The following is a 72,089-nucleotide window of genomic DNA, read 5'->3' as shown; positions in this document are numbered from 1 at the left end:
AGTCCACAGATTACAGATTGTCTCCAGATGTGCATCGGAAACTACTACTGGTCTTCCTGGGAACGATCAAAGAATAGACTGTATCAGACATTACTCCCATGGAGGAAAGTGCGGATTGTGACTGTTGTATTCACTCCCGATGCAATTTCTGTGTTTCATCAACACTTTGAACGTCCACAGATTACAGAATGCCTCCAGATGTGCATCGGAAACTACTACTGGTATTCCAGGGAACGATCAAAGCGTAGACTGTTTCAGATATTACTCCCATTGATAAAAGTGCGGATGGTGACTGTTGTATTCAATCCCGATGCAATTTCTGTGTTTCATCATCACCCTGTTAGTCCACAGATTTCAGAATGCCACCAGATGTGCGTCGGAGACTACTACTGGTCTTCCAGGGAACGATCAAAGCGTAGACTGTTTGTGACATTACTCCCATGGAGGAAAGTGCGCATGGTGACTGTTGTATTCAATCCCGATGCTATTTCAGTGTTTCATTCACACTCTGATAGTCCACAGATTACAGAATGCCACCAGAAGTGCATCGGAAACTACTACTGCTCTTCCAGGGAACAATCAAATCGTATACTGTTTCAGACGTTACTCATATGGAGGAAATTGCGGATGGTGACTGTTGAATGCAATCCCGATGCAAGTTCTGTGTTTCAACAACACTCTGATAGTCCACAGAATACAGATTGTGTCCAGAAGTGCATCGGAAACTACTAATGGTCTTCCTGGGAACGATCAAATCGTAGACTGTACCAGACATTACTCCAATGGAGGAAACTGTGGATTGCGACAGTTGCATTCACTCCCGATGCAATTTCTGTGTTTCATCAACACTTTGAAGGTCCACAGATTACAGAATGCCTCCAGATGTGCATCGGAAACTACCACTGGTCTTCCAGGGAACGATCAAAGTGTAGACTGTTTGAGACATTACTCCCATGGAGGAAAGTGCGCATGGTGACTGTTGTATTCAATCCAAATGCTATTTCTGTGTTTCACCAACACTCTGATAGTCCACAGATTACAGAATGCCTTCCGATGTGCACCGGAAACTACTACTGGTCTTCCAGGGAACGATCAAAGCGTAGACTGTTTCAGACATTACTCGCATGGAGGAAAGTGCGGATGGTGATGGTTTTATTCAATCCCGATTCAATTTCAGTGTTTCATCAACAATCTGATAGTCCACAGATTACAGAATGCCTCCAGATGTGCATCGGAAACTACTACTGGTCTTCCAGGGAACGATCAAAGTATAGACTGTTTGAGACATTACTCCCGTGGAGGAAAGTGCGCATGGTGAATGTTGTATTCAATCCCGATGCAATTTCTGTGTTTCATCAACACTCAGACAGTCCACAGATTACAGAATGCCTTCAGATGTGAAACGGAAACTACCACTGGTCTTCCAGGGAACGATCAAAGCGTAGACTGACTGAGACATTACTCCCATGGAGGAAAGTGCGCATGGTGACTGTTGTATTGAATCCTGATGCTATTTCTGTGTTTAATCAACGCTCTCTTAGTCCACAGATTACAGAATGCCACCAGATGTGCATCGGAAACTACTACTGGTCCTCCAGGGAACGATCAAAGCGTAGACTGTTTGAGAATTACTCCCATGGAGGAAAGTGCGCATGGTGACTGTTGTATTCAATCCCGATGGCATTTCTGTGTTTCATCAATACTCTGATAGTCCACATATTACAGAATACCTCCTGATGTGCATCGGAAACTACTATTCGTATTCCAGGGAACGATCAAAGCGTAGACTGTTTGAGACATTACTGCCATGGAGGAAAGTGCGCATGGTGACTGTTGTATTGAATCCCGATGCAATTTCTGTGTTTCACCAACACTCTGATAGTCCACAGATTACAGAATGCCACCAGATGTGCATCGGAAATTACTACTGCTCTTCCAAGGAACGATCAAAGCGTAGACTGTTTGAAACATTACTCCCATGGAGGAAAGTGCGCATGGTGACTGTTGTATTCAATCCCGAAGCAATTCCTGTGTTTCATCAACACTCTGATAGTCCACAGATTACAGAATGCCTCCAGATATGCATCGGAAACTACTACTGGTCTAACAGGGAACGATCAAAGCGTAGAATGTTTGAGACATTACTCCCATAAGGGAAAGTGCGCATAGTGACTGTTGTTATCAATCCCGATGCAATTTCAGTGTTTCATCAACACCCTGATAGTCCATAGATTACAGAATGCCACCAGATAGGCATCGGAAACTACTACTGGTCTTCCATCTAACGATCAAAGCGTAGACTGTTTGAGACTTTACTCTCATGAAGGAAAGTGCGCATGGTGACTGTTGTATTCAAACCCGACGGAATTTCTGTGTTTCATCTACACTCTGATAGTCCACAGAATACTGATAGCCTCCAGATGTGCATCGGAAACTACTACTGGTCTTCCTGGGAACGATCAAAGCGTAGACTGTATCACACATTACTCCCATGGAGGAAAGTGCGGATTGTGACAGTTGTATTCACTCCCGATGCAATTTCTGCGTTTCATCAACACTTTGAAGGTCCACAGATTACAGAATGCCTCCAGATGTGCATCGGAAACTACTACTGGTATTCCAGGGAACGATCAAAGCGTAGACTGTTTCAGATATTACTCCCATGGAGAAAAGTGCGGATGGTGACTGTTGTTATCAAACCCGATGCAATTTCTGTGTTTCATCAACACTCTGACAGTCCACAGATTACAGAATGCCACCAGATGTGCATCGGAAACTACTACTGGCTTTCCAGGGAACGATCAAAGCGTAGACTGTTTCAGACGTTACTCCCATGGAGGAAAGTGCTTATGGTGACTGTTGTATTCAATCCCGATGCAACTTCTGTGTTTCATCAACACTCTGATAGTCACAGTTTACAGATTTTCTCCAGATGTGCATCGGAAACTAATACTGGTCATCCTGGGAACGATTACAGCGTAGACTGTATCAGACATTACTCCCATGGAGGAAGGTGCGGATTGTGACTGTTGTATTCACTCCCGATGCAATTTCATTGTTTCATCAACACTTTGAAGGTTCACAGATTACAGAATGCCTCCAGATGTGCATCGGAAACTACTACTGGTATTCCAGGTAACGATCAAAGCATAGACTATTTCAGATAACACTCCCATGGAGAAAAGGGCGGATGGTGACTGTTGTATTCAATCCCGATGGAATTTCTGTGTTTCATCAAAACTCTGATAGTCCATAGATTACGGAATGCCTCAGATGTGCATCAGAAACTACTACTGGTCTTCGAGGGAACGATCAAAGCGTAGACTGTTTGACACATTACTCCCATGGAGGAATGTGCGCATGGTGACTGTTGTATTCAATCCCGATGCAATTTCTGTGTTTCATCAGCACTCTGATAGTCCATAGATTACAGAATGCATCCAAATGTGAATCGGAAATTACTACTGGTCTTCCAGGGAACGATCAAAGCGTAGACTGTTTGAGACATTACTCCCATGGAGGAAAGTGCGCATGGTGACTGTTGTATTCAATCCCGATGGAATTTCTGTGTTTCATCAATACTCTGATAGTCCACATATTACAGAATACCTCCAGATGTGCATCGGAAACTACTATTCGTATTCCAGGGAACGATCAAAGCGTAGACTGTTTGAGACATTACTCCCATGGAGGAAAGTGTGCATGATGACTGTTGTATTCAATCCCGATGCAATTTCTGTGTTTCACCAACACTCTGATAGTCCACAGATTACAGAATGCCTCCAGATGTGCATCGGAAATTACTACTGGTCTTCCAGGGAACGATCAAAGCGTAGACTGTTTGAAACATTACTCCCATGGAGGAAAGTGCGCATGGTGACTGTCGTATTCAATCCCGAAGCAATTCCTGTGTTTCATCAACACTCTGATAGTCCACAGATTACAGAATGCCTCCAGATGTGCATCGGAAACTACTACTGGTCTAACAGGGAACGATCAAAGCGTAGAGTGTTTGAGACATTACTCCCATAAGGGAAAGTGCGCATGGTGACTGTTGTTATCAATCCCGATGCAATTTCTGTGTTTCATCAGCACTCTGATAGTCCATAGATTACAGAATGCCACCAGATAGGCATCGGAAACTACTACTGGTCTTCGAGCTAACGATCAAAGCGTAGACTGTTTGAGACTTTACTCTCATGGAGGAAAGTGCGCATGGTGACTGTTGTATTCAAACCCGACGGAATTTCTGTGTTTCATCTACACTCTGATAGTCCACAGATTACAGATAGCCTCCAGACGTGCATCGGAAACCACTACTGGTCTTCCTGGGAACGATCAAAGCGTAGACTGTATCACACATTACTCCCATGGAGGAAAGTGCGGATTGTGACTGTTGTATTCACTCCCGATGCAATTTCTGCGTTTCATCAACACTTTGAAGGTCCACAGATTACAGAGAGCCTCCAGATGTGCGTCGGAAACTACTACTGGTATTCCAGGGAACGATCAAAGCGTAGACTGTTTCAGATATTACTCCCATGGAGAAAAGTGCGGATGGTGACTGTTGTTATCAAACCCGATGCAATTTCTGTGTTTCATCAACACTCTGACAGTCCACAGATTACAGAATGCCACCAGATGTGCATCGGAAACTATTACTGGCTTTCCAGGGAACGATCAAAGCGTAGAGTGTTTCAGACGTTACTCCCATGGAGGAAAGTGCTTATGGTGACTGTTGTATTCAATCCCGATGCAACTTCTGTGTTTCATCAACACTCTGATAGTCCACAGATTACAGAATGCCTCAGATGTGCATCGGAAACTACTACTGGTCTTAGAGGGAACGATCAAAGCGTAGACTGTTTGAGACATTACTCCCATGGAGGAAAGTGCGCATGGTGACTGTTGTATTCAATCCCGATGCATTCCCTGTGTTTCATCAACACTCTGATAGTCCACATTTTACAGAATGCCTCCAGATGTGCATCGGAAATTACTACTGGTCTTCCAGGGATCGATCAAAGCGTAGACTGTTTGAGACATTACTCCCATGGAGGAAAGTGCGCATGGTGACTGTTTTATTCAATCCCTATGCTATTTCTGTGTTTCATCCACACTCTGATTGTCCACAGATTACAGAATGCCACCAGATGTGCATCGGAAACCACTACTGGTATTCCAGGGAACGATCAAAGCGTAGACTGTTTGAGATATCACTCCCGTGGAGGAAAGTGCGCTTTGTGACTGTTGTATTCAATCCCGATGCATTTTCTGTGTTACATCAACACTCTGATAATCCACAGATTACAGAATGCCACCAGTTTTTCATCGGAAACCCCAACAGGTCTTCCAGGGAACGATCAAAGCGTAGACTGTTAGTGACATTACTCCCATGGAGGAAAGCGCGCATGGTGACTGTTGTATTCAATCACGATGCAATTTCTGTGTTTCATCAACACTCTGATAGTCCACAGATTACAGAATGCCATCAGATGTGATTCGAAAACTACTACTGGTCTTCAAGAGAACGATCAAAGCGTAGACTGACTGAGACTTTACTCCCATGGAGAAAGGTGCGCATGGTGACTGTTGTATTGAATCCCGATGCTATTTCTGTGTTTCTTCAACGCCCTGTTAGTCCACAGATTACAGAATTCCACCAGATAGGCATCGGAAACTACTACTGGTCTTCCAGCTAACGATCAAAGAGTAGATTGTTTGAGACTTTACTCCCATGGAGGAAAGTGCGCATGGTGACAGTTGTATTCAAACCCGACGGAATTTCTGTGTTTCATCTACACTCTGATAGTCCACAGATTACAGATAGCCTCCAGATGTGCATCGGAAACTACTACTGGTCTTCCTGGGAACGATCAAAGCGTAGACTGTACCAGACATTACTCCCATGGAGGAAACTGTGGATTGCGACAGTTGCATTCACTCCCGATGCAATTTCTGTGTTTCATCAACACTTTGAAGGTCCACAGATTACAGAATGCCTCCAGATGTGCATCGGAAACTACCACTGGTCTTCCAGGGAACGATCAAAGCGTAGACTGTTTGAGACATTACTCCCATGGAGGAAAGTGCGCATGGTGACTGTTGTATTCAATCCAAATGCTATTTCTGTGTTTCACCAACACTCTTATAGTCCACAGATTACAGAATGCCACCAGACGTGCGTCGGAAACTACTATTGGTCTTCCAGGGAACGATCAAAGCGTAGACACTTAGAGACATTACTCCCATGGAAGAAAGTGCGCATGGTGACTGTTGTATTCAATCCTGATGCAATTTCTGTGTTTCATCAACACTCTGATAGTCCTCAGATTACAGAATGCCTCCAGATGTGCATCGGAAACTACCACTGGTCTTCCAGGGAACGATCAAAGCGTACACTGATTGAGACATTACTCCCATGGAGGAAAGTGCGCATGGTGACTGTTGTATTCAATCCAAATGCTATTTCTGTGTTTCACCAACACTCTGATAGTCCACAGATTACAGAATGCCTCCAGATGTGCACCGGAAACTACTACTGGTCTTCCAGGGAACGATCAATGCGTAGACTGTTCCAGACATTACTCCCATGGAGGAAAGTGCGGATGGTGATGGTTGTATTCAATCCCGATTCAATTTCAGTGTTTCATCAACACTCTGATAGTCCACAGATTACAGAATGCCTCAAGATGTGCATCGGAAACTACTACTGGTCTTCCAGGGAACGATCAAAGCATAGACTGTTTGAGACATTACTCCAGTGGAGGAAAGGGCGCATGGTGAATGTTGTATTCAATCCCGATGCTATTTCTGTGTTTCATCAACACTCAGATAGTCCACAGATTACAGAATGCCTCAAGATGTGAAACGGAAACTACCACTGGTCTTCCAGGGAACGATCAAAGCGTAGACTGACTGAGACATTACTCCCATGGAGGAAAGTGCGCATGGTGACTGTTGTATTGGATCCCGATGCTATTTCTGTGTTTAATCAACGCTCTGTTAGTCCACAGATTACAGAATGCCACCAGATGTGCATCGGAAACTACTATTCGTATTCCAGGGAACGATCAAAGCGTAGACTGTTTGAGATATTACTCCCATGGAGGAAAGTGCGCATGGTGACTGTCGTATAGAATCCCGATGCAATTTCTGTGTTTCACCAACACTCTGATAGTCCACAGATTACAGAATGCCACCAGATGTGCATCGGAAATTACTACTGGTCTTCCAGGGAACGATCAAAGCGTAGACTGTTTGAAACATTACTCCCATGGAGGAAAGTGCGCTTGGTGACTGTTGTATTCAATCACGAAGCAATTCCTGTGTTTCATCAACACTCTGATAGTCCACAGATTACAGAATGCCTCCAGATATGCATCGGAAACTACTACTGGTCTAACAGGGAACGATCAAAGCGTAGAATGTTTGAGACATTACTCCCATAAGGGAAAGTGCGCATAGTGACTGTTGTTATCAATCGCGAAGCAATTTCTGTGTTTCATCAACACTCTGATAGTCAATAGATTACAGAATGCCACCAGATAGGCATCGGAAACTACTACTGGTCTTCCATCTAACGATCAAAGCGTAGACTGTTTGAGACTTTACTCTCATGAAGGAAAGTGCGCATGGTGACTGTTGTATTCAAACCCGACGGAATTTCTGTGTTTCACCTACACTCTGATAGTCCACAGAATACAGATAGCCTCCAGATGTGCATCGGAAACTACTACTGGTCTTCCTGGGAACGATCAAAGCGTAGACTGTATCAAACATTACTCCCATGGAGGAAAGTGCGGATTGTGACAGTTGTATTCACTCCCGATGCAATTTCTGCGTTTCATCAACACTTTGAAGGTCCACAGATTACAGAATGCCTCCAGATGTGCATCGGATACTACTACTGGTATTCCAGGGAACGATCAAAGCGTAGACTGTTTCAGATATTACTCCCATGGAGAAAAGTGCGGATGGTGACTGTTGTTATCAAACCCGATGCAATTTCTGTGTTTCATCAACACTCTGACAGTCCACAGATTACAGAATGCCACCAGATGTGCATCGGAAACTACTACTGGTTTTCCAGGGAACGATCAAAGCGTAGACTGTTTCAGACGTTACTCCCATGGAGGAAAGTGCTTATGGTGACTGTTGTATTCAATCCCGATGCAACTTCTGTGTTTCATCAACACTCTGATAGTCACAGTTTACAGATTTTCTCCAGATGTGAATCGGAAACTTCTACTGGTCTTCCTGGGAACGATTAAAGCGTAGACTGTATCAGACATTACTCCCATGGAGGAAGGTGCGGATTGTGACTGTTGTATTCACTCCCGATGCAATTTCTCTGTTTCATCAACACTTTGAAGGTTCACAGATTACAGAATGCATCCAGATGTGCATCGGAAACTACTACTGGTATTCCAGGTAACGATCAAAGCATAGACTATTTCAGATATTACTCCCATGGAGAAAAGTGTGGATGGTGACTGTTGTATTCAATCACGATGGAATTTCTGTGTTTCATCAAAACTCTGATAGTCCATAGATTACAGAATGCCTCAGATGTGCATCAGAAACTACTACTGGTCTTCGAGGGAACGATCAAAGCGTAGACTGTTTGACACATTACTCCCATGGAGGAAAGTGCGCATGGTGACTGTTGTATTCAATCCCGATGCAATTTCTGTGTTTCATCAACACTCTGATAGTCCATAGGTTACAGAATGCATCCAGATGTGCATCGGAAATTACTACTGGTCTTCCAGGGAACGATCAAAGCGTAGACTGTTTGAGACATTACTCCCATGGAGGAAAGTGCGCATGGTGACTGTTGTATTCAATCCCGATGGAATTTCTGTGTTTCATCAATACTCTGATAGTCCACATATTACAGAATACCTCCAGATGTGCATCGGAAACTACTATTCGTATTCCACTGAACGATCAAAGCGTAGACTGTTTGAGACATTACTCCCATGGAGGAAAGTGCGCATGGTGACTGTTGTATTCAATCCCGATGCAATTTCTGTGTTTCACAAACACTCTGATAGTCCACAGATTACAGAATGCCTCCAGATGTGCATCGGAAATTACTACTGGTCTTCCAGGGAACGATCAAAGCGTAGACTGTTTGAAACATTACTCCAATGGAGGAAAGTGCTCATGGTGACTGTTGTATTCAATCCCGAAGCAATTCCTGTGTTTCATCAACACACTGATAGTCCACAGATTACAGAATGCCTCCAGATGTGCATCGGAAACTACTACTGGTCTAACAGGGAACGATCAAAGCGTAGAATGTTTGAGACATTACTCCCATAAGGGAAAGTGCGCATGGTGACTGTTGTTATCAATCCCGATGCAATTTCTGTGTTTCATCAACACTCTGATAGTCCATAGATTACAGAATGCCACCAGATAGGCATCGGAAACTACTACTGGTCTTCGAGCTAACGATCAAAGCGTAGACTGTTTGAGACTTTACTCTCATGGAGGAAAGTGCGCATGAGGACTGTTGTATTCAAACCCGACGGAATTTCTGTATTTCAGCTACACTCTGATAGTCCACAGATTACAGATAGCCTCCAGATGTGCATCGGAAACCACTACTGGTCTTCCTGGGAACGCTCAAAGCGTAGACTGTATCACACATTACTCCCATGGAGGAAAGTGCGGATTGTGACTGTTGTATTCACTCCCGATGCAATTTCTGCGTTTCATCAACACTTTGAAGGTCCACAGATTACAGAGAGCCTCCAGATGTGCGTCCGAAACTACTACTGGTATTCCAGGGAACGATCAAAGCGTAGACTGTTTCAGATATTACTCCCATGGAGATAAGTGCGGATGGTGACTGTTGTTATCAAAACCGATGCAATTTCTGAGTCTCATCAACACTCTGACAGTCCACAGATTACAGAATGCCACCAGATGTGCATCGGAAACTACTACTGGTTTTCCAGGGAACGATCAAAGCGTAGACTGTTTCAGACGTTACTCCCATTGAGGAAAGTGCTTATGGTGACTGTTGTATTTAATCCCGATGCAACTTCTGTGTTTCATCAACACTCTGAGAGTCACAGTTTACAGACTGTCTCCAGATGTGCATCGGAAACTACTACTGGTCTTCCTGGGAACGATTAAAGCGTAGACTGTATCAGACATTACTCCCATGGAGGAAAGTGCGGATTGTGACTGTTGTATTCCCTCCCGATGTAAATTCTGTGTTTCATCAACACTTTAAGGTTCACAGATTACAGAATGCCTCCAGATGTGCATCGGAAACTACTACTGGTATTCCAGGGAACGATCAAAGCGTAGACTATTTCAGATATTACTCCCATGGAGAAAAGTGCGGATGGTGACTGTTGTATTCAATCCCGATGCATTTTCTGTGTTTCATCAACACTCTGATAGTCCACAGATTACAGAATGCCTCAGATGTGCATCGGAAACTACTACTGGTCTTCGAGGGAACGATCAAAGCGTAGACTGTTTGAGACATTACTCCCATGGAGGAAAGTGCGCATGGTGACTGTTGTATTCAATCCCGATGCATTTTCTGTGTTTCATCAACACTCTGATAGTCCACAGATTACAGAATGCCTCCAGATGTGCATCGGAAATTACTACTGGTCTCACCAGGGAACGATCAAAGCGTAGACTGTTTGAGACATTACTCCCATGGAGGAAAGTGCGCATGGTGACTGTTTTATTCAATCCCTATGCTATTTCTGTGTTTCATCCACACACTGATTGTCCACAGATTACAGAATGCCACCAGATGTGCATCGGAAACCACTACTGGTATTCCAGGGAACGATCAAAGCGTAGACTGTTTGAGATATCACTCCCGTGGTGGAAAGTGCGCTTTGTGACTGTTGTATTCAATCCCGATGCATTTTCTGTGTTACATCAACACTCTGATAATCCACAGATTACAGAATGCCACCAGTTGCTCATCGGAAACCACAACAGGTCTTCCAGGGAACGATCAAAGCGTAGACTATTAGTGACATTACTCCCATGGAGGAAAGTGCGCATGGTGACTGTTGTATTCAATCACGATGCAATTTCTGTGTTTCATCAACACTCTGATAGTACACAGATTACAGAATGCCATCAGATGTGATTCGGAAACTACTACTGGTCTTCCAGAGAACGATCAAAGCGTAGACTGACTGAGACTTTACTCCCATGGAGAAAGGTGCGCATGGTGACTGTTGTATTGAATCCCGATGCTATTTCAGTGTTTCATCAACGCCCTGTTAGTCCACAGATTACAGAATTCCACCAGATAGGCATCGGAAACTACTACTGGTCGTCCAGCTAACGATCAAAGAGTAGAATGTTTGAGACTTTACTCCCATGGAGGAAAGTGCGCATGGTGACTGTTGTATTCAAACCCTACGGAATTTCTGTGTTTCATCTACACTCTGATAGTCCACAGATTACAGATAGCCTCCAGATGTGCATCGGAAACTACTACTGGTCTTCCTGGGAACGATCAAACCGTAGACTGTATCACACATTACTCCCATGGAGGAAAGTGCGGATTGTGACTGTTGTATTCACTCCCGATTCAATTTCTGTGTTCTTCAACACTTTGAAGGTCCACAGATTACAGAATGCCACCAGATGTGCATCGGAAACTACTACTGGTCTTCCAGGGAACGATCAAAGCGTATACTGATTCAGACGTTTCTCCCATGGAGGAAAGTGCTTATGGTGACTGTTGTATTCAATCCCGTTGCAATTCCTGTGTTTCATCAACACTCTGATAGTCCACAGATTATAGAATGCCTCCAGATGTGCATCGGAATCTACCACTGGTCTAACAGGGAACGATCAAAGCGTAGAATGTTTGAGACATTACTCCCATAGGGTAAAGTGCGCATGGTGACTGTTGTTATCAATCCCGATGCAATTTCTGTGTTTCATTAACACTCTGATAGTCCATAGATTACAGAATGCCACCAGATAGGCATCGGAAACTACTACTGATCTTCCAGCTAACGATCAAAGCGTAGACTGTTTGAGTCTTTACTCCCATGGAGGAAAGTGCGCATGGTGACTTTTGTATTCAAACCCGACGGAATTTCTGTGTTTCATCTACACTCTGATAGTCCACAGATTACAGATTGTCTCCAGATGTGCATCGGAAACTACTACTGGTATTCCAGGGAACGATCAAAGCGTAGACTGTTTCAGATATTACTCCCATGGAGAGAAGTGCGGATGGTGACTGTTGCTATCAACCCCGATGCAATTTCTGTGTTTCATCAACACTCTGACGGTCCACAGATTACAGAATGCCACCAGATGTGCATCGGAAACTACTACTGGTCTTCCAGGGAACGATCAAAGCATAGACTGTTTCAGACGTTACTCCCATGGAGGAAAGTGCTTATGGTGACTGTTGTATTCAATCCCGACGCAATTTCTGGGTTTCATCAACACTCTGATAGTCCACAGATTACAGATTGTCTCCAGATGTGCATCGGAAACTACTACTGGTCTTCCTGGGAACGATCAAAGCGTAGACTGTATCATACATTACTCCCATGGAGGAAAGTGTGGATTGTGACTGTTGTATTCACTCCCGATGCAATTTCTGTGTTTCATCAACACTTTGAAGGTCCACAGATTACAGAATGCCTCCAGATGTAGATCGGAAACTACTACTGGTTTCCAGGGAACGATCAAAGCGTAGAATGTTTCAGAATTACTCCTGTGGAGGAAAGTGCGCATGGTGACTCTTGTATTCAATCCCGATGGAATTTCTGTGTTTCATCAATACTCTGATAGTCCACATATTACAGAATACCTCCAGATGTGCATTGGAAACTACTACTGGTATTCCAGGGAACGATCAAAGCGTAGACTGTATCAGATATTACTCACATTGAGAAAAGTGCGGATGGTGACTGTTGTATTCAATCCCGATGCAATTTCTGTGTTTCATCAACACTCTGATAGTCCACAGATTACAGAATGCCTCCAGATGTGCATCGGAAATTACTACTGGTCTTCCAGGGACCGATCAAAGCGTAGATGTTTGAGACTTTACTCCCATGGAGGTAAGTGCGCATGGTGACTGTTGTATTCAAACCCTATGGAATTTCTGTGTTTCATCAACACTCTGATAGTCCACAGATTACAGATAGCCTCCAGATTTCCATCGGAAACTACTACTGGTCTTCTGGGTACGATCAAAGCGTAGACTGTATCACATATTACTCCCATGGAGGAAAGTGAGAATTGTGACTGTTGTATTCACACCCGATGCAATTTCTGTGTTTCATCAACACTTTGAAGGTCCACAGATTACAGAATGCCTCCAGATGTGCATCGGAAACTACTACTGGTATTCCAGGGAACGATCAAAGCGTAGACTGTTTCAGATTTTACTAACATGGAGAAAAGGGCGGATGGTGACTGTTGTATTCAATCCCGATGCAATTTCTGTGTTTCATCAACACTCTGATAGTCCACAGATTATAGAATGCCTCCGGATGTGCATCGGAAATTACTACTGGTCTTCCAGGGAACGATCAAAGCGTAGACTGTTTGAGATATTGCTCCCATGGAGGAAAGTGCGCATGGTGACTGTTGTATTCAATCCCGATGCAATTTCTGTGTTTCATCAACACTCTGATAGACCACAGATTACAGAATGCCTCCAGATGTGCATCGGAAATTACTACTGGTCTTCCAGGGAACGATCAAAGCGTAGACTGTTTGAGACATTACTCCCATGGAGGAAAGTGCACATGGTGACTGTTGTATTCAAACCCGACGGAATTTCTGTGTTTCATCTACACTCTGATAGTCCACAGGTTGCAGATAGCCTCCAGATGTGCATCGGAAACAACTACTGGTCTTCCTGGGAACGATCAAAGCGTAGACTGTATCACACATTACTCCCATGGAGGAAAGTGCGGATTGTGACTGTTGTATTCACTCCCGATTCAATTTCTATGTTTCTTCAACACTTTGAAGGTCCACAGATTACAGAATGCCACCAGATGTGCATCGGAAACTACTACTGGTATTCCAGGGAACGATCAAAGCGTAGACTGTTTCATATATTACTCCCATGGAGAAAAGTGCGGATGAAGACTGTTGTATTCAATCCTGATGCAATTTCTGTGTTTCACCAACACTCTGATAGTCCACAGATTACAGAATGCCTCCAGATGTGCATCGGAAATTACTATTGGCCTTCCAGGGAACGATCAAAGCGTAGACTGTTTGAAACATTACTCCCATGGAGGAAAGTGCGCATGGTGTCTGTTGTATTCAATCCCGAAGCAATTCCTGTGTTTCATCAACACTCCGATAGTCCACAGATTATAGAATGCCTCCAGATGTGCATCGGAAACTACTACTGGTCTAACAGGGAACGATCAAAGCGTAGAATGTTTGAGACATTACTCCCATAGGGTAAAGTGCGCATGGTGACTGTTGTTATCAATCCCGATGCAATTTCTGTGTTTCATTAACACTCTGATAGTCCATAGATTACAGAATGCCACCAGATAGGCATCGGAAACTACTACTGATCTTCCAGCTAACGATCAAAGCGTAGACTGTTTGAGTCTTTACTCCCATGGAGGAAAGTGCGCATGGTGACTGTTGTATTCAAACCCGACGGAATTTCTGTGTTTCATCCACACTCTGATAGTCCACAGATTACAGATTGTCTCCAGATGTGCATCGGAAACTACTACTGGTATTCCAGGGAACGATCAAAGCGTAGACTGTTTCAGATAATACTCCCATGGAGAAAAGTGCGGATGGGGACTGTTGTTATCAAACCCAATGCAATTTCTGTGTTTCATCAACACTCTGACAGTCCACAGATTACAGAATGCCACCAGTTGTGCATCGGAAACTACTACTGGTCTTCCAGGGAACGATCAAAGCGTAGACTGTTTCAGACGTTACTCCCATGGAGGAAAGTGGTTATGGTGACTGTTGTATTCAATCCCGATGCAATTTCTGTGTTTCATCAACACTCTGATAGTCCACAGATTACAGATTGTCTCCAGATGTGCATCGGAAACTACTACTGGTCTTCCTGGGAACGATCAAAGCGTAGACTGTATCATACATTACTCCCATGGAGGAAAGTGCGCATGGTGACTGTTGTATTCCATCCCGATGCAATTTCAGTGTTTCATCAACACTATGATAGTCCACAGATTACAGAATGCCTCCAGATCTGCATCGGAAATTACTACTGGTCTTCCAGGGAAAGATCAAAGCGTAGACTGTTTGAGATATTACTCCCATGGAGGAAAGTGCGCATGGTGACTGTTGTATTCAATCCCGATGCTATTTCTGTGTTTCATCCACACTCTGATTGTCCACAGATTACAGAATGCCATCAGATGTGCATCGGAAACTACTACTGGTCTTCCAGAGAAAGGTCAAAGCGTAGACTGACTGAGACATTACTCTCATGGTGAAAGGTGCGCATGGTGACTGTTGTATTCAATCCCGATGCAATTTCTGTGTTTCATCAATACTCTGATAGTCCACATATTACAGAATACCTCCAGATGTGCATTGGAAACTACTACTGGTATTCCAGGGAACGATCAAAGCGTAGACTGTTTCAGATATTACTCACATGGAGAAAAGTGCGGATGGTGACTGTTGTATTCAATCCCAATGCAATTTCTGTGTTTCATCAACACTCTGATAGTCCTCAGATTACAGAATACCTCCAGGTGTGCATCGGAAATTACTACTGGTCTTCCAGGGAACGATCAAAGCGTAGACCGTTTGAAACATTACTCCCATGGAGGAAAGTGCGCATGGTGACTGTTGTATTCAATCCCGAAGCAATACCTGTGTTTCATCAACACTCTGATAGTCCACAGTTTACAGAATGCCTCCAGATGTGGATGGGAAACTACTACTGGTCTAACAGGGAACGATCAAAGCGTAGAATGTTTGAGACATTACTAACATGGAGGAAAGTGCGCATGGTGACTGTTGTATTCAATCCCGATGCAATTTCTGTGTTTCATCAACACTCTGATAGTCCATTGATTACAGAATGCCACCAGATAAGCATCGGAAACTACTACTGGTCTTCCAGCTAACGATCAAAGCGTAGACTGTTTGAGACTTTACTCCCATGGAGGAAAGTGCTCATGGTGACTGTTGCATTCAAACCCGACGGAATTTCTGTGTTTCATCTACACTCTGATAGTCCGCAGATTACAGATAGCCTCCAGATGTGCATCGGAAACTACTACTGTTCTTCCTGGGAACGATCAAAGCGTAGACTGTATCACACATTACTCCCATGGAGGAAAGTGCTTATGGTAACTGTTGTATTCAATCCCGATGCAATTTCTGTGTTTCATCAACACTCTGATAGTCCACAGATTACAGAATGCCTCAGATGTGCATCGGAAACTACTACTGGTCTTCGAGGGAACGATCAAAGCGTACACTGTTTGAGACATTACTCCCGTCGAGGAAAGTGCGCTTTGTGACTGTTGTATTCAATCCCGATGCATTTTCTGTGTTACATCAACACTCTGATAATCCACAGATTACAGAATGCCACCATTTGTTCATCGGAAACCACAACAGGTCTTCCAGGGAACGATCAAAGCGTAGACTGTTAGTGACATTACTCCCATGGAGGAAAGTGCGCATGGTGACTGTTGTATTCAATCCCGATGCAATTTCTGTGTTTCATCAACACTCTGATATCCCACAGATAAGTGAATGATACCAGATGTGCATGGGGAAACTAGTACTGGTCTTCCAGGTAACGATCAAAGCGTGGACTGTTTCAGACATTACTCCCATGGAGGAAAGTGCGCATGGTGACTGTTGTATTCAATCCCGATGCATTTTCTGTGCATCATCAACACCCTGATAGTCCACAGATTACAGAATGAGACCAGTTGTGCATCGGAAACCACTACTGGTCTTCCAGGGAACGATCAAAGCGTAGACTGTTTGTGACAATACTCATATGGAGGAAAGTGCGGATGGTGACTGTAGTATTCAATCCCAATGCTATTTCTGTCCTTCATCAACACTCTGATAGTCCACAGATTACAGAATGACACCAGATGTGCATCGGAAACTACTACTGGTATTCCAGGGAACCATCAAAGCGTAGACTGTTTGAGACATTACTCCCGTGGAGGAAAGTGCGCATGGTGACTTTTGTATTCACTCCCGATGCATTTTCTGTTTTTCATCTACACTCTAATAGTCCACAGATTACAGAATGCCACCAGTTGTGCATCGGAAACCACTACTGGTCTCCCAGGGAACGATCAAAGCGCCGACTGTTTGAGACATTACTCCCATGGAGGAAAGTGCGGATGGTGACTGTTGTATTCAATCACGATGCAATTTCTGTGTTTCATCAACACTCTGATAGCCCACAGATAAGTGAATGATACCAGATGTGCATGGGGAAACTAGTACTGGTCTTCCAGGTAACGATCAAAGCGTGGACTGTTTCAGACATTACTCCCATGGAGGAAAGTGCGCATGGTGACTGTTGTATTCAATCCCGATGCAACTTCTGTGTTTCATCAACATTCTGATAGTCCACAGATTACAGAATGCCTCCAGATGTACATCGGAAACTACTACTGGTCTTCCGGGGAACGATCAAAGTGTAGACTGTTTGAGACATTACTCCCATGGAGGAAAGTGCGAATATTGACTGTTATATTCAATCCCGATGCAATTACTGTGTTTCATCAACACTCTGATAGCCCACAGATAAGTGAATGCCACCAGATGTGCATTGGGAAACTAGTACTGGTCTTCCAGGTAACGATCAAAGCGTGGACTGTTTCAGACATTACTCCCATGGCGTAAAGTGCGCATGGTGACTGTTGTATTCAATCCCGATGCAATTTCTGTGTTTCATCAACATTCTGATAGTCCACAGATTACAGAATGCCTCCAGATGTACATCGGAAACCACAACAGGTCTTCCAGGGAACGATCAAAGCGTAGACTGTTAGTGACATTACTCCCATTGAGGAAACTGCGGATGGTGAATGTTGTATTCAATCCCAATGCAATTTATGTGTTTCATCAACACTCTGATAGTCCACAGATTACAGAATGCCTCCAGATGTGCATCGGATACTACTTCTGGTCTTCCAGGGACCGATCAAAGCGTAGACTGAAACATTACTCCCATGGAGGAAAGTGCTCATGGTTACTGTTGTATTCAATCCCGATGCAATTTCTGTGTTTCATTAACACTCTGATAGTCCACAGATTACAGAATGCCACCAGTTGTGCATCCGAAACCACTACTGGTCTTCCAGGGAACGATTAAAGCGTAGACTGTTTGAAACATTACTCCCATGGAGGAAAGTGCTCATGGTGACGGTTGTATTCAATCCCGATTAAATTTCTGTGTTTCAACAACACTCTGATTGTCCACAGATTACAGAATGCCACCAGTTGTGCATCGGAAACCACTACTGGTCTTCCAGGGAACGATCAAATCATAGAATGTTTGAGACTTTACTCCCATGGAGGAAAGTGCGCATGGTGACTGTTGTATTCAATCCCGATGGAAGTTCTGTGTTTCAACAACACTCTGATAGTCCACAGAATACAGAATGCCATCAGATGTGCATCGAAAACTACTACTGGTCTTCCAGAGAACGGTCAAATCGTAGACTGTCTGAGACATTACTCCCATGGAGGAAACTGCGCATGGTGACTGTTGTATTCAATCTCGATGCTATTTCTGAGTTTCATCAACACTCTGATAGTCCGCAGATTAATGAATGCCTCCAGATGTTCATCGGAAATTACTACTGGTCTTCCAGGGAACGATCAAAGCGTAGACTGTTTGAGACATTACCCCCATGGAGGTATGTGCGCATGGCGACTGTTGTATACAATCCCGTTGCAATTTCTGTGTTTCATCAACACTCTGATAGTCCACAGATTACAATATGCCACCAGGTGTGCATCGGAAACTACTACTCGTCTTCCAGGGAACGATCAAATCATAGAATGTTTGAGACATTACTCCCATGGAGGAAAGTGCGCATGGTGACTGTTGTATTCAATCTCGATGCTATTTCTGAGTTTCATCAACACTCTGATAGTCCACAGATTAATGAATGCCTCCAGATGTGCATCGGAAATTACTACTGGTCTTCCAGGGAACGATCAAATCGTAGACTGTTTGAGACATTACTCCCATGGAGGAAAGTGCGAATATTGACTGTTATATTCAATCCCGATGCAATTTCTGTGTTTCATCAACACTCTCACAGTCCACAGATTACAGAATGCCACCAGATGTGCATCGGAAACTACTACCGGTCTTCCAGGGAACGATCAAAGCGTGGACTGTTTCAGACGTTAGTCCCATGGAGGAAAGTGCGGATGGTGACTGTTGTATTCAATCCCGATGCAATTTCTGTGTTTCATCAACACTCTGATAGTCCACAGATTACAGATTGTCTCCAGATGTGCATCGGAAAATACTACTGGTCTTCCTGGGAACGATCAAAGCGTAGACTGTATCAGACATTACTCCCATGGAGGAAAGTGCGGATTGTGACTGTTGTATTCAATCCCGATGCAATTTCTGGGTTTCATCAACACTTTAAAGGTCCACAGATTACAGAATGCCTCCAGATATGCATAGGAAACTACTACTATTCTTCCAGGGAATGATCAAAGCATATACTGTGTCAGATATTACTCCCATGGAGAAAAGTGCGGATGGTGACTGTTGTATTCACTCCCGATGCATATTCTGTTTTTCATCATCACTCTGATAGTCCACAGATTACAGAGTGCCACCAGTTGTGCATCGGAAACCACTACTGGTCTTCCAGGGAACGATCAAAGCGTAGACTGTTAGAGACATTACGCCCGTGAAGGATAGTGCGGATGGTGACTGTTGTATTCAATCCCGATGCAATTTCTGTGTTTCATCAACACTCTGATAGTCTACAAATTACAGGATGCCATTAGATGTACATCGGGAACTACTACTGGTCTTCCAGGGAACGATCAAAGCGTGGATTGTTTCAGACGTTACACCCATGGAATAAAGTGCCGATGGTGACTGTTGTATTCAATCCCGATGCAATTTCTATGCTTCATCAACACTCTGATAGTCCACACATTACAGAATGTCACCAGATGTGCATCGGAAACCACTACTGGTCATCTAGGGAACGACCAAAGCGTAGACTGTTTGAGACATTACTCCCATTTAGAAAAGTGCGGATGGTGAATGTTGTATTCAATATCGATGCAAGTTCTGTGTTTCATCAACACTCTGAAAGTCAACAAATTACAGAATGCCACAAAAATAACATCGGGAACTACTACCGGTCTTCCAGGGAACGATCAAAACCTAGACTGTCTGTGACATTACTTCCGTTGAGGGAAGTGGGCATGGGGACTGTTGTATTCAATTGCGATGCAATTTCTGTGTTTCATCAACACTCTGATACCCCACAGATATGTCAATGCCACCAGATGTGCATGGGGAAACTACTACTGGCCTTCAAGGTAACGATCAAAGCGTGGACTGTTTCAGACATTACTCCATTGGAGGATTGTGCGCATGGTGACTGTTGTATTCAATCCCGATGGAAGTTCTGTGTTTCAACAACACTCTGATAGTCCACAGAATACAGAATGCCATCAGATGTGCATCGAAAACTACTACTGGTCTTCCAGAGAACGATCAAATCGTAGACTGTCAGAGACATAACTCCCATGGAGGAAACTGCGCATTGTGACTGTTGTATTCAATCGCGATGCTATTTCTGAGTTTCATAAACACTCTGATAGTCCACAGATTAATGAATGCCTCCAGATGTGAATCGGAAATTACTACTGGTCTTCCAGGGAACGATCAAAGCGTAGACTGTTTGAGACATTACTCCCATGGAGGAAAGTGCGAATATTGACTGTCATATTCAATCCCGATGCAATTTCTGTGTTTCATCAACACTCTCACAGTCCAAGGATTACAGAATGCCACCAGATGTGCATCGGAAACTACTACCGGTCATCCAGGGAACGATCAAAGCGTAGACTCTTTCAGACGTTACTTCCATAGAGGAAAGTGCGGATGGTGACTGTTGTATTAATTCCCGCTGCAATTTCTGTGTTTCATCAACACTCTGATAGTCCACAGATTACAGATTGTCTCCAGATGTGCATCGGAAACTACTACTGGTCTTCCTGGGAACGATCAAAGCGTAGACTGTATCAGACATTACTCCTGTGGAGGAAAGTGCGCATGGTGACTGTTGTATTCAATCCCGATGCATTTTCTGTGTTTCATCAACACCCTGATAGTCCACAGATTACAGAATGAGACCAGTTGTGTATCGGAAACCACTACTGGTCTTCCAGGGAACGATCAAAGCGTAGACTGTTTGAGACATTACTCATATGGAGGAAAGTGCGGATGGTGACTGTTGTATTCAATCCCGATGCAATTTTTGTCTTTCATCAACACTCTGATAGTCCACAGATTACAGAATGAGACCAGATGAGAATCGGAAACTACTACTGGTATTCCAGGGAACCATAAAAGCGTAGACTGTTTAAAACATTACTCCCGTGGAGGAAAGTGCGCATGGTGACTGTTGTGTTCACTCCCGATGCATTTTCTGTTTTTCATCAACACTCTGATAGTCCACAGATTACGGAATGCCAACAGTTGTGCATCGGAAACCACTACTGGTCTTCCAGGGAACGATCAAAGCGTAGACTGTTAGAGACATTACTCCCATGAAGGAAAGTGCGGATGGTGACTGTTGTATTCAATCCCGATGCAATTTCTGTGTTTCATCAACACTCTGATAGTCCACAAATTACAGAATGCCACCAGTTGTCCATCGGAAACCACTACTGGTCATCTAGGGAACGATCAAAGCGTAGACTGTTTGAGACATTACTCCCATGGAGGAAAGTGCGGATGGTGACTGTAGCATTCAATCCCGATGCAATTTCAGTCTTTCATCAACACTCTGATAGTCTTCAGAATACAATATGCCACCAGATGTGCATCGGAAACTACTACTGGTCTTCCAGGGAACGATCAAATCGTAGACTGTTTGAGACATTACTCCCATGGAGGAAAGTGCGCATGGTGACTGTTGTATTCAATCCCGATGGAAGTTCTGCGTTTCATCAACACACTGATAGTCCACAGAATACAGAATGCCATCAGATGTGCATCGAAAACTACTACTGGTCTTCCAGAGAATGATCAAATCGTAGACTGTCTGAGACATTGCTCCCGTGGAGGAAACTGCGCATGGTGACAGTTGTATTCAATCCCGATTCAATTTCTGCGTTTCATCAACACTCTGATAGTCCACAGATTACAGATTGTCTCCAGATGTGCATCGGAAACTACTACTGTTCTTCCTGGGAACGATCAAAGCGTAGACTGTATCAGACATTACTCCCATGGAGGAAAGTGCGGGTGGTGACTGTTGTATTCAATCCCGATGCAATTTCTATGTTTCATCAACACTCTGATAGTCCACAGAGTACACAATGCCACCAGATGTGCATCGGAACCAACTACTGGTCTTCTAGGGAACGATCAAAGCGTAGACTGTTTGAGACATTACTCTTATGGAGTAAAGTGTGCATGGTGACTGTTGTATTCAATCCCGATGCTATTTCTGTGTTTCATCGACACTCTGATAGTCCACACATTACAGAATGTCACCAGATGTGCATCGGAAACTACTACTCGTATTCCAGGGAACGATCAAAGCGTAGACTGTTTGATACATTACTCCCATGGAGGAAAGTGCGCATGGTGACTGTTGTATTCAATCACGATGCGTTTTCTGTGTTTCATCAATACTCTGGTAGTCCACAGCTTACAGAATGCCACCAGTTGTGCATCGGAAACCACTACTGGTCATCTAGGGAACGATCAAAGCGTAGACTGTTTGAGACATTACTCCCATGGAGGAAAGTGCGGATGGTGACTGTAGTATTCAATCCCGATGCAATTTCAGTCTTTCATTAACACTCTGATAGTCCTCAGATTACAATATGCCACCAGATGTGCATCGGAAACTACTACTGGTCTTCCAGGGAACGATCAAATCGTAGACTGTTTGAGACATTACTCCCATGGAGGAAAGTGCGCATGGTGACTGCTGTATTCAATCCCGATGGAAGTTCTGCATTTCATCAACACTCTGATAGTCCACAGAATACAGAATGCCATCAGATGTGCATCGAAAACTACTACTGGTCTTCCAGAGAACGATCAAATCGTAGACTGTCTGAGACATTGCTCCCGTGGAGGAAACTGCGCATGGTGACTGTTGTATTCAATCCCGATTCAATTTCTGTGTTCCATCAACACTCTGATAGTCCACAGATTACAGATTGTCTCCAGATGTGCATCGGAAACTACTACTGTTCTTCCTGGGAACGATCAAAGCGTAGACTATATCAGACATTACTCCCATGGAGGAAAGTGCGGATTCTGACTGTTGTATTCAATCCCGATGCAATTTCTGGGTTTCATCAACACTTTGAAGGTCCACAGATTACAGAATGTCTCCAGATGTGCATCGGAAACTACTGCTGGTCTTCCAGGAAACGATCAAAGCATAAACTGTTTCAGATGTAACTCCCATGGAGAAAAGTGCTGATGGTGACTGTTGTATTTAATCCCGATGCAATTTCTATGTTTCATGAACACTCTGATAGTCCACAGATTACATGATTGCCTCCAGATGTGCATCGGAAACTACTACTGGTCTTCCAGGGAGCGATCAAAGCGTAGACTGTTTGAGAATTACTCCCATGGAGGAAAGTGCGCATGGTGACTGTTGTATTCAATCCCGATGCAATTACTGTGTTTCATCAACACTCTGATAGCCCACAGATTACAGAATGCCACCAGATGTGCATCGGAAAGTACTACTGGTCTTATAGGGAACGATCAAATCGTAGACGGTTTCAGACATTACGCCCATGGAGGAAAGTGCGGATGCTGCTTGTTGTATTCAATTACGATGCAATTTCTGTGTTTCATCAACATTCTGATAGTCTACAGATTACAGAATGCCACCAGATTTGCATCGGAAACTACTAATGCTCTTCCAGGGAACGATCAAAGCGTAGACTGTTTGAGACATTACTCCTGTGGAGGAAAGTGCGCATGGTGACTGTTGTATTCAACCCGATGCAATTTCTGTGCTTCATCAACACTCTGATAGTCCACAGATTACAGAATGCCACCTGATGTGCATCGGAAACTACTTCTGGTCTTCCAAAAAACGATCAAATCATAGACTGTTTGAGACATTACTTCCATGGAGTAAAGTGCGGATGGTGAATGTCGTATTCAATCCCGATGCAATTTCTGTGTTTCTTCAACTTTCCGATAGTCCACAGATTACAGAATGCCACCAGATGTGCATCGGAAACTACTACTAGTCATCCAGGGAACGATCAAAGGGTAGACTGTTTGAGACATTACTCCCGTGGAGGAAAGTGCGCATGGTGACTGTAGTATTAAATCCGGATGCATTTTCTGTGTTTCATCAACACTCTGATAGTCCACAGATTACAGAATGCCACCAGATGTGCATCGGAAACTACTACTGGTCTCCCAGGGAACGATCAAAGCGTAGACTATTTGAGCATTACTCCCGTGGAGGAAAGTGCGTATGGTGACTGTTGTACTCAAAGCCGATGCAATTTCTGTGTTTCATCAACAATGTGATAGTCCGCAGATTCCAGAATGCCACCAGATGTGCATTGGAAACTACTACAGGTATTCCAGGGAACGATCAAAGCGTAGACTGTTTTGAGACATACTCCCATGGAGGAATGTGCGCATGGTTACTGTTGTATTCAATCCCGATGCAATTTCTGTGTTTCATCAACATTTTGATAGTCCACAGATTACAGAATGCCACCAGATGTGCATCGGAAACTATTACTGGTCTTCCAGGGAACGATCAAAGCATAGCCTGTTTCAGACATTACTCCCATGGAGGAACGTGCGGATGGTGACTGTTGTATTCAAACCCGATGCAATTTCTTGGTTTCATCAACACTCTGATAGTCCACAGATTACAAAATGCCACCAGATGTGCATCGGAAACTACTACTGGTCTTTTAGGGAACGATCAAATCGTAGACTGTTTCAGTCATCACTCCCATCGAGGAAAGTGCGGATGGTGATTGTTGTATTCAATACCGGTGCATTATCTGTGTTTCATCAACACTCTGATAGTACACAGATTACAGAATGCCACCAGATGTGCATCGGAAACTACTACTGTTCTTCCAGGGAACGGTCAAAGCGTAGACTGTTCGAGACATACCTCCCGTGGAGGAAACTGCGCATGGTGACAGTTGTATTCAATCCCGATGCAATTTCTGTGTTTCATCAACACTCTGATAGTCCACAGATTGCAGAATGCCTCCAGATGTGCATCGGAAACTATTACTGGTCTTCCAGGGAACGTTCTAAGCGTAGACTCTTAGAGACATTACTCATATGGAGGAAAGTGCACATGGTGACTGTTGTATTCAATCCCGATGCAATTTCTGTGTTTCATCAACACTCTGATAGTCCACAGATTACAGAATGCCACCAGATTTGCATCGGATACTACTACTGGTCTTCCAGGGAACGATCAAAGCGTAGACTGTTTGAGACATACCTCCCGTGGAGGAAAGTGGGTATGTTGACTTTAGTATTCAATCCCGAATCAATTTCTATGTTTCATCAACACTCTGATGGACCACAGATAGCAGAATGCCACCAGATGTGCATCGGAAAATACTACTGGTCTTCCAATGAACGATCAAAGCGTGGACTGTTTAAGACCTTACTACCATGGAGGAAAGTGGGCATGGTGACTGTTGTATTCAATCACGATGCAATTTCTGTGTTTCATCAACACTCTGATAGTTCACAGATTACATAATGCCTCCAGATGTGTATTGGAAACTACCATTGGTCTTCCAGGGAACGATCAAAGCGTAGACAGTTTGAGACATTACTCCCGTGGAGGAAAGTGCGCATGGTGTCTGTTGTATTCAATCCCGATGCAATTTCTGTGTTTCATCAACACTGTGATAGTCCGCATAATACAGAATGCCACCAGATGTGCATCGGAAAATACTACTGGTCTTATAGGGTACGATCAAAGCGTAGACTGTTTGGGAATTACTCCCATTGAGGAAAGTGCGCATGATAACTGCTGTATACAATCCCGATGCAATTTCTGTGTTTCATCAACACTCTGATAGTCCACAGATTACAGAATATCTCCAGATGTGCATCGGAAACTACTACTGGTCTTCCAGGGAACGTTCAAAGCGTAGACTCTTAGAGACATTACTCATATGGAAGAAAGTGCGCATGGTGACTGTTGTATTCAATCCCGAAGCAATATCTGTGTTTCATCAACACTTTGAAGGTCCACAGATTACAGAATGCCACCAGATGTGCATCGGATACTACTACTGGTCTTCAAATGAACGATCAAAGCGTTGACTGTTTGAGACATACCACCCGTTAAGGTAAGTGGGCATGGTGATTTTTGTATTCAATCCCGATGCAATTTCTGTGTTTCGTCAACACTCATATAGTCCACAGATTTCAGAATGCACCCCGATGTGCATCGGAAACTACTACTGGTCTTCCAGGGAACGATCAAATCGTAGACTCTTTGAGACATTACTCCAATCGAGGAAAGTGCCAATGGTGATTGTTGTATTCAATCACGATGCAATTTCTGTGTTTCATCAACACTCTGATAGTTCACAGATTACATAATGCCTCCAGATGTGCATTGGAAACTACCACTGGTCTTCCAGGGAACGATCAATGCGCAGACAGTTTGAGACATTATTCTCATGGAGGAAAGTGCGCATGGTGACTGTTGTATTCAATCCCGATGCAATTTCTGTATTTCATCAACACTCAGATAGTCCACAGATTGCAGAATGCCACCAGATGTGCATCGGAAACTACTACTGGTATTCCAAGGACCGATCAAAGCGTAGACTGTTCGAGACATACCTCCCGTGGAGGAATGTGGGCATGTTGAGTTTGTATTCAATCCCGAATCAATTTCTGTGTTTCATCAACACTCTGATAGTCCACAGATAACAGAATGCCTCCAGATGTGCATCGGAAACTACTACTGGTCTTCCAAGAAAAGATCAAAGCGGAGACTGTTTGAGACATTACTCCTATGGAGGAAAGTGCGCATGGTGACAGTTGTATTCAATCTCGATGCAATTTCTGTGTTTCATCAACACTCTGATAGTCCACAGATTACAGAATGCCACCAGATGTACATCGGGAACTACTACTGGTCTTCCAGGGAACGATCAAATCGTAGACTCTTTGAGACATTACTCCAATCCAGGAAAGTGCGAATGGTGATTGTTGTATTCAATCACGGTGCAATTTCTGTGTTTCATCAACACTCTGATAGTTCACAGATTACATAATGCCTCCAGATGTGCATTGGAAAAACCACTGGTCTTCCAGGGAACGATCAATGCGTAGACAGTTTGAGACATTATCCCCGTGGAGGAAAGTGCGCATGGTGACTGTTGTATTCAATCCCGATGCAATTTCTGCGTTTCATCAACACTCTGATAGTCCACAAATTACAGAATGCCACCAGATGTACATCGGGAACTACTACTGGTCTTCCAGGGAACGATCAAATCGTGGACTGTTTGAGACGTTACACCCATGGAGGAAAGTGCGGGTGGTGACTGTTGTATTCAATCCCGATGCAATTTCTATGTCTCATCAACACTCTGATAGTCCACAGAGTACACAATGCCACCAGATGTGCATCGGAACCAACTACTGGTCTTCTAGGGAACGATCAAAGCGTAGACTGTTTGAGACATTACTCTTATGGAGGAAAGTGCGCATGGTGACTGTTGTATTCAATCCTGATGCTATTTCTGTGTTTCATCGACACTCTGATAGTCCACACATTACAGAATGTCACCAGATGTGCATCGGAAACTACTACTCGTATTCCAGGGAACGATCAAAGCATAGACTGTTTGAGACATTACTCCCATTGAGGAAAGTGCGCATGGTGACTGTTGTATTCAATCACGATGAGTTTTCTGTGTTTCATCAATACTCTGGTAGTCCACAGCTTACAGAATGCCACCAGTTGTGCATCGGAAACCACTACTGGTCATCTAGGGAACGATCAAAGCGTAGACTGTTTGAGACATTATTCCCATGGAGGAAAGTGCGGATGGTGACTGTTGTATTCAATCCCGATGCAATTTCAGTCTTTCATCAACACTCTGATAGTCCTCAGATTACAATATGCCACCAGATGTGCATCGGAAACTACTACTGGCCTTCCAGGGAACGATCAAATCGTAGACTGTTTGAGACATTACTCCCATGGAGGAAAGTGCGCATGGTGACTGTTGTTTCAATCCAGATGGATGTTCTGCGTTTCATCAACACCCTGATAGTATACAGAATACAGAATGCCAACAGATGTGCATCGAAAACTACTACTGGTCTTCCAGAGAACGATCAAATCGTAGACTGTCTGAGACACTGCTCCCATGGAGGAAACTGCGCATGGTGACTGTTGCATTCAATCCCGATTCAATTTCTGTGTTTCATCAACACTCTGATAGTCCACAGATTACAGATTGACTCCAGTTGTGCATCGGAAACTACTACTGGTCTTCCTGGGAACGATCAAAGCGTAGACTGTATCAGACATTACTCCCATGGAGGAAAGTGCGGATTCTGACTGTTGTCTTCAATCCCGATGCAATTTCTGGGTTTCATCAACACTTTGAAGGTCCACAGATTACAGAATGTCTCCAGATGTGCATCGGAAACTACTACTGGTCTTCCAGGAAACGATCAAAGCATAAACTGTTTCAGATGTAACTCCCATGGAGAAAAGTGCGGATGGTGACTGTTGTATTCCTTCCCGATGCTATTTCTATGTTTCATCAACACTCTGATAGTCCACAGATTACATGATTGCCTCCAGATGTGCATCGGAAACTACTACTGGTCATCCAGGGAGCGATCAAAGCGTAGACTCTTTGAGAATTACTCCCATGGAGGAAAGTGCGCATGGTGACTGTTGTATTCAATCCCGATGGAGTTTCTGTGTTTTATCAACACTCTGATAGTCCACTGATTACAGAATGCCTCCAGATGTGCATCGGAAACTACTACTGGTCTTCCAGGGAACGTTCAAAGCGCAGACTCTTAGAGACATTACTCATATGGAAGAAAGTGCGCATGGTGACTGTTGTATTCAATCCCGAAGCAATATCTGTGTTTCATCAACACTTTGAAGGTCCACAGATTACAGAATGCCTCCAGATGTGCATCGGAAACTACTACTGGTCTTCCAGGGAACGATTAAAGCGTAGACCGTTCGAGACATACCTCCCGTGGAATAAAGTGCGCATGGTGACTGTTGTATTCAATCCCGATGAATTTCTGTGTTTCATCAACACTCTGATAGTCCACAGATTACAGAATGCCTCCAGATATGCATCGGAAACTACTACTGGTCTTCCAGGGATCGATCAAAGCGTAGACTGTTTGAGACATTACTCCTGTGGAGGAAAGTGCGCATGGTGATTTTTGTATTCAATCCCGATGCAATTTCTGTGTTTCGTCAACACTCATATAGTCCACAGATTTCAGAATGCCACCAGATGTGCATCGGAAACTACTACTGGTCTTCCAGGGAACGATCAAAGTGTAGACTGTTTAAGACATTACCAACATGGAGGAAAGTGCGCATGGTGACAGTTGTATTCAATCTCGATGCAATTTCTGTGTTTCATCAACACTCTAATAGTCCACAGATTACAGAATGCCTCAAGATGTGCATAGAAAACTACTACTGGTCTTCCAGGGAACGATCAAAGCGTAGACTCTTTGAGACATTACTCCAATCGAGGAATGTGCGGATGGTGATTGTTGTATTCAATCACGATGCAATTTCTGTGTTTCATCAACACCCTGATAGTTCACAGATTACATAATGCCTCCAGATGTGCATTGGAAACTACCACTGGTCTTCCAGGGAACGATCAATGCGTAGACAGTTTGAGACATTATTCCCGTGGAGGAAAGTGCGCATGGTGACTGTTGTATTCAATCCCGATGCAATTTCTGTGTTTCATCAACACTCTGATAGTCCACAAATTACAGAATGCCACCAGATGTACATCGGGAACTACTACTGGTCTTCCAGGGAACGATCAAATCGTGGACTGTTTCAGACGTTACACCCATGGAGGAAAGTGCGGGTGGTGACTGTTGTATTCAATCCCGATGCAATTTCTATGTCTCATCACCACTCTGATAGACCACAGAGTACACAATGCCACCAGATGTGCATCGGAACCAACTACTGGTCTTCTAGGGAACGATCAAAGCGTAGACTGTTTGAGACATTACTCTTATGGAGGAAAGTACGCATGGTGACTGTTGTATTCAATCCCGATGCTATTTCTGTGTTTCATCGACACTCTGATAGTCCACACATTACAGAATGTCACCAGATGTGCATCGGAAACTACTACTCGTATTCCAGGGAACGATCAAAGCATAGACTGTTTGAGACATTACTCCCATGGAGGAAAGTGCGCATGGTGACTGTTGTATTCAATCACGATGCGTTTTCTGTGTTTCATCAATACTCTGGTAGTCCACAGCTTACAGAATGCCACCAGTTGTGCATCGGAAACCACTACTGGTCATCTAGGGAACGATCAAAGCGTAGACTGTTTGAAACATTACCCCCATGGAGGAAAGTGCGGATGGTGACTGTAGTATTCAATCCCGATGCAATTTCAGTCTTTCATCAACACTCTGATAGTCATCAGATTACAATATGCCACCAGATGTGCATCGGAAACTACTACTGGTCTTCCAGGGAACGATCAAATCGTAGACTGTTTGAGACATTACTCCCATGGAGGAAAGTGCGCATGGTGACTGTTGTTTCAATCCCGATGGAAGTTCTGCGTTTCATCAACACTCTGATAGTCCACAGAATACAGAATGCCATCAGATGTGCATCGAAAACTACTACTGGTCTTCCAGAGAACGATCAAATCGTAGACTGTCTGAGACATTGCTCCCATGGTGGAAACTGCGCATGGTGACTGTTGTATTCAATCCCGATTCAATTTCAGTGTTTCATCAACACCCTGTTAGTCCACAGATTGCAGAATGCCACGAGATGTGCATCGGTGATTACTACTGGTCTTCCAGGCAACGATCAAGGCGTAGACTGTTTGAGACATAACTCAGATGGAAGAAAGTATGGATGGTGACTGTTGTATTCAATCCCGATGCTATTTCCGTCTTTCATCAACACTCTGATAGTCCATAGATTAGTGAATGCCACCAGATGTGCATGGGGAAACTACTACTGGTCTTCCAGGGAACGATCAAAGCTTGGACTGCTTCAGACATTACTCCCATGGAGGAAAGTGCGGATGGTGACTGTTGTATTAAATCCCGATGCAATTTCTGTGTTTCATCAATTCTCTGATAGTCCACAGATTACAGAATGCCTCCAGATGTGCATCGGAAACTACTACTGGTCTTACAGGGAACGATCAAACCGTAGACTGTTTCAGACATTACTCCCATGGAGGAAAGTGGGGATTGTGATTGTTGTATTCACTCCCGATGCATTTTCTGTGTTTCATCAACACTTTGAAGTTCCACAGTTTACAGAATGCCTCCAGATGGTCATCGGAAACTACTACTGGTCTTCCAGGGAACGATCAAAACGTAGACTGTTTGACACATTACTCCCATGGAGGAAAGTGCGCATGGTGACTGTTGTATTCAAACCCGATGCAATTTCTGTGTTTCATCAACACTCTGATAGTTTACAGATTACAGAATGCCAACAGATGTGCATCGGAAACTACTACTGGTCTTCCAGGGAACGATCAAAACGTAGACTGTTTGAGACATTACTCCCATGGAGGGAAGTGCGCTTGGTGACTTTTGTATTCAATCCCCATGCTATTTCTGTGTTTCATCAACACTCTGATAGTCCACAGATTACAGAATGCCTCCAGATTTTTATCGGAAACTACTACTGGTATTCCAGGGAACGATCAAAGCGTAGACTGTTTGAGACATTACTCCCATGGAGGAAAGTGCGGATGGTGACTGTTGTATTCAATCCTGATGCAATTTCTGTGTTTCATCAACACTCTGACAGTCCACAAAATACAGAATGCCACCAGATGTACGTCGTGAACTACTACTGGTCTTCCAGGGAACGATCAAAGCCTAGACTGTTTGAGACATTACTCCCGTGGAAGAAAGTGCGCATGGTGACTGTTGTATTCACACCCGATGCATTTTCTGTGTTTCATCAACACTTTGAAGTTCCACAGATTACAGAATGCCACCAGATGTGCATCTGAAACTACTACCGGACTTCCAGGGAACGATCAAAGCGTAGACTGTTTGAGACAATCCTCCCATGGAGGAAAGTGCTCATGGTGGCTGTTGTATACAATCCCGATGCAATTTCTGTGTTTCATCAACACTCTGATAGTCTACAGATTACAGAATGCCACCAGATTTGCATCGGAACCTACTACTGCTCTTCCAGGGAACGATCAAAGCGTAGACTGTTTGAGACATTACTCCCGTGGAGGAAAGTGCGCATGGTGACTGTTGTATTCAACCCGATGCAATTTCTGTGTTTCATCAACATTCTGATAGTCTACAGATTACAGAATGCCTCCAGATGTGCATCGGAAACTACTACTGGTCTCCCAGGGAACGATCAGAGCGTAGACTATTTGAGACATAACTCCCGTGGAGGAAAGTGCGCATGGTGACTGTTGTATTCATTCCAGATCCAATTTCAGTGTTTCATCAACACTCTGATAGTCCACAGATTCCAGAATGCCACCAGATGTGCATCGGAAACTACTACTGGTCTCCCAGGGAACGATCAAAGCGTATAGTGTTTGAGGCATTACTCCCGTTTAGGAAAGTGCGCATGGTGACTGTTGTATTCAATCCCGAAGCAAATTCTTTGTTTCATCTACACTCTGATAATGCACAGATTACAGAATGCCACCAGATGTGCATCGGGAAACACTACTGGTCTTCCAGGGAACGATGGAAGCGTAGACTGTTTGAGACATTACTCCCATGGAGGAAAGTGTGCATGGTGACTGTTGTATTCAATCCCGATGCAATTTCTGTGTTTCATCAGCACTGTGATAGTCCGCAGAATACGGAATGCCACCAGATGTGCATCGGAAACTACTACTGGTCTTCCAGGGAACGATCAAAGCGTAGGCAGTTTGAGACATACTCCCGTGGAGGAAAGTGTGCATGGTGACTGTTGAATTCAAAGCCGATGCAATTTCTGTGTTTCATCAACACTCTGATAGTCCACAGATAACAGAATGCCACCAGATGTGCTTCGGAAGCTACTACAGGTATTCCAGGGAACGATCAAAGCGTAGACTGTTTTGAGACATACTCCCATGGAGGAATGTGCGCATGGTTACTGTTGTATTCAATCCCGATGCAATTTCTGTGTTTCATCAACACTCAGTTAGTCCACAGATTTCAGAATGCCTACAGATGTGCATCGGAAACTACAACTGGTCTTCCAGGGACGATCAAAGCGTAGACTGTTTGAGACGTTACTCCCACGGAGGAAAGTGCGGATGGTGAATGTTGTATTCAATCCCGATGCCATTTCTGTGTTTCATCAACATTTTGATAGTCCACAGATTACAGAATGCCACCAGATGTGCATCGGAAACTATTACTGGTCTTCCAGGGAACGATCAAAGCATAGCCTGTTTCAGACATTACTCCCATGGAGGAACGTGCGGATGGTGACTGTTGTATTCAATCCCGATGCAATTTCTTGGTTTCATCAACACTCTGATAGTCCACAGATTACAAAATGCCACCAGATGTGCATCGGAAACTACTACTGGTCTTATAGGGAACGATCAAATCGTAGACTGTTTCAGACATTACTCCCATCGAGGGAAGTGCGGATGGCGATTGTTGTATTCAATCCCGAAGCAAATTCTTTGTTTCATCTACACTCTGAAAATGCACAGACTACAGAATGCCACCAGATGTGCATCGGGAAACACTACTGGTCTTCCAGGGAACGATGGAAGCGTAGAGTGTTTGAGACATTAGCCCCGTGGAGGAAAGTGTGCATGGTGACTCATGTATTCAATCCCGATGCAATTTCTGTGTTTCATCAACACTGTGATAGTCCGCAGAATACGGAATGCCACCAGATATGCATCGGAAACTACTACTGGTCTTCCAGGGAACGATCAAAGCGTAGACTATTTGAGACATTACTCCAATGGAGGATAGTGCGGATGGTGACTGTTGTATTCAATCCCGATGCAATTTCTGTGTTTCATCAACACTCTGACAGTCCACAAATAACAGAATGCCACCAGATGTACGTCGGGAACTACTACTGGTCTTCCAGGCAACGATCAAAGCCTAGACTGTTTGAGACATTACTCCCATGGAGGAAAGTGCGCATGGTGACTGTTGTATTCAATCCCGATGCAATTTCTGAGTTTCATCAACACTCTGATAGTCCACAGATTACAGAATGCCTCCAGATGTGCATCGGAAAGTACTACAGATCTTCCTGGGAACGATAAAAACGTAGACTGTTTGAGCATTACTCCCGTGGAGGAAAGTGCGTATGGTGACTGTTGTATTCAAAGCCGATGCAATTTCTGTGTTTCATCAACACTGTGATAGTCCGCAGATTCCAGAATGCCACCAGATGTGCATCGGATACTATTACTGGTCTTCCAGGAAACGATCAAAGCGTCGCCTGTTTCAGACACTACTCCCATGGAGGAACGTGCGGATGGTGACTGTTGTATTCAATCCCGATGCAATTTCTTTGTTTCATCAACACTCTGATAGTCCACAGATTACAAAATGCCACCAGATGTGCATCGGAAACTACTACTGGTCTTCCTGGGAACGATCAAAGCGTAGGCAGTTTGAGACATACTCCCGTGGAGGAAAGTGTGCATGGTGACTGTTGAATTCAATCCCGATGCAATTTCTGTGTTTCATCAACACTCTGATAGTCCACAGATAACAGAATGCCACCAGATGTGCATCGGAAACTACTACAGGTATTCCAGGGAACGATCAAAGCGTAGACTGTTTTGAGACATACTCCCATGGAGGAATGTGCGCATGGTTACTGTTGTATTCAATCCCGATGCAATTTCTGTGTTTCATCAACACTCCGTTAGTCCACAGATTTCAGAATGCCTACAGATGTGCATCGGAAACTACTACTGGTCTTCCAGGGACGATCAAAGCGTAGACTGCTTGAGACGTTACTCCCACGGAGGAAAGTGCGGTTGGTGAATGTTGTATTCAATCCCGATGCCATTTCTGTGTTTCATCAACATTTTGATAGTCCACAGATTACAGAATGCCACTAGATGTGCATCGGAAACTATTACTGGTCTTCCAGGGAACGATCAAAGCATAGCCTGTTTCAGACATTACTCCCATGGAGGAACGTGCGGATAGTGACTGTTGTATTCAATACCGATGCAATTTCTTGGTTTCATCAACACTCTGATAGTCCACAGATTACAAAATGCCACCAGATGTGCATCGGAAACTACTACTGGTCTTATAGGGAACGATCAAATCGTAGACTGTTTCAGACATTACTCCCATCGAGGAAAGTGCGGATGGTGATTGTTGTATTCAATCCCGGTGCAATATCTGTGTTTCATCAACACTCTGATAGTCCACAGATTACAGATTGACTCCAGTTGTGCATCGGAAACTACTACTGGTCTTCCTGGGAACGATCAAAGCGTAGACTGTATCAGACATTACTCCCATGGGGGAAAGTGCGGATTCTGACTGTTGTCTTCAATCCCGATGCAATTTCTGGGTTTCATCAACACTTTGAAGGTCCACAGATTACAGAATGTCTCCAGATGTGCATCGGAAACTACTACTGGTCTTCCAGGAAACGATCAAAGCATAAACTGTTTCAGATGTAACTCCCATGGAGAAAAGTGCGGATGGTGACTGTTGTATTCCTTCCCGATGCAATTTCTATGTTTCATCAACACTCTGATAGTCCACAGATTACATGATTGCCTCCAGATGTGCATCGGAAACTACTACTGGTCATCCAGGGAGCGATCAAAGCGTAGACTCTTTGAGAATTACTCCCATGGAGGAAAGTGCGCATGGTGACTGTTGTATTCAATCCCGATGGAGTTTCTGTGTTTTATCAACACTCTGATAGTCCACTGATTACAGAATGCCTCCAGATGTGCATCGGAAACTACTACTGGTCTTCCAGGGAACGTTCAAAGCGTAGACTCTTAGAGACATTACTCATATGGAAGAAAGTGCGCATGGTGACTGTTGTATTCAATCCCGAAGCAATATCTGTGTTTCATCAACACTTTGAAGGTCCACAGATTACAGAATGCCTCCAGATGTGCATCGGAAACTACTACTGGTCTTCCAGGGAACGATTAAAGCGTAGACCGTTCGAGACATACCTCCCGTGGAATAAAGTGCGCATGGTGACTGTTGTATTCAATCCCGATGAATTTCTGTGTTTCATCAACACTCTGATAGTCCACAGATTACAGAATGCCTAAAGATATGCATCGGAAACTACTACTGGTCTTCCAGGGATCGATCAAAGCGTAGACTGTTTGAGACATTACTCCTGTGGAGGAAAGTGCGCATGGTGATTGTAGTATTCAATCCCGATGCCATTTCTGTGTTTGATCCACACTCTGATAGTCCACAGATTACAGAATGCCACCAGATGTGCATCGGATACTACTACTGGTCTTCAAATGAACGATCAAAGCGTTGACTGTTTGAGACATACCTCCCGTTAAGGTAAGTGGGCATGGTGATTTTTGTATTCAATCCCGATGCAATTTCTGTGTTTCGTCAACACCCATATAGTCCACAGATTTCAGAATGCCACCAGATGTGCATCGGAAACTACTACTGGTCTTCCAGGGAACGATCAAAGTGTAGACTGTTTAAGACATTACCAACATGGAGGAAAGTGCGCATGGTGACAGTTGTATTCAATCTCGATGCAATTTCTGTGTTTCATCAACACTCTAATAGTCCACAGATTACAGAATGCCTCAAGATGTGCATAGAAAACTACTACTGGTCTTCCAGGGAACGATCAAAGCGTAGACTCTTTGAGACATTACTCCAATCGAGGAAAGTGCGGATGGTGATTGTTGTATTCAATCACGATGCAATTTCTGTGTTTCATCAACACTCTGATAGTTCACAGATTACATAATGCCTCCAGATGTGCATTGGAAACTACCACTGGTCTTCCAGGGAACGATCAATGCGTAGACAGTTTGAGACATTATTCCCGTGGAGGAAAGTGCGCATGGTGACTGTTGTATTCAATCCCGATGCAATTTCTGTGTTTCATCAACACTCTGATAGTCCACAAATTACAGAATGCCACCAGATGTACATCGGGAACTACTACTGGTCTTCCAGGGAACGATCAAATCGTGGACTGTTTCAGACGTTACACCCATGGAGGAAAGTGCGGGTGGTGACTGTTGTATTCAATCCCGATGCAATTTCTATGTCTCATCACCACTCTGATAGTCCACAGAGTACACAATGCCACCAGATGTGCATCGGAACCAACTACTGGTCTTCTAGGGAACGATCAAAGCGTAGACTGTTTGAGACATTACTCTTATGGAGGAAGGTACGCATGGTGACTGTTGTATTCAATCCCGATGCTATTTCTGTGTTTCATCGACACTCTGATAGTCCACACATTACAGAATGTCACCAGATGTGCATCGGAAACTACTACTCGTATTCCAGGGAACGATCAAAGCATAGACTGTTTGAGACATTACTCCCATGGAGGAAAGTGCGCATGGTGACTGTTGTATTCAATCACGATGCGTTTTCTGTGTTTCATCAATACTCTGGTAGTCCACAGCTTACAGAATGCCACCAGTTGTGCATCGGAAACCACTACTGGTCATCTAGGGAACGATCAAAGCGTAGACTGTTTGAGACATTACTCCCATGGAGGAAAGTGCGCATGGTGACTGTTGTTTCAATCCCGATGGAAGTTCTGCGTTTCATCAACACTCTGATAGTCCACAGAATACAGAATGCCATCAGATGTGCATCGAAAACTACTACTGGTCTTCCAGAGAACGATCAAATCGTAGACTGTCTGAGACATTGCTCCCATGGAGGAAACTGCGCATGGTGACTGTTGTATTCAATCCCGATTCAATTTCAGTGTTTCATCAACACCCTGTTAGTCCACAGATTGCAGAACGCCACGAGATGTGCATCGGTGATTACTACTGGTCTTCCAGGCAACGATCAAGGCGTAGACTGTTTGAGACATAACTCAGATGGAAGAAAGTATGGATGGTGACTGTTGTATTCAATCCCGATGCTATTTCCGTCTTTCATCAACACTCTGATAGTCCATAGATTAGAGAATGCCACCAGATGTGCATGGGGAAACTACTACTGGTCTTCCAGGGAACGATCAAAGCTTGGACTGTTTCAGACATTACTCCCATGGAGGAAAGTGCGGATGGTGACTGTTGTATTAAATCCCGATGCAATTTCTGTGTTTCATCAATTCTCTGATAGTCCACAGATTACAGAATGCCTCCAGATGTGCATCGGAAACTACTACTGGTCTTACAGGGAACGATCAAACCGTAGACTGTTTCAGACATTACTCCCATGGAGGAAAGTGGGGATTGTGATTGTTGTATTCACTCCCGATGCATTTTCTGTGTTTCATCAACACTTTGAAGTTCCACAGTTTACAGAATGCCTCCAGATGGGCATCGGAAACTACTACTGGTCTTCCAGGGAACGATCAAAACGTAGACTGTTTGACACATTACTCCCATGGAGGAAAGTGCGCATGGTGACTGTTGTATTCAAACCCGATGCAATTTCTGTGTTTCATCAACACTCTGATAGTTTACAGATTACAGAATGCCAACAGATGTGCATCGGAAACTACTACTGGTCTTCCAGGGAACGATCAAAACGTAGACTGTTTGAGACATTACTCCCATGGAGGGAAGTGCGCTTGGTGACTTTTGTATTCAATCCCCATGCTATTTCTGTGTTTCATCAACACTCTGATAGTCCACAGATTACAGAATGCCTCCAGATGTGTATCGGAAACTACTACTGGTATTCCAGGGAACGATCAAAGCGTAGACTGTTTGAGACATTACTCCCATGGAGGAAAGTGCGGATGGTGACTGTTGTATTCAATCCTGATGCAATTTCTGTGTTTCATCAACACTCTGACAGTCCACAAAATACAGAATGCCACCAGATGTACGTCGTGAACTACTACTGGTCTTCCAGGGAACGATCAAAGCCTAGACTGTTTGAGACATTACTCCCGTGGAAGAAAGTGCGCATGGTGACTGTTGTATTCACACCCGATGCATTTTCTGTGTTTCATCAACACTTTGAAGTTCCACAGATTACAGAATGCCACCAGATGTGCATCTGAAACTACTACCGGACTTCCAGGGAACGATCAAAGCTTAGACTGTTTCAGACGTTACTACCATGGAGGAAAGTGCGGATGGTGACTGTTGTATTCAATCCCGATGCAGTTTCTGTGTTTCATCAACACTCTGATAGTCCACAGATTCCAGAATGCCTCCAGATGTGCATCGGAAACTACTACTGGTATTCCAGGGAACGATCAAAGCGTAGACTGTTTGAGACAATACTCCCATGGAGGAAAGTGCTCATGGTGGCTGTTGTATACAATCCCTATGCAATTTCTGTGTTTCATCAACACTCTGATAGTCTACAGATTACAGAATGCCACCAGATTTGCATCGGAACCTACTACTGCTCTTCCAGGGAACGATCAAAGCGTAGACTGTTTGAGACATTACTCCCGTGGAGGAAAGTGCGCATGGTGACTGTTGTATTCAACCCGATGCAATTTCTGTGTTTCATCAACATTCTGATAGTCTACAGATTACAGAATGCCTCCAGATGTGCATCGGAAACTACTTCTGGTCTTCCAAAAAACGATCAAATCATAGACTGTTTGAAACATTACTTCCATGGAGGAAAGTGCGGATTGTGAATGTCGTATTCAATCCCGATGCAATTTCTGTGTTTCTTCAACTTTCTGATAGTCCACAGATTACAGAATGCCACCAGATGTGCATCGGAAACTACTACTAGTCATCCAGGGAACGATCAAAGGGTAGACTGTTTGAGACATTACTCCCGTGGAGGAAAGTGCGCATGGTGACTGTAGTATTAAATCCAGATGCATTTTCTGTGTTTCATCAACACTCTGATAGTCCACAGATTACAGAATGCCACCAGATGTGCATCGGAAACTACTACTGGTCTCCCAGGGAACGATCAGAGCGTAGACTATTTGAGACATAACTCCCGTGGAGGAAAGTGCGCATGGTGACTGTTGTATTCATTCCAGATCCAATTTCAGTGTTTCATCAACACTCTGATAGTCCACAGATTCCAGAATGCCACCAGATGTGCATCGGAAACTACTACTGGTCTCCCAGGGAACGATCAAAGCGTATAGTGTTTGAGGCATTACTCCCGTTTAGGAAAGTGCGCATGGTGACTGTTGTATTCAATCCCGAAGCAAATTCTTTGTTTCATCTACACTCTGATAATGCACAGATTACAGAATGCCACCAGATGTGCATCGGGAAACACTACTGGTCTTCCAGGGAACGATGGAAGCGTAGACTGTTTGAGACATTACTCCCATGGAGGAAAGTGTGCATGGTGACTGTTGTATTCAATCCCGATGCAATTTCTGTGTTTCATCAACACTGTGATAGTCCGCAGAATACGGAATGCCACCAGATGTGCATCGGAAACTACTACTGGTCTTCCAGGGAACGATCAAAGCGTAGGCAGTTTGAGACATACTCCCGTGGAGGAAAGTGTGCATGGTGACTGTTGAATTCAAACCCGATGCAATTTCTGTGTTTCATCAACACTCTGATAGTCCACAGATAACAGAATGCCACCAGATGTGCTTCGGAAGCTACTACAGGTATTCCAGGGAACGATCAAAGCGTAGACTGTTTTGAGACATACTCCCATGGAGGAATGTGCGCATGGTTACTGTTGTATTCAATCCCGATGCAATTTCTGTGTTTCATCAACACTCAGATAGTCCACAGATTTCAGAATGCCTACAGATGTGCATCGGAAACTACAACTGGTCTTCCAGGGACGATCAAAGCGTAGACTGTTTGAGACGTTACTCCCACGGAGGAAAGTGCGGATGGTGAATGTTGTATTCAATCCCGATGCCATTTCTGTGTTTCATCAACATTTTGATAGTCCACAGATTACAGAATGCCACCAGATGTGCATCGGAAACTATTACTGGTCTTCCAGGGAACGATCAAAGCATAGCCTGTTTCAGACATTACTCCCATGGAGGAACGTGCGGATGGTGACTGTTGTATTCAATCCCGATGCAATTTCTTGGTTTCATCAACACTCTGATAGTCCACAGATTACAAAATGCCACCAGATGTGCATCGGAAACTACTACTGGTCTTATAGGGAACGATCAAATCGTAGACTGTTTCAGACATAACTCCCATCGAGGGAAGTGCGGATGGCGATTGTTGTATTCAATCCCGAAGCAAATTCTTTGTTTCATCTACACTCTGATAATGCACAGATTACAGAATGCCACCAGATGTGCATCGGGAAACACTACTGGTCTTCCAGGGAACGATGGAAGCGTAGAGTGTTTGAGACATTAGCCCCGTGGAGGAAAGTGTGCATGGTGACTGTTGTATTCAATCCCGATGCAATTTCTGTGTTTCATCAACACTCTGACAGTCCACAAATAACAGAATGCCACCAGATGTACGTCGGGAACTACTACTGGTCTTCCAGGCAACGATCAAAGCCTAGACTGTTTGAGACATTACTCCCATGGAGGAATGTGCGCATGGTTACTGTTGTATTCAATCCCGATGCAATTTCTGTGTTTCATCAACACTCCGTTAGTCCACAGATTTCAGAATGCCTACAGATGTGCATCGGAAACTACTACTGGTCTTCCAGGGACGATCAAAGCGTAGACTGTTTGAGACGTTACTCCCACGGAGGAAAGTGCGGTTGGTGAATGTTGTATTCAATCCCGATGCCATTTCTGTGTTTCATCAACATTTTGATAGTCCACAGATTACAGAATGCCACTAGATGTGCATCGGAAACTATTACTGGTCTTCCAGGGAACGATCAAAGCATAGCCTGTTTCAGACATTACTCCCATGGAGGAACGTGCGGATGGTGACTGTTGTATTCAATACCGATGCAATTTCTTGGTTTCATCAACACTCTGATAGTCCACAGATTACAAAATGCCACCAGATGTGCATCGGAAACTACTACTGGTCCTCCAGGGAACGATCAAAGCGTAGACTGTTCGAGACTTACCTCCCGTTGAGGAAAGTGGGCATGTTGACTTTTGTATTCAATCCCGAATCAATTTCTGTGTTTCATCAACACTCTGATGGACCACAGATAGCAGAATGCCACCAGATGTGCATCGGAAAATACTACTGGTCTTCCAATTATCGATCAAAGCGTGGACTGTTTCAGACCTTACTACCATGGAGGAAAGTGGGCATGGTGACTGTTGTATTCAATCACGATGCAATTTCTGTGTTTCATCAACATTCTGATAGTTCACAGATTGCATAATGCCTCCAGATGTGTATTGGAAACTACCATTGGTCTTCCAGGGAACGATCAAAGCGTAGACAGTTTGAGACATTACTCCCGTGGAGGAAAGTGCGCATGGTGTCTGTTGTATTCAATCCCGATGCAATTTCTGTGTTTCATCAACACTGTGATAGTCCGCATAATACAGAATGCCACCAGATGTGCATCGGAAAATACTACTGGTCTTATAGGGTACGATCAAAGGGTAGACTGTTTGAGAAATACTCCCATTGAGGAAAGTGCGCATGATAACTGCTGTATACAATCCCGATACAATTGCTGTGTTTCATCAACACTCTGATAGTCCACAGATTACAGAATATCTCCAGATGTGCATCGGAAACTACTACTGGTCTTCCAGGGAACGTTCAAAGCGTAGACTCTTAGAGACATTACTCATATGGAAGAAAGTGCGCATGGTGACTGTTGTATTCAATCCCGATGCAATATCTGTGTTTCATCAACACTTTGAAGGTCCACAGATTACAGAATGCCTCCAGATGTGCATCGGAAACTACTACTGGTCTTCCAGGGAACGATTAAAGCGTAGACCGTTCGAGACATACCTCCCGTGGAGGAAAGTGCGCATGGTGACTGTTGTATTCAATCCCGATGAATTTCTGTGTTTCATCAACACTCTGATAGTCCACAGATTACAGAATGCCTCCAGATATGCATCGGAAACTACTACTGGTCTTCCAGGGATCGATCAAAGCGTAGAGTGTTTGAGACATTACTCCTGTGGAGGAAAGTGCGCATGGTGATTGTAGTATTCAATCCCGATGCCATTTCTGTGTTTCATCCACACTCTGATAGTCCACAGATTACAGAATGCCACCAGATATGCATCGGATACTACTACTGGTCTTCAAATGAACGATCAAAGCGTTGACTGTTTGAGACATACCTCCCGTTAAGGTAAGAGGGCATGGTGATTTTTGTATTCAATCCCGATGCAATTTCTGTGTTTCGTCAACACTCATATAGTCCACAGATTTCAGAATGCCACCAGATGTGCATCGGAAACTACCACTGGTCTTCCAGGGAACGATCAATGCGTAGACAGTTTGAGACATTATTCCCGTGGAGGAAAGTGGGCATGGTGATTGTTGTATTCAATCCCGATGCAATTTCTGTGTTCTTCAACACTGTGATAGTCCGCAGAATACAGAATGCCACCAGATGTGCATCGGAAAATACTACTGGTCTTATAGGGAACGATCAAATCGTAGACTGTTTCAGACATTACTCCAATCGAGGAAAGTGCGGATAATGATTGTTGTATTCAATCCAGATGCAATTTCTGTGTTTCATCAACACCCTGATAGTCCACAGATTACAGAATATCTCCAGATGTGCATCGGGAACTACTACTGGTCTTCCAGGGAACGATCAAAGCGTAGACAGTTCGAGACATACCTCCCGTGGAGGAAAGTGCGCATGGGGACTGTTGTATTCAATCCCGATGCAATATCTGTGTTTCATCAACACTCTGATAATCCACAGATTACAGAATGCCACCAGATGTGCAACGGAAACTACTACTGGTATTCGAGGGAACGATCAAAGCGTAGACTGTTTGAGAATTACTCATATGAAGGAAAGTGCGCATGATAACTGGTGTATACAATCCCGGTGCAATTTCTGTGTTTCATCAACACTCTGATTGTCCACAGATTACAGAATACCTCCACATGTGCATCGGAAACTACTACTAGTCTTCCAGAGACGATCAAGGCGTAGACTGTTTGAGACATAGTCCCATGGACGAAAGCGCACGGGGACTGTTGAATTCAATCCCGATGCAATTTCTGTGTTTCATCAACAATCTGATTTTCCACAGATAACAGAATGAAACCAGATGTGCATCGGATACTACTACTGGTCTCCCAGAGAACGATCAAAGCGTAGACTGTTTGAGACATACCTCCCGTGGAGGAAAGTGGGCATGGTGATTTTTGTGTTCAATCCCGATGCAATTTCTGTGTTTAATCAACACTCATATGGTCCACAGATTACAGAATGCCACCAGATGTGCATCGGAAACTACTACTGGTCTTCCACTGAACGATCTAAGCGTAGACAGTTCGAGACATATCTCCCGTGGAGGAAAGTGCGCATGGGGACTGTTGTATTCAATCCCGATGCAATTTCTGTGTTTCATCAACACGCTGATAGTCCACAGATTACAGAATGCCACCAGATGTGCATCGGAAACTACTACTGGTATTCGAGGGAACGATCAAAGCGTAGACTGTTTGAGAATTACTCATATGGAGGAAAGTGCGCATGATAACTGCTGTATCCAATCCCGATGCCATTTCTGTGTTTCATCAACACTCATATAGTCCACAGATTACAGACTGCCACCAGATGTGCATCGGAAACTTCTACTGGTCTTCCAGGGAACGATCAATGTGTAGACTGTTTAAGACATAACCAACATGGAGGAAAGTGCGCATGGTGACTGTTGTATTCCATCCCGATGCAATTTCTGTATTTCATCAACACTCTGATAGTCCACAGATTACAGAATGCCACCAGATGTGCATCGGAAACTACTACTGGTATTCATGGGATCGATCAAAGCGTAGACTGTTTGAGAATTACTCCCATGGAGGAAAGTGCGCATAGTAGCTGCTGTATCCAATCCCGATGCAATTTCTGTGTTTCATCAACACTCTGATAGTCCACAGATTACAGAAGCCTCCAGATGTGCATCGGAAACAACTACTGGTCTTCCAGGGACGATCAAATCGTAGACTGTTTGAGACATTACTCCTGTGGAGGAAAGTGCGCATGGTGATTGTTGTATTCAATCCCGATGCAATTTCTGTATTTCATCTACACTCTGATAGTCCACAGATTACAGAATATCTCCAGATGTGCATCGGAAACTACTACTGGTCTTCCAGGGAACGTTCAAAGCGTAGACGCTTAGAGACATTACTCATAAGGAGGAAAGCGCGCATGGCGACTGTTGTATTCAATCCCAATGCAATATCTGTTTTTCATGAACACTTTGAAGGTCCACAGATTACAGAATGCCACCAGATGCGCATCGTATTGTACTACTTGTCTTCCAGAGAACGATCAAAGCGTAGACTGTTTGAGACATACCTCCCGTGGAGGAAAGTGGGCATGGTGATTTTTGTATTGAATCCCGATGAAATTTCTGTGTTTCATCAACACTCATATAGTCCACAGATTACAGAATGCCACCAGATGTGCATCGGAAACTACTACTGGTCTCCCAGGGAACGATCAAAGCGTATAGTGTTTGAGGCATTACTCCCGTTTAGGAAAGTGCGCATGGTGACTGTTGTATTCAATCCCGAAGCAAATTCTTTGTTTCATCTACACTCTGATAATGCACAGATTACAGAATGCCACCAGATGTGCATCGGGAAACACTACTGGTCTTCCTGGGAACGATGGAAGCGTAGACTGTTTGAGACATTACTCCCATGGAGGAAAGTGTGCATGGTGACTGTTGTATTCAATCCCGATGCAATTTCTGTGTTTCATCAACACTGTGATAGTCCGCAGAATACGGAATGCCACCAGATGTGCATCGGAAACTACTACTGGTCTTCCAGGGAACGATCAAAGCGTAGGCAGTTTGAGACATACTCCCGTGGAGGAAAGTGTGCATGGTGACTGTTGAATTCAAACCCGATGCAATTTCTGTGTTTCATCAACACTCTGATAGTCCACAGATAACAGAATGCCACCAGATGTGCTTCGGAAGCTACTACAGGTATTCCAGGGAACGATCAAAGCGTAGACTGTTTTGAGACATACTCCCATGGAGGAATGTGCGCATGGTTACTGTTGTATTCAATCCCGATGCAATTTCTGTGTTTCATCAACACTCAGTTAGTCCACAGATTTCAGAATGCCTAGAGATGTGCATCGGAAACTACAACTGGTCTTCCAGGGACGATCAAAGCGTAGACTGTTTGAGACGTTACTCCCACGGAGGAAAGTGCGGATGGTGAATGTTGTATTCAATCCCGATGTCATTTCTGTGTTTCATCAACATTTTGATAGTCCACAGATTACAGAATGCCACCAGATGTGCATCGGAAACTATTACTGGTCTTCCAGGGAACGATCAAAGCATAGCCTGTTTCAGACATTACTCCCATGCAAGGAACGTGCGGATGGTGACTGTTGTATTCAATCCCGATGCAATTTCTTGGTTTCATCAACACTCTGATAGTCCACAGATTACAAAATGCCACCAGATGTGCATCGGAAACTACTACTGGTCTTATAGGGAACGATCAAATCGTAGACTGTTTCCGACATTACTCCCATCGAGGGAAGTGCGGATGGCGATTGTTGTATTCAATCCCGAAGCAAATTCTTTGTTTTATCTACACTCTGATAATGCACAGATTACAGAATGCCACCAGATGTGCATCGGGAAACACTACTGGTCTTCCAGGGAACGATGGAAGCGTAGAGTGTTTGAGACATTAGCCCCGTGGAGGAAAGTGTGCATGGTGACTGTTGTATTCAATCCCGATGCAATTTCTGTGTTTCATCAACACTGTGATAGTCCGCAGAATACGGAATGCCACCAGATATGCATCGGAAACTACTACTGGTCTTCCAGGGAACGATCAAAGCGTAGACTATTTGAGACATTATTCCAATGGAGGATAGTGCGGATGGTGACTGTTGTATTCAATCCCGATGCAATTTCTGTGTTTCATCAACACTCTGACAGTCCACAAATAACAGAATGCCACCAGATGTACGTCGGGAACTACTACTGGTCTTCCAGGCAACGATCAAAGCCTAGACTGTTTGAGACATTACTCCCATGGAGGAAAGTGCGCATGGTGACTGTTGTATTCAATCCCGATGCAATTTCTGAGTTTCATCAACACTCTGATAGTCCACAGATTACAGAATGCCTCCAGATGTGCATCGGAAAGTACTACAGATCTTCCTGGGAACGATAAAAACGTAGACTGTTTGAGCATTACTCCCGTGGAGGAAAGTGCGTATGGTGACTGTTGTATTCAAAGCCGATGCAATTTCTGTGTTTCATCAACACTGTGATAGTCCGCAGATTCCAGAATGCCACCAGATGTGCATCGGATACTATTACTGGTCTTCCAGGAAACGATCAAAGCGTCGCCTGTTTCAGACACTACTCCCATGGAGGAACGTGCGGATGGTGACTGTTGTATTCAATCCCGATGCAATTTCTTTGTTTCATCAACACTCTGATAGTCCACAGATTACAAAATGCCACCAGATGTGCATCGGAAACTACTACAGGTATTCCAGGGAACGATCAAAGCGTAGACTGTTTTGAGACATACTCCCATGGAGGAATGTGCGCATGGTTACTGTTGTATTCAATCCCGATGCAATTTCTGTGTTTCATCAACACTCCGTTAGTCCACAGATTTCAGAATGCCTACAGATGTGCATCGGAAACTACTACTGGTCTTCCAGGGACGATCAAAGCGTAGACTGTTTGAGACGTTACTCCCACGGAGGAAAGTGCGGTTGGTGAATGTTGTATTCAATCCCGATGCCATTTCTGTGTTTCATCAACATTTTGATAGTCCACAGATTACAGAATGCCACTAGATGTGCATCGGAAACTATTACTGGTCTTCCAGGGAACGATCAAAGCATAGCCTGTTTCAGACATTACTCCCATGGAGGAACGTGCGGATGGTGACTGTTGTATTCAATACCGATGCAATTTCTTGGTTTCATCAACACTCTGATAGTCCACAGATTACAAAATGCCACCAGATGTGCATCGGAAACTACTACTGGTCCTCCAGGGAACGATCAAAGCGTAGACTGTTCGAGACTTACCTCCCGTTGAGGAAAGTGGGCATGTTGACTTTTGTATTCAATCCCGAATCAATTTCTGTGTTTCATCAACACTCTGATGGACCACAGATAGCAGAATGCCACCAGATGTGCATCGGAAAATACTACTGGTCTTCCAATTAACGATCAAAGCGTGGACTGTTTCAGACCTTACTACCATGGAGGAAAGTGGGCATGGTGACTGTTGTATTCAATCACGATGCAATTTCTGTGTTTCATCAACATTCTGATAGTTCACAGATTACATAATGCCTCCAGATGTGTATTGGAAACTACCATTGGTCTTCCAGGGAACGATCAAAGCGTAGACAGTTTGAGACATTACTCCCGTGGAGGAAAGTGCGCATGGTGTCTGTTGTATTCAATCCCGATGCAATTTCTGTGTTTCATCAACACTGTGATAGTCCGCATAATACAGAATGCCACCAGATGTGCATCGGAAAATACTACTGGTCTTATAGGGTACGATCAAAGGGTAGACTGTTTGAGAAATACTCCCATTGAGGAAAGTGCGCATGATAACTGCTGTATACAATCCCGATACAATTGCTGTGTTTCATCAACACTCTGATAGTCCCCAGATTACAGAATATCTCCAGATGTGCATCGGAAACTACTACTGGTCTTCCAGGGAACGTTCAAAGCGTAGACTCTTAGAGACATTACTCATATGGAAGAAAGTGCGCATGGTGACTGTTGTATTCAATCCCGATGCAATATCTGTGTTTCATCAACACTTTGAAGGTCCACAGATTACAGAATGCCTCCAGATGTGCATCGGAAACTACTACTGGTCTTCCAGGGAACGATTAAAGCGTAGACCGTTCGAGACATACCTCCCGTGGAGGAAAGTGCGCATGGTGACTGTTGTATTCAATCCCGATGAATTTCTGTGTTTCATCAACACTCTGATAGTCCACAGATTACAGAATGCCTCCAGATATGCATCGGAAACTACTACTGGTCTTCCAGGGATCGATCAAAGCGTAGAGTGTTTGAGACATTACTCCTGTGGAGGAAAGTGCGCATGGTGATTGTAGTATTCAATCCCGATGCCATTTCTGTGTTTCATCCACACTCTGATAGTCCACAGATTACAGAATGCCACCAGATATGCATCGGATACTACTACTGGTCTTCAAATGAACGATCAAAGCGTTGACTGTTTGAGACATACCTCCCGTTAAGGTAAGAGGGCATGGTGATTTTTGTATTCAATCCCGATGCAATTTCTGTGTTTCGTCAACACTCATATAGTCCACAGATTTCAGAATGCCACCAGATGTGCATCGGAAACTACCACTGGTCTTCCAGGGAACGATCAATGCGTAGACAGTTTGAGACATTATTCCCGTGGAGGAAAGTGGGCATGGTGATTGTTGTATTCAATCCCGATGCAATTTCTGTGTTCTTCAACACTGTGATAGTCCGCAGAATACAGAATGCCACCAGATGTGCATCGGAAAATACTACTGGTCTTATAGGGAACGATCAAATCGTAGACTGTTTCAGACATTACTCCAATCGAGGAAAGTGCGGATAATGATTGTTGTATTCAATCCAGATGCAATTTCTGTGTTTCATCAACACTCTGATAGTCCACAGATTACAGAATATCTCCAGATGTGCATCGGGAACTACTACTGGTCTTCCAGGGAACGATCAAAGCGTAGACAGTTCGAGACATACCTCCCGTGGAGGAAAGTGCGCATGGGGACTGTTGTATTCAATCCCGATGCAATATCTGTGTTTCATCAACACGCTGATAATCCACAGATTACAGAATGCCACCAGATGTGCAACGGAAACTACTACTGGTATTCGAGGGAACGATCAAAGCGTAGACTGTTTGAGAATTACTCATATGAAGGAAAGTGCGCATGATAACTGGTGTATACAATCCCGGTGCAATTTCTGTGTTTCATCAACACTCTGATTGTCCACAGATTACAGAATACCTCCAGATGTGCATCGGAAACTACTACTAGTCTTCCAGAGACGATCAAGGCGTAGACTGTTTGAGACATAGTCCCATGGACGAAAGTGCGCACGGGGACTGTTGAATTCAATCCCGATGCAATTTCTGTGTTTCATCAACAATCTGATAGTCCACAGATAACAGAATGAAACCAGATGTGCATCGGATACTACTACTGGTCTCCCAGAGAACGATCAAAGCGTAGACTGTTTGAGACATACCTCCCGTGGAGGAAAGTGGGCATGGTGATTTTTGTGTTCAATCCCGATGCAATTTCTGTGTTTAATCAACACTCATATGGTCCACAGATTACAGAATGCCACCAGATGTGCATCGGAAACTACTACTGGTCTTCCACTGAACGATCTAAGCGTAGACAGTTCGAGACATATCTCCCGTGGAGGAAAGTGCGCATGGGGACTGTTGTATTCAATCCCGATGCAATTTCTGTGTTTCATCAACACGCTGATAGTCCACAGATTACAGAATGCCACCAGATGTGCATCGGAAACTACTACTGGTATTCGCGGGAACGATCAAAGCGTAGACTGTTTGAGAATTACTCATATGGAGGAAAGTGCGCATGATAACTGCTGTATCCAATCCCGATGCCATTTCTGTGTTTCATCAACACTCATATAGTCCACAGATTACAGACTGCCACCAGATGTGCATCGGAAATTTCTACTGGTCTTCCAGGGAACGATCAATGTGTAGACTGTTTAAGACATTACCAACATGGAGGAAAGTGCGCATGGTGACTGTTGTATTCCATCCCGATGCAATTTCTGTATTTCATCAACACTCTGATAGTCCACAGATTACAGAATGCCACCAGATGTGCATCGGAAACTACTACTGGTATTCATGGGATCGATCAAAGCGTAGACTGTTTGAGAATTACTCCCATGGAGGAAAGTGCGCATAGTAGCTGCTGTATCCAATCCCGATGCAATTTCTGTGTTTCATCAACACTCTGATAGTCCACAGATTACAGAAGCCTCCAGATGTGCATCGGAAACAACTACTGGTCTTCCAGGGACGATCAAATCGTAGACTGTTTGAGACATTACTCCTGTGGAGGAAAGTGCGCATGGTGATTGTTGTATTCAATCCCGATGCAATTTCTGTATTTCATCAACACTCTGATAGTCCACAGATTACAGAATATCTCCAGATGTGCATCGGAAACTACTACTGGTCTTCCAGGGAACGTTCAAAGCGTAGACGCTTAGAGACATTACTCATAAGGAGGAAAGCGCGCATGGCGACTGTTGTATTCAATCCCAATGCAATATCTGTTTTTCATGAACACTTTGAAGGTCCACAGATTACAGAATGCCACCAGATGCGCATCGTATTGTACTACTTGTCTTCCAGAGAACGATCAAAGCGTAGACTGTTTGAGACATACCTCCCGTGGAGGAAAGTGGGCATGGTGATTTTTGTATTGAATCCCGATGAAATTTCTGTGTTTCATCAACACTCATATAGTCCACAGATTACAGAATGCCACCAGATGTGCATCGGAAACTACTACTGGTCTCCCAGGGAACGATCAAAGCGTATAGTGTTTGAGGCATTACTCCCGTTTAGGAAAGTGCGCATGGTGACTGTTGTATTCAATCCCGAAGCAAATTCTTTGTTTCATCTACACTCTGATAATGCACAGATTACAGAATGCCACCAGATGTGCATCGGGAAACACTACTGGTCTTCCTGGGAACGATGGAAGCGTAGACTGTTTGAGACATTACTCCCATGGAGGAAAGTGTGCATGGTGACTGTTGTATTCAATCCCGATGCAATTTCTGTGTTTCATCAACACTGTGATAGTCCGCAGAATACGGAATGCCACCAGATGTGCATCGGAAACTACTACTGGTCTTCCAGGGAACGATCAAAGCGTAGGCAGTTTGAGACATACTCCCGTGGAGGAAAGTGTGCATGGTGACTGTTGAATTCAAACCCGATGCAATTTCTGTGTTTCATCAACACTCTGATAGTCCACAGATAACAGAATGCCACCAGATGTGCTTCGGAAGCTACTACAGGTATTCCAGGGAACGATCAAAGCGTAGACTGTTTTGAGACATACTCCCATGGAGGAATGTGCGCATGGTTACTGTTGTATTCAATCCCGATGCAATTTCTGTGTTTCATCAACACTCAGTTAGTCCACAGATTTCAGAATGCCTAGAGATGTGCATCGGAAACTACAACTGGTCTTCCAGGGACGATCAAAGCGTAGACTGTTTGAGACGTTACTCCCACGGAGGAAAGTGCGGATGGTGAATGTTGTATTCAATCCCGATGCCATTTCTGTGTTTCATCAACATTTTGATAGTCCACAGATTACAGAATGCCACCAGATGTGCATCGGAAACTATTACTGGTCTTCCAGGGAACGATCAAAGCATAGCCTGTTTCAGACATTACTCCCATGCAAGGAACGTGCGGATGGTGACTGTTGTATTCAATCCCGATGCAATTTCTTGGTTTCATCAACACTCTGATAGTCCACAGATTACAAAATGCCACCAGATGTGCATCGGAAACTACTACTGGTCTTATAGGGAACGATCAAATCGTAGACTGTTTCAGACATTACTCCCATCGAGGGAAGTGCGGATGGCGATTGTTGTATTCAATCCCGAAGCAAATTCTTTGTTTTATCTACACTCTGATAATGCACAGATTACAGAATGCCACCAGATGTGCATCGGGAAACACTACTGGTCTTCCAGGGAACGATGGAAGCGTAGAGTGTTTGAGACATTAGCCCCGTGGAGGAAAGTGTGCATGGTGACTGTTGTATTCAATCCCGATGCAATTTCTGTGTTTCATCAACACTGTGATAGTCCGCAGAATACGGAATGCCACCAGATATGCATCGGAAACTACTACTGGTCTTCCAGGGAACGATCAAAGCGTAGACTATTTGAGACATTACTCCAATGGAGGATAGTGCGGATGGTGACTGTTGTATTCAATCCCGATGCAATTTCTGTGTTTCATCAACACTCTGACAGTCCACAAATAACAGAATGCCACCAGATGTACGTCGGGAACTACTACTGGTCTTCCAGGCAACGATCAAAGCCTAGACTGTTTGAGACATTACTCCCATGGAGGAAAGTGCGCATGGTGACTGTTGTATTCAATCCCGATGCAATTTCTGAGTTTCATCAACACTCTGATAGTCCACAGATTACAGAATGCCTCCAGATGTGCATCGGAAAGTACTACAGATCTTCCTGGGAACGATAAAAACGTAGACTGTTTGAGCATTACTCCCGTGGAGGAAAGTGCGTATGGTGACTGTTGTATTCAAAGCCGATGCAATTTCTGTGTTTCATCAACACTGTGATAGTCCGCAGATTCCAGAATGCCACCAGATGTGCATCGGATACTATTACTGGTCTTCCAGGAAACGATCAAAGCGTCGCCTGTTTCAGACCCCTACTCCCATGGAGGAACGTGCGGATGGTGACTGTTGTATTCAATCCCGATGCAATTTCTTTGTTTCATCAACACTCTGATAGTCCACAGATTACAAAATGCCACCAGATGTGCATCGGAAACTACTACTGGTCTTCCTGGGAACGATCAAAGCGTAGGCAGTTTGAGACATACTCCCGTGGAGGAAAGTGTGCATGGTGACTGTTGAATTCAATCCCGATGCAATTTCTGTGTTTCATCAACACTCTGATAGTCCACAGATAACAGAATGCCACCAGATGTGCATCGGAAACTACTACAGGTATTCCAGGGAACGATCAAAGCGTAGTCTGTTTTGAGACATACTCCCATGGAGGAATGTGCGCATGGTTACTGTTGTATTCAATCCCGATGCAATTTCTGTGTTTCATCAACACTCCGTTAGTCCACAGATTTCAGAATGCCTACAGATGTGCATCGGAAACTACTACTGGTCTTCCAGGGACGATCAAAGCGTAGACTGTTTGAGACGTTACTCCCACGGAGGAAAGTGCGGTTGGTGAATGTTGTATTCAATCCCGATGCCATTTCTGTGTTTCATCAACATTTTGATAGTCCACAGATTACAGAATGCCACTAGATGTGCATCGGAAACTATTACTGGTCTTCCAGGGAACGATCAAAGCATAGCCTGTTTCAGACATTACTCCCATGGAGGAACGTGCGGATGGTGACTGTTGTATTCAATACCGATGCAATTTCTTGGTTTCATCAACACTCTGATAGTCCACAGATTACAAAATGCCACCAGATGTGCATCGGAAACTACTACTGGTCTTATAGGGAACGATCAAATCGTAGACTGTTTCAGACATTACTCCCATCGAGGAAAGTGCGGATGGTGATTGTTGTATTCAATCCCGGTGCAATATTTGTGTTTCATCAACACTCTGATAGTCCACAGATTACAGAGTGCCACCAGATGTGCATCGGAAACTACTACTGGTCTTCCAGGGAACGATCAAAGCGTAGACTGTTCGAGACTTACCTCCCGTTGAGGAAGGTGGGCATGTTGACTTTTGTATTCAATCCCGAATCAATTTCTGTGTTTCATCAACACTCTGATGGACCACAGATAGCAGAATGCCACCAGATGTGCATCGGAAAATACTACTGGTCTTCCAATTAACGATCAAAGCGTGGACTGTTTCAGACCTTACTACCATGGAGGAAAGTGGGCATGGTGACTGTTGTATTCAATCACGATGCAATTTCTGTGTTTCATCAACATTCTGATAGTTCACAGATTACATAATGCCTCCAGATGTGTATTGGAAACTACCATTGGTCTTCCAGGGAACGATCAAAGCGTAGACAGTTTGAGACATTACTCCCGTGGAGGAAAGTGCGCATGGTGTCTGTTGTATTCAATCCCGATGCAATTTCTGTGTTTCATCAACACTGTGATAGTCCGCATAATACAGAATGCCACCAGATGTGCATCGGAAAATACTACTGGTCTTATAGGTTACGATCAAAGGGTAGACTGTTTGAGAAATACTCCCATTGAGGAAAATGCGCATGATAACTGCTGTATACAATCCCGATACAATTGCTGTGTTTCATCAACACTCTGATAGTCCACAGATTACAGAATATCTCCAGATGTGCATCGGAAACTACTACTGGTCTTCCAGGGAACGTTCAAAGCGTAGACTCTTAGAGACATTACTCATATGGAAGAAAGTGCGCATGGTGACTGTTGTATTCAATCCCGATGCAATATCTGTGTTTCATCAACACTTTGAAGGTCCACAGATTACAGAATGCCTCCAGATGTGCATCGGAAACTACTACTGGTCTTCCAGGGAACGATTAAAGCGTAGACCGTTCGAGACATACCTCCCGTGGAGGAAAGTGCGCATGGTGACTGTTGTATTCAATCCCGATGAATTTCTGTGTTTCATCAACACTCTGATAGTCCACAGATTACAGAATGCCTCCAGATATGCATCGGAAACTACTACTGGTCTTCCAGGGATCGATCAAAGCGTAGACTGTTTGAGACATTACTCCTGTGGAGGAAAGTGCGCATGGTGATTGTAGTATTCAATCCCGATGCCATTTCTGTGTTTCATCCACACTCTGATAGTCCACAGATTACAGAATGCCACCAGATATGCATCGGATACTACTACTGGTCTTCAAATGAACGATCAAAGCGTTGACTGTTTGAGACATACCTCCCGTTAAGGTAAGAGGGCATGGTGATTTTTGTATTCAATCCCGATGCAATTTCTGTGTTTCGTCAACACTCATATAGTCCACAGATTTCAGAATGCCACCAGATGTGCATCGGAAACTACCACTGGTCTTCCAGGGAACGATCAATGCGTAGACAGTTTGAGACATTATTCCCGTGGAGGAAAGTGGGCATGGTGATTGTTGTATTCAATCCCGATGCAATTTCTATGTTCTTCAACACTGTGATAGTCCGCAGAATACAGAATGCCACGAGATGTGCATCGGAAAATACTACTGGTCTTATAGGGAACGATCAAATCGTAGACTGTTTCAGACATTACTCCAATCGAGGAAAGTGCGGATAATGATTGTTGTATTCAATCCAGATGCAATTTCTGTGTTTCATCAACACTCTGATAGTCCACAGATTACAGAATATCTCCAGATGTGCATCGGGAACTACTACTGGTCTTCCAGGGAACGATCAAAGCGTAGACAGTTCGAGACATACCTCCCGTGGAGGAAAGTGCGCATGGGGACTGTTGTATTCAATCCCGATGCAATTTCTGTGTTTCATCAACACGCTGATAGTCCACAGATTACAGAATGCCACCAGATGTGCATCGGAAACTACTACTGGTATTCGAGGGAACGATCAAAGCGTAGACTGTTTGAGAATTACTCATATGGAGGAAAGTGCGCATGATAACTGCTGTATCCAATCCCGATGCCATTTCTGTGTTTCATCAACACTCATATAGTCCACAGATTACAGACTGCCACCAGATGTGCATCGGAAACTTCTACTGGTCTTCCAGGGAACGATCAATGTGTAGACTGTTTAAGACATTACCAACATGGAGGAAAGTGCGCATGGTGACTGTTGTATTCCATCCCGATGCAATTTCTGTATTTCATCAACACTCTGATAGTCCACAGATTACAGAATGCCACCAGATGTGCATCGGAAACTACTACTGGTATTCATGGGATCGATCAAAGCGTAGACTGTTTGAGAATTACTCCCATGGAGGAAAGTGCGCATAGTAGCTGCTGTATCCAATCCTGATGCAATTTCTGTGTTTCATCAACACTCTGATGGTCCACAGATTACAGAAGCCTCCAGATGTGCATCGGAAACAACTACTGGTCTTCCAGGGACGATCAAATCGTAGACTGTTTGAGACATTACTCCTGTGGAGGAAAGTGCGCATGGTGATTGTTGTATTCAATCCCGATGCAATTTCTGTATTTCATCAACACTCTGATAGTCCACAGATTACAGAATATCTCCAGATGTGCATCGGAAACTACTACTGGTCTTCCAGGGAACGTTCAAAGCGTAGACGCTTAGAGACATTACTCATAAGGAGGAAAGCGCGCATGGCGACTGTTGTATTCAATCCCAATGCAGTATCTGTTTTTCATGAACACTTTGAAGGTCCACAGATTACAGAATGCCACCAGATGCGCATCGTATTGTACTACTTGTCTTCCAGAGAACGATCAAAGCGTAGACTGTTTGAGACATACCTCCCGTGGAGGAAAGTGGGCATGGTGATTTTTGTATTGAATCCCGATGAAATTTCTGTGTTTCATCAACACTCATATAGTCCACAGATTACAGAATGCCACCAGATGTGCATCGCAAACTACTACTGGTCTTCCACTGAACGATCAAAGCGTGGACTGTTTCAGACCTCACTCCCGTGGAGGCAAATGCGCATGGTGACTGTTGTATTCAATCACGATGCAAATTCTGTGTTTCATCAACACTCTGATAGTTCACAGATTACATAATGCCTCCAGATGTGCATTGGAAACTACCACTGGTCTTCCAGGGAACGATCAAAGCGTAGACAGTTTGAGACATTACTCCCGTGGAGGAAAGTGCGCATGGTGACTGTTGTATTCAATCCCGATGCAATTTCTGTGTTTCATCAACACTGTGATAGTCCGCACAATACAGAAGGCCACCAGATGTGCATCGGAAAATACTACTGGTCTTATAGGAAACGATCAAAGCGTAGACTGTTTCAGACATTACTCCCATCAAGGAAAGTGCGGATGGTGATTGTTGTATTCAATCCCGATGCAATTTCTGTGTTTCATCAACACTCTGATAGTCCACAGATTACAGAATGCCACCAGATGTGCATCGGAAACTACTACTGGTATTCCAGGGAACGATCAAAGCGTAGACTGTTTGAGAATTACTCCCATGGAGAAAAGTGCGCATGATAACTGCTGTATCAAATCCCGATGCAATTTCTGTGTTTCATCAACACTCTGATAGTCCACAGATTACAGAATGCCTCCAGATGTGCATCGGAAACTACTACTGGTCTTCCAGGGAACGTTCAAAGCGTAGACTCTTAGAGACATTACTCATATGGAGGAAAGTGCGCATGGTGACAGTTGTATTCAATCCCGATGCAATATCTGTGTTTCATCAATACTTTGAAGGTCCACAGATTACAGAATGCCTCCAGATGTGCATCGGAAACTACTACTGGTCTCCCAGGGAACGATCAAAGCGTAGACTGTTCGAGACATACCTCCCGTGGAGGAAAGTGCGCATGGTGACTGTTGTATTCAATCCCGATGCAATTTCTGTGTTTCATCAACAATCTGATAATCCACAGATTACAGAATGCCTCCAGATGTGCATCGGAAACTACTACTGGCCTTTTCAGGGAACGATCAAATCGTAGACTGTTTGAGACATTACTCCTGTTGAGGAAAGTGCGCATGGTGATTGTTGTATTCAATCCCGATGTCATTTCTGTGTTTCATCCACACTCTGATAGTCCACAGATTACAGAATGCCACCAGATGTGCATCGGACACTACTACTGGTCTTCCAGAGAACGATCAAAGCGTAGAGTGTTTGGGACATACCTCCCGTGGAGGAAAGTGGGCATGGTGATTTTTGTATTCAATCCCGATGCAATTTCTGTGTTTCATCAACACTCATATAGTCCAAAGATTAAAGAATGCCACAGGATGTGCATCGGAAACTACTACTGGTCTTCCAGGGAACGATCAAAGCGTAGACTGATTGAGACATACCTCCCGTGGAGGAAAGTGGTCATGGTGATTTTTGTATTCAATCCCGATGCAATTTCTGTGTTTCATCAACACTCATATAGTCCACAATTTACAGAATGACACCAGATGTGCATCGGAAACTACTACTGGTCATCCAGGGAACGATCAAATTGTAGACTGTTTGAGACATTACTCCCATGGTGGAATGTGCGCATGGTGACCATTGTATTCAATCCCGATGCAATATTTGTGTTTCATCAACACTTTGAAGGTCCACAGATTACAGAATGCCTCCAGATGTGCATCGGAAACTACTACTGGTCTTCCAGGGAACGATCAAAACGTAGACTGTTCGAGACATTACTCCTGTGGAGGAAGGTGTGCATGGTGATTGTTGTATTCAATCCCGATGCCATTTCTGTATTTCATCAACATTCTGATAGTCCACAGATTACAGAATGCCTCAGATGTGCATCGGAAACTACTACTGGTCTTCCAGGGAACGTTCAAAGCGTAGACGCTTAGAGACATTACTCATAAGTAGGAAAGCGCGCATGGCGACTGTTTTATTCAATCCCAATGCAATATCTGTGTTTCATCAACACTTTGAAGGTCCACAGATTACAGAATGCCACCAGATGCGCATCGGATACTACTACTGGTCTTCCAGAGAACGATCAAAGCGTAGACTCTTTGAGACATACCTCCCGTGGAGGAAAGTGAGCATGGTGATTTTTGTATTGAATCCCGATGAAATTTCTGTGTTTCATCAACACTCATATAATCCACAGATTACAGAATGCCACCAGATGTGCATCGCAAACCACTACTGGTCTTCCACTGAACGATCAAAGCGTGGACTGTTTCAGACCTCACTCCCGTGGAGGAAAGTGCGCATGGTGACTGTTGTATTCAATCACGATGCAAATTCTGTGTTTCATCAACACTCTGATAGTTCACAGATTACATAATGCCTCCAGATGTGCATTGGAAACTACCACTGGTCTTCCAGGGAACGATCAAAGCGTAGACAGTTTGAGACATTACTCCCGTGGAGGAAAGTGCGCATGGTGACTGTTGTATTTAATCCCGATGCAATCTCTGTGTTTCATCAACACTGTGATAGTCCGCACAATACAGAAGGCCACCAGATGTGCATCGGAAAATACTACTGGTCTTATAGGAAACGATCAAAGCGTAGACTGTTTCAGACATTACTCCCATCAAGGAAAGTGCGGATGGTGATTGTTGTATTCAATCCCGATGCAATTTCTGTGTTTCATCAACACTCTGATAGTCCACAGATTACAGAATGCCACCAGATGTGCAGCGGAAACTACTACTGGTATTCCAGGGAACGATCAAAGCGTAGACTGTTTGAGAATTACTCCCATGGAGAAAAGTGCGCATGATAACTGCTGTATCAAATCCCGATGCAATTTCTGTGTTTCATCAACACTCTGATAGTCCACAGATTACAGAATGCCTCCAGATGTGCATCGGAAACTACTACTGGTCTTCCAGGGAACGTTCAAAGCGTAGACTCTTAGAGACATTACTCATATGGAGGAAAGTGCGCATGGTGACAGTTGTATTCAATCCCGATGCAATATCTGTGTTTCATCAAAACTTTGAAGGTCCACAGATTACAGAATGCCTCCAGATGTGCATCGGAAACTACTACTGGTCTCCCAGGGAACGATCAAAGCGTAGACTGTTCGATACATACCTCCCGTGGAGGAAAGTGCGCATGGTGACTGTTGTATTCAATCCCGATGCAATTTCTGTGTTTCATCAACAATCTGATAATCCACAGATTACAGAATGCCTCCAGATGTGCATAGGAAACTACTACTGGTCTTTTCAGAGAACGATCAAAGCGTAGACTGTTTGGGTCATACCTCCCGTGGAGGAAGGTGGGCATGGTGATTTTTGTATTCAATCCCGATGCAATTTCTGTGTTTCATCAACACTCATATAGTCCAAAGATTACAGAATGCCACCAGATGTGCATCGGAAACTACTACTGGTCTTTCAGGGAACGATCAAAGCGTAGACTGATTGAGACATACCTCCCGTGGAGGAAAGTGGTCATGGTGATTTTTGTATTCAATCCCGATGCAATTACAGTGTTTCAACAACACTCATATAGTCCACAGATTACAGAATGACACCAGATGTGCATCGGAAACTACTACTGGTCATCCAGGGAACGATCAAATTGTAGACTGATTGAGACATTACTCCCATGGAGGAATGTGGGCATGGTGACCATTGTATTCAATCCCGATGCAATATTTGTGTTTCATCAACACCTTGAAGGTCCACAGATTACAGAATGCCTCCAGATGTGCATCGGAAACTACTACTCGTCTTCCAGGGAACGATCAAAACGTAGACTGTTCGAGACATTACTCCTGTGGAGGAAGGTGTGCATGGTGATTGTTGTATTCAATCCCGATGCCATTTCTGTATTTCATCAACATTCTCATAGTCCACAGATTACAGAATGCCTCAGATGTGCATCGGAAACTACTACTGGTCTTCCAGGGAACGATCAAAGCGTAGACTGTTTGAGACATTACTCCTGTGGAAAAAAGTGCGCATGGTGATTGTTGTATTCAATCCCGATGCCATTTCTGTGTTTCATCCACACTCTGATAGTCCACAGATTACAGAATGCCACCAGATGTGCATCGGAAACTACTACTGGTATTCATGGGATCGATCAAAGCGTAGACTTTGAGAATTACTCCCATGGAGGATTGTACGCATGGTGACTGTTGTATTCAATCCCGAAGCAATTTCTGTGTTTCATCAACTCTCTGATAGTCCACAGATTACAGAAGCCTCCAGATGTGCATCGGAAACAACTACTGGTCTTCCAGGGACGATCAAATCGTAGACTGTTTGAGACATACTCCCATGGAGAAAAGTGCGCATGGTGAATGTTGTATTCAATCCCGAAGCAATTTCTGTGTTTCCTCAAATCTCTGATAGTCCACAGATTACAGAATATCTCCAGATGTGCATCGGAAACTACTACTGGTCTTCCAGGGATCGTTCAAAGCGTAGACTCTTAGAGACATTACTCATAAAGAGGGAAGCGCGCATGGTGACTGTTGTATTCAATCCCAATGCAATATCTGTGTTTCATCAACACTTTGAAGGTCCACAGATTACAGAATGCCACCAGATGTGCATCGGAAACTACTACTGGTCTTCCAGGTAACGATTAAAGCGTGGACTGTTTCAGACATTACTCCCATGGAGGTAAGTGCGCATGGTGACTATTGTATTCAATCCAGATGCAAGATCTGTGTTTCATCAACACTTTGAAGGTCCACAGATTACAGAATGCCTCCAGATGTGCATCGGGAACTACTACTGGTCTTCCAGGGAACGATCAAAGCGTAGACTGTTTGAGACATTACTCCTGTGGAGGAAAGTGTGCATGGTGATTGTTGTATTCAATCCCGATGCCATTTCTGTATTTCATCAACACTCTGATAGTCCACAGATTACAGAATGCCACCAGATGTGCATCGGTTACTACTACTGGTCTTCCAGGGAACGATCAAAGCGTAGACTGCTTGAGACATACCTCCCGTGGAGGAAAGTGGGCATGTTGACTTTTGTATTCAGTCCCGAATCAATTTCTGTGTTTCATCAACACTCTGATAGTCCACAGATAAGGGAATGCCACCAGATGTGCATCGGAAACTACTACTGGTCTTCCACTGAACGATCAAAGCGTGGACTGTTTCAGGCCTCACTCCCGTGGAGGAAAGTGTGCATGGTGACTGTTGTATTCAATCACGATGCAAATTCTGTGTTTCATCAACACTCTGATAGTTCACAGATTACATAATGCCTCCAGATGTGCATTGGAAACTACCACTGGTCTTCCAGGGAACGATCAAAGCGTAGACTGTTTGAGACATTACTCCTGTGGAGGAAAGTGTGCATGGTGAATGTTGTATTCAATCCCGATGCAATTTCTGTGTTTCATCAACACTGTGATAGTCCGCAGAATACAGAATGCCACCTGATGTGCATCGGAAAATACTACTGGTCTTATACTAAACGATCAAATCGTAGACTGTTTCAGACATTACTCCCATCAAGGAATGTGCGGATGGTGATTGTTCTATTCAATCCCGATGCAATTTCTGTGTTTCATCAACACTCTGATAGTCCACAGATTAAAGAATGCCAACAGATGTGCATCGGAAACTACTACTGGTATTCCAGGGAACGATCAAAGCGTAGACTGTTTGAGAATTACTCCCATGGAGAAAAGTGCGCATGATAACTGCTGTATCAAATCCCGATGCAATTTCTGTGTTTCATCAACACTCTGATAGTCCACAGATTACAGAATGCCTCCAGATGTGCATCGGAAACTACTACTGGTCTTCCAGGGAACGTTCAAAGCGTAGACTCTTAGAGACATTACTCATATGGAGGAAAGTGCGCATGGTGACTGTTGTATTCAATCCCGATGCAATATCTGTGTTTCATCAACACTTTGAAGGTCCACACATTACAGAATGCCTCCAGATGTGCATCGGAAACTACTGATCGTCTTCCAGGGAACGATCAAAGCGTAGACTCTTTGAGACATTACACCTGTGGAGGAAAGTGCGCATGGTGATTGTTGTATTCAATCCCGATGCAATTTCTGTGTTTCTTCAACACTCTGATAGTCCACAGATTACAGAATGCCCCCAGATGTGCATCGGAAACTACTACTGGTCTTCCAGGGAACGATCAAAGCGTAGACAGTTCGAGACATACATCCTGTGGAGGAAAGTGCGAATGGGGACTGTTGTATTCAATCCAGATGCAATTTCTGTGTTTCATCAACACTCTGATAGTCCACAGATTACAGAATGAAACCAGATGTGCATCGGAAACTACTACTGGTATTCCAGGGAACGATCAAAGCGTAGTCTGTTTGAGAATTACTCCCATGGAGGAAAGTGCGCATAGTAACTCTTGTGTTCAATCAAAATGCAATATCTGTGTTTCAGCAACACTTTGAAGGTAAACAGATTACCGAATGCCTCCAGATGTGCATCGGAAACTACTACTGGTCTTCCAGGGAACGATCAAAGCGTAGACTGTTTGAGACATTACTCCTGTGGAGGAAACTGCGCATGGTGATTGTTGTATTCAATCCCGATGCAATTCCTGTGTTTCATCAACACTCTGATAGTCCACAGATTACAGAATGCCACCAGATGTGCATCGGAAACTACTACTGGTCTTCCAGGGAACGATCAAAGCGTAGACTGCTTGAGACATACCTCCCGTGGAGGAAAGTGCGCATGGTGACTGTTGTATTCAATCCCGATGCAATTTCTGTGTTTCATCAACAATCTGATAATCCACAGATTACAGAATGCCTCCAGATGTGCATAGGAAACTACTACTGGTCTTTTCAGAGAACGATCAAAGCGTAGACTGTTTGGGTCATACCTCCCGTGGAGGAAGGTGGGCATGGTGATTTTTGTATTCAATCCCGATGCAATTTCTGTGTTTCATCAACACTCATATAGTCCAAAGATTACAGAATGCCACCAGATGTGCATCGGAAACTACTACTGGTCTTTCAGGGAACGATCAAAGCGTAGACTGATTGAGACATACCTCCCGTGGAGGAAAGTGGTCATGGTGATTTTTGTATTCAATCCCGATGCAATTACAGTGTTTCAACAACACTCATATAGTCCACAGATTACAGAATGACACCAGATGTGCATCGGAAACTACTACTGGTCATCCAGGGAACGATCAAATTGTAGACTGATTGAGACATTACTCCCATGGAGGAATGTGGGCATGGTGACCATTGTATTCAATCCCGATGCAATATTTGTGTTTCATCAACACCTTGAAGGTCCACAGATTACAGAATGCCTCCAGATGTGCATCGGAAACTACTACTCGTCTTCCAGGGAACGATCAAAACGTAGACTGTTCGAGACATTACTCCTGTGGAGGAAGGTGTGCATGGTGATTGTTGTATTCAATCCCGATGCCATTTCTGTATTTCATCAACATTCTCATAGTCCACAGATTACAGAATGCCTCAGATGTGCATCGGAAACTACTACTGGTCTTCCAGGGAACGATCAAAGCGTAGACTGTTTGAGACATTACTCCTGTGGAAAAAAGTGCGCATGGTGATTGTTGTATTCAATCCCGATGCCATTTCTGTGTTTCATCCACACTCTGATAGTCCACAGATTACAGAATGCCACCAGATGTGCATCGGAAACTACTACTGGTATTCATGGGATCGATCAAAGCGTAGACTTTGAGAATTACTCCCATGGAGGATTGTACGCATGGTGACTGTTGTATTCAATCCCGAAGCAATTTCTGTGTTTCATCAACTCTCTGATAGTCCACAGATTACAGAAGCCTCCAGATGTGCATCGGAAACAACTACTGGTCTTCCAGGGACGATCAAATCGTAGACTGTTTGAGACATACTCCCATGGAGAAAAGTGCGCATGGTGAATGTTGTATTCAATCCCGAAGCAATTTCTGTGTTTCCTCAAATCTCTGATAGTCCACAGATTACAGAATATCTCCAGATGTGCATCGGAAACTACTACTGGTCTTCCAGGGATCGTTCAAAGCGTAGACTCTTAGAGACATTACTCATAAAGAGGGAAGCGCGCATGGTGACTGTTGTATTCAATCCCAATGCAATATCTGTGTTTCATCAACACTTTGAAGGTCCACAGATTACAGAATGCCACCAGATGTGCATCGGAAACTACTACTGGTCTTCCAGGTAACGATTAAAGCGTGGACTGTTTCAGACATTACTCCCATGGAGGTAAGTGCGCATGGTGACTATTGTATTCAATCCAGATGCAAGATCTGTGTTTCATCAACACTTTGAAGGTCCACAGATTACAGAATGCCTCCAGATGTGCATCGGGAACTACTACTGGTCTTCCAGGGAACGATCAAAGCGTAGACTGTTTGAGACATTACTCCTGTGGAGGAAAGTGTGCATGGTGATTGTTGTATTCAATCCCGATGCCATTTCTGTATTTCATCAACACTCTGATAGTCCACAGATTACAGAATGCCACCAGATGTGCATCGGTTACTACTACTGGTCTTCCAGGGAACGATCAAAGCGTAGACTGCTTGAGACATACCTCCCGTGGAGGAAAGTGGGCATGTTGACTTTTGTATTCAGTCCCGAATCAATTTCTGTGTTTCATCAACACTCTGATAGTCCACAGATAAGGGAATGCCACCAGATGTGCATCGGAAACTACTACTGGTCTTCCACTGAACGATCAAAGCGTGGACTGTTTCAGGCCTCACTCCCGTGGAGGAAAGTGTGCATGGTGACTGTTGTATTCAATCACGATGCAAATTCTGTGTTTCATCAACACTCTGATAGTTCACAGATTACATAATGCCTCCAGATGTGCATTGGAAACTACCACTGGTCTTCCAGGGAACGATCAAAGCGTAGACTGTTTGAGACATTACTCCTGTGGAGGAAAGTGTGCATGGTGAATGTTGTATTCAATCCCGATGCAATTTCTGTGTTTCATCAACACTGTGATAGTCCGCAGAATACAGAATGCCACCTGATGTGCATCGGAAAATACTACTGGTCTTATACTAAACGATCAAATCGTAGACTGTTTCAGACATTACTCCCATCAAGGAATGTGCGGATGGTGATTGTTCTATTCAATCCCGATGCAATTTCTGTGTTTCATCAACACTCTGATAGTCCACAGATTAAAGAATGCCAACAGATGTGCATCGGAAACTACTACTGGTATTCCAGGGAACGATCAAAGCGTAGACTGTTTGAGAATTACTCCCATGGAGAAAAGTGCGCATGATAACTGCTGTATCAAATCCCGATGCAATTTCTGTGTTTCATCAACACTCTGATAGTCCACAGATTACAGAATGCCTCCAGATGTGCATCGGAAACTACTACTGGTCTTCCAGGGAACGTTCAAAGCGTAGACTCTTAGAGACATTACTCATATGGAGGAAAGTGCGCATGGTGACTGTTGTATTCAATCCCGATGCAATATCTGTGTTTCATCAACACTTTGAAGGTCCACACATTACAGAATGCCTCCAGATGTGCATCGGAAACTACTGATCGTCTTCCAGGGAACGATCAAAGCGTAGACTCTTTGAGACATTACACCTGTGGAGGAAAGTGCGCATGGTGATTGTTGTATTCAATCCCGATGCAATTTCTGTGTTTCTTCAACACTCTGATAGTCCACAGATTACAGAATGCCCCCAGATGTGCATCGGAAACTACTACTGGTCTTCCAGGGAACGATCAAAGCGTAGACAGTTCGAGACATACATCCTGTGGAGGAAAGTGCGAATGGGGACTGTTGTATTCAATCCAGATGCAATTTCTGTGTTTCATCAACACTCTGATAGTCCACAGATTACAGAATGAAACCAGATGTGCATCGGAAACTACTACTGGTATTCCAGGGAACGATCAAAGCGTAGTCTGTTTGAGAATTACTCCCATGGAGGAAAGTGCGCATAGTAACTCTTGTGTTCAATCAAAATGCAATATCTGTGTTTCAGCAACACTTTGAAGGTAAACAGATTACAGAATGCCTCCAGATGTGCATCGGAAACTACTACTGGTCTTCCAGGGAACGATCAAAGCGTAGACTGTTTGAGACATTACTCCTGTGGAGGAAACTGCGCATGGTGATTGTTGTATTCAATCCCGATGCAATTCCTGTGTTTCATCAACACTCTGATAGTCCACAGATTACAGAATGCAACCAGATGTGCATCGGAAACTACTACTGGTCTTCCAGGGAACGATCAAAGCGTAGACTGCTTGAGACATACCTCCCGTGGAGGAAAGTGCGCATGGTGACTGTTGTATTTAATCACGATGCAATTTCTGTGTTTCAACAACACTCTGATAGTCCACAGATTACATAATGCCTCCAGATGTGCATTGGAAACTACAACTGGTCTTCCAGGGAACGATCAAATTGTAGACTGTTTGAGACATTACCAACATTGAGGAAAGTGCGCATGGTGACTGTTGTATTAAATCCCGATGCAATTTCTGTGTTTCATCAACACTCTGGTAGTCCACAGATTACAGAATGCCTGCAGATGTGTATCGGAAACTACTACTGGTCTTCCAGGGAACGATCAAAGCGTAAACTCTTTGAGACATTACTCCCATGGAGGAAGGTGCGCATGGTGACTGTTGTTTTCAATCCCGATGCAATTTCTGTGTTTCTGCAACACTCTGATAGTCCACAGATTACAGAATGCCTCCAGATGTGCATCGGAAACTACTACTGGTCTTCCAGGGAACGATCAAAGCGTAAACTCTTTGAAACATTACTCCCATGGAGGAAGGTGCGCACAGATACTGTTGTATTCAATCCCGATGCAGTTTCTGTGTTTCATCAACACTCTGATAGTCCACAGATTACAGAATGCAACCAGATGTGCATCGGAAACTACTACTGGTCTTCCAGGGAATGATCAAAGCGTAGACTGTTTGAGACATTACTCCCGTGGAGGAAAGTGGGCATGTTGACTTTTGTATTCAGTCCCGAATCAATTTCTGTGTTTCATCAACACTCTGATAGTCCACAGATAAGAGAATGCCACCAGATGTGCATCGGAAACTACTACTGGTCCTCCACTGAACGATCAAAGCGTGGACTGTTTCAGACCTCACTCCCGTGGAGGAAAGTGTGCATGGTGACTGTTGTATTCAATCACGATGCAAATTCTGTGTTTCATCAACACTCTGATAGTCCACAGATTACAGAATGAAACCAGATGTGCATCGGAAACTACTACTGGTCTTCCAGGGACGATCAAAGCGTAGACTGTTTCAGACACACTCCCATGGAGGGAAGTGCGCATGGTGACTGTTGTATTCAATCCTGTGAGCAATTTCTGTGTTTCAGCAACACTCTGATAGTCCACAGATTACAGAATGCCACCAGATGTGCATCGGAAACTACTACTGGTATTCCAGGGAACGATCAAAGCGTAGTCTGTTTGAGAATTACTCCCATGGGGGAAAGTGCGCATAGTAACTGCTGTATCCAATCCCGATGCAATTTCTGTGTTTCATCAACACTCTGATAGTCCACAGATTACAGAAGCCTCCAGATGTGCATTGGAAACTACAACTGGTCTTCCAGGGAACGATCAAATTGTAGACTGTTTGAGACATTACCAACATTGAGGAAAGTGCGCATGGTGACTGTTGTATTCAATCCAGATGCAATTTCTGTGTTTCATCAACACTCTGGTAGTCCACAGATTACAGAATGCCTGCAGATGTGTATCGGAAACTACTACTGGTCTTCCAGGGAACGATCAAAGCGTAAACTCTTTGAGACATTACTCCCATGGAGGAAGGTGCGCATGGTGACTGTTGTTTTCAATCCCGATTCAATTTCTGTGTTTCTTCAACACTCTGATAGTCCACAGATTACAGAATGCCTCCAGATGTGCATCGGAAACTACTACTGGTCTTCCAGGGAACGATCAAAGCGTAAACTCTTTGAAACATTACTCCCATGGAGGAAGGTGCGCACAGTTACTGTTGTATTCATTCCCGATGCAGTTTCTGTGTTTCATCAACACTCTGATAGTCCACAGATTACAGATTGCCTCCAGATGTGCATTGGAAACTACCACTGCTCTTCCAGGGAACGATCAAAGCGTAGACTGTTTTAAACATTACTAAAATGAAGGAAAGTGCGCATGGTGACTGTTGTATTCAATCCCGATGCAATATATGGGTTTCATCAACACTTTGATGGTCCACAGATTACAGAATGCCTCCAGATGTGCATCGGAAACTACAACTGGTCTTCCAGGGAATGATCAAAGCGTAGACTGTTTGAGACATTACTCCTGTGGAGGAAAGTGCGCATGGTGACTGTTGTATTCAATCCCGATCCAATTTCTGTGTTTCATCATCACTCTGATAGTCCACAGATTACAGAATGCCTCCAGATGTGCATTGGAAACAACCACTGGTCTTCCAGGGAACGATCAAAGCGTAGACTGTAACAGACATTACTAACATGGAGGAAATTGCGCATGGTGACACTTGTATTCAATCCCGATGCAATTTCTGTGTTTCATCAACACTCTGATAGTCCACACGTTACAGAATGCCTCCATATGTGCATCGGAAACTACTACTGGACTTCCAGGGAACGATCAAAACGTAAACTCTTTGAGACATTACTCCCTTTTAGGATGGTGCGCATGGTGACTGTTGTATTCAATCCCGATGCTATATCTGTGTTTCATTCACACTCTGATACTCCACGGATTACAGAATGCCACCAGATGTGCATCGGAAACTACTACTGGTCTTCCACTGAACGATCAAAGCGTGGACTGTTTCAGACCTTACTCCCATGGAGGAAAGTGCGCAAGGTGACTGTTGTATACAATCACGATGCAAATTCTGTGTTTCATCAACACTCTGATAGTTCACAGATTACATAATCCCTCCAGATGTGCATTGGAAACTACCACTGGTCTTCCAGGGAACGATCAAAGCGTAGATAGTTTGAGACATTACTCCCGTGGAAGAAAGTGCGGATGGTGATTGTTGTATTCCATCCCGATGCAATTTCTGTGTTTCATCAACACTTTGAAGGTCCACAGATTACAGAATGCCTCCAGATGTGCATCGGAAACTACTGATCGTCTTCCAGGGAACGATCAAAGCGTAGACTCTTTGAGACATTACTCCTGTGGAGGAAAGTGCGCATGGTGATTGTTGTATTCAATCCCGATGCAATTTCTGTGTTTCTTCAACACTCTGATAGTCCACAGATTACAGAATGCCCCCAGATGTGCATCGGAAACTACTACTGGTCTTCCAGGGAACGATCAAATCGTAGACAGTTCGAGACATACCTCCTGTGGAGGAAAGTGCGAATGGGGACTGTTGTATTCAATCCAGATGCAATTTCTGTGTTTCATCAACACTCTGATAGTCCACAGATTACAGAATGCCACCAGATGTGCATCGGAAACTACTACTGGTATTCCAGGGAACGATCAAAGCGTAGTCTGTTTGAGAATTACTCCCATGGAGGAAAGTGCGATTAGTAAATGCTGTATCCAATCCCGATGCAATTTCTGTGTTTCATCAACACTCTGATAGTCCACAGATTACAGAAGCCTCCAGATGTACATCGGAAACTACTACTGGTCTACCAGGGAACGTTAAAAGCATAGACTCTTAGAGACATTACTCATATGGAGGAAAGTGCGCATGGTGACTGTTGTGTTCAATCAAAATGCAATATCTGTGTTTCATCAACACTTTGAAGGTAAACAGATTACAGAATGCCTCCAGATGTGCATCGGAAACTACTACTGGTCTTCCAGGGAACGATCAAAGCGTAGACTGTTTGAGACATTACTCCTGTGGAGGAAACTGCGCATGCTGATTGTTGTATTCAATCCCGATGCAATTCCTGTGTTTCATCAACACTCTGATAGTCCACAGATTACAGA

The sequence above is a fragment of the Schistocerca gregaria genome, chromosome 6 (genome assembly GCF_023897955.1).
Source record: "Schistocerca gregaria isolate iqSchGreg1 chromosome 6, iqSchGreg1.2, whole genome shotgun sequence".
In the NCBI taxonomy this organism is placed as follows: Eukaryota; Metazoa; Arthropoda; class Insecta; order Orthoptera; family Acrididae; genus Schistocerca; species Schistocerca gregaria.
The sequence above is the reverse complement of the archived record's forward strand: the minus strand, read 5'-3'. Positions refer to the sequence as shown.